At 37.5% G+C, this 58,090-nt stretch overlaps 1 protein-coding gene and 2 non-coding genes across 3 annotated transcripts; 1 reads left to right on the top strand and 2 right to left on the bottom strand.

Annotated features, from left to right (window-relative positions):
• Nucleotides 1-32,619: 32,619 nt before the first annotated feature.
• LOC127789365 (small nucleolar RNA R71) lies at nucleotides 32,620-32,726 on the bottom strand. The gene has a single exon (XR_008020542.1). It is a non-coding gene; the product is annotated as a small nucleolar RNA R71 (small nucleolar RNA).
• Nucleotides 32,727-32,856: 130 nt separating this feature from the next.
• On the top strand, nucleotides 32,857-40,786 carry LOC127788102 (uncharacterized). Its single transcript, XM_052316213.1, has 3 exons — nucleotides 32,857-33,045; nucleotides 39,543-39,717; nucleotides 39,816-40,786. The coding sequence occupies exons 1-3, from the start codon at nucleotides 32,857-32,859 to the stop codon at nucleotides 40,784-40,786; spliced, it is 1,335 nt and encodes a 444-aa protein (XP_052172173.1).
• Nucleotides 39,210-39,316, bottom strand: LOC127789374 (small nucleolar RNA R71). Its single transcript, XR_008020551.1, has one exon. It is a non-coding gene; the product is annotated as a small nucleolar RNA R71 (small nucleolar RNA).
• Nucleotides 40,787-58,090: the final 17,304 nt, after the last annotated feature.

Here is a 58,090-nt window from a genome sequence, read left to right as displayed (position 1 = left end):
ATAATATTTTATTTAACCTATAAAAGGATTGGGCCATTTAATTATATTTCTAGTTGGACTAGAATAAGCCCACTTATGATTCTAATTAAATTAGAATTAATGGGCTAGCCCAATCCATTAGGGTTTTAGAAACCCTAGGATATTTCATTATAAATATCCTTTTATAGGTTGCCTATGATGGAGGTGATTTTTGGTGTCGTTTTTCAAGAGTTGAAAAACGCATTGTCGTTCACTCTTCCCCGTTTCTTTTGGCATCGATTTGAAACGTGGGTGTTCTTTTACCGTCCATACACAAGCCGCGCAAAGGAGAAGGAGCTAGCACTCCTATTCCGCTCTCCTTGCCAACGGACGCGTGCCGCGTATCACGAGTTAGAGGCCGGACGCTTGGACGGCTCGAATCCGCGAACGACTCGATAATCTAAAGGTTAGATTTATTTATTTGTTTGTGAATGATTTGATTTCGACGTTGATCCAATCGCCCGGATCGGGGTAAGGTTCAAAATTTTTGAACTACGCTGCTTGCCCCGTAGCGATCTTGCTTTACTTTCACTACCCACGTATGTAACCACAGTTTCATCACCCTCCTCATGCACAAACTTTCAAATCTCCAAGCCCACACAACAAACCGTGTAGTAGTCATTCTCCTGGTACCAAAGTCTTTTCCTTCATATCACTGAGTTAGCCCCATGATCCCAAGCTTTCTTCCATTTTCTCTCATAAAGGAAAATACTTAACTTTTAAATGTTCTTTAAATTGTACCTACTCTGTATTCAATGTACCTTGTCTTTCAAGATCCGACAAAATTCTTATCATAGCTTCCCACCAATAGCCCACTTAGTCCAAAGCATAAAGTGGAACAGATGTATTTTTTCCTTTTTGCTCGGTCGCCGCTTTCAATCTTGTATTGCCTCTATTCTTGAAAGACTTACGGCCAACCTATTCTCTTAAAAAAATTACCTACAGTGTCTTTAAGATAATCCTCAAGTATTGCTTGACTTCCCTACAGGCTAAAGTAAATGAAAATATACTCAACAAATACAGTCACAAATCAATCCTATTATGGTTTTGAACATCCAAGGTATCGAATCCATAAAGGCTACTAGTTATCCCAATTGCTATCATCTAATACCCATAACAATCTATAAAAAGATCTAAGGCAACCTTACTATTTCTTCCTTTTGATTTCTCAATGGGTTGTATCCTATCCCAGGACAACTTTAAAGAGTATCCTTAATTGAATTCCTCAATAAATTGCTTCCACATCTATTTAACACATGTGGGTCAACAACATTCCTCGATCCATAGTTGCCTACCATTTACGAGTTTCCTACTAATAAACCATAGATAAATCTCCCAATCCTCCAAACATTTGTAATCTCTATATACAATAAGTTACCTCAACTACTATGAATTCGCAAAATCATCCTGAATGGAAACACCACATATCCTTGTAGTCCCACAATAACCACAAGTTACCTAATCCACTATTGGATATTCCACTTCCCATCAAACTGTAAGTTGACACATCATATCATCATTTTCCCCGTAAGACTCATTAGCTCTAAGAAATTATCTTACCAAATTACTAAGACATTTTCCTCATTCAAAAAGGTAGTAATTTTAAATTTCCTTTGGCTTCCTCAAACAACTAAATTTGTAAAGTTTGTTGACCATCCATACCTTAAATACATAATTGTATAAATTTACTGACCCTTCTTTGCTCGTCTCGTTTTGATTGATTTTTCCCCCTTATGGGTAATCCCCATAGAAATGGCCAATCTGCTGGCAAGTAAAACATATGAGCCCGCTTGGATAATATCGGGCCAAATGGCCTTTTTCTCCACAGGTGTAACATTTTTGGCTTCTCTTTTCACAGGGTTTTTCAATATGAGACTTTCGACATCTGCGACAGTTACCTTTCGACTTGAAATCTCTTCCTCGTGCTCCCAAACTGTGTCCTTGGTTTCTTTAAGTCGGTCTCCAAAATCTTGTCTATAGGCTTCTTCTTCTTGGATACTTACAAATCACGTATCTCCCAAATGACCACTACTCAGAATCCTCGAGATTCTAAAACTCATTAAACTCCTGCAGCATACTTGTTAGTACAAGGCTCCAGTAAACCTATCTTAAAGTACTAACTAAAAACTCTTTCGTCTTCCTCTGAAAAAACATATATGAGATCAACATTTAAACAAAAATCTCGAATGTCCATAACCAGTCAACAACTATTCCAACCTTTGATTACCAGTCCACCAAATACATGTGTGTCTATCTAGCACATATAAGTACACCAAATGTCCATTTCTATAAACTAAAATAAGAGATCCGCTATAAAACCACAACACTGACTCAATTAATTTCTTGAATCCAAAAATTTCTTGTAAGTAATGTCCTTCTAAGATCTTATTATCTTCTTGTGATTCTCAAGACTACAAAACATTGTTTAGGTGCTTATGAATAACCTCAATGAAATAAGGTCCTTACACTCTACATTCTTAGAATCATTTGGCAACAACATTCATTTCTCATCGCTTGATGTCTCCTAAGATCCTCGGGACTCCAAGTTCACAAATCTTTGCAAGACATCTATAAATAAGGATTATATATTTCCAAAATTTAACTATTCTTACCAGGACCAAATTTCCTGGAAAATCCTCTAGACCTTAAATTCATCAAACACCTGCAAAATGAGTAGTCTCCCAAACGATTACTTAGTATCCTCGAAAACTCCAAGTTTATCAAATCCCTATAATACAAATAATTTTCATATAAAATATCCCCAAGTAATCTTCAAGTAAGGAAGATGTCTCCCAAAACCCGCAAGTTATTCATGATTTTCAAACTCATCAAATTTCTACAAGATAGTTGTGAATAAAAACTTCTAAAAACCCACATATGGGAATGTCTCCAAAGATCTCATGAGTCATCCAAGCTTCTAGCTAAGGGTTTAATCTTACAAAAAAATGAGAATACCTCAGATTCTTCTGACAGTCATCCATAAACTTGGTCCATGTCCTATCTTAACACTAAGGAGCTCAAAAGTTAGTAAAATCCATTAATTGTCATAAACTCCACATATCACTATATATCCTCATTCGTGCATAGGTGTATATGTATATAGGCTTTTCATTTCACCACATAGACATTAGAACGATTTCTCATGTACTTATTATCTGAAATCCTCAAGATTTTCAAATACCTTAAATATCTGCAAACATTTAGCAAGTCTAACAATCCTTAAATCAAAGTACTTACTCATTGGACTTTACCATAGTCATTGAAACAACCTCAAATTCCATGTAACTCATCCTGTCACCAAAAAGCTCACATATTAGTAACATAAATTAAAGCGTCTCAAGCTACTATTTTAGCTTCTAGGATTCCCAACAATAACCATATAATATATCTTGTCATCGAGGAACCCCAAGGTTAACAGCATTGGATATGCATCATATCTTACTATCTTATCCTATTTGTACACATATGCATATGTATAACAACAACATCTCATCTCATTTTATAGTCCCTACTCTTCCAACAACAAAATTTATTTATTTTTTCCTTGGTCTTAGACCCGAGTAAAGGTGTAAGAACTCGCTTCTTGGATATCTCTATGGAATCCACCATTCCATTGGGCATGCTCCAATACCCTGGTTTCTAGATATCTCAATCCATAACTGTCATTAACTAAAAATATGTTCGAGGTTAGTCATACCAAAATCTAAATCAAGACCATAAAATCAAGCTCTGATACCAAATACACAACAACATGGAATATCAGAAGACATCACCTATGGGCGTTATGGAAACCCTTACTAACGGAAGCGTTGGATTGAACCTGAAAGCCTAACCAAAGCTAAATAAAACGGGTTTTCACTAGATTTCTTTTACAAGCACAAGAAATGCATATGACATTCAATACTCTAAAAAAAAATACACATGACTGCAGGGACAATTCTAGGACACTCACACACACTTCTTACAATCTTGTGTATCCTAGATGCTATTTACAATGCATCATTCGAAAACTTCCAAAATTCCAACAAACAACTCTTACCATGTTCATAGTACATAGTAACCCTGACTCACACCCTCAATAGCATAAAAGGTAAACCCAAGCCTTACATAACCCCTGTTTATACAATTGGAGTACATAATGCTCAAACAAAACCAAAGGTTACATAGGATCCATAATACATGAAGTTAAACTAAACATCGGCCTCCTCGTAGCCTTTTCTCCTGCTTGTCTCTGGGGTACCTGGCATGCTAATATACTTGGGACGTTGAATGTCCCAGGGGTATGAAACACCCAAGTTAGATAATGACATTTAAGTGAGTGACTCAGAAAATGAGAATACATGCGTGCAAATACAATAATGCCATTATGAAATCCACCATTGGGGTAACAATGCCAAGGTGTTGCAATCACCCCCGCGATCATCATAGTCACTCCTAGCTCATCACTTGAGCATGAGATCTTCCATGATGTCCCATCAACTAGCCACAGTCTCCAACATGAACATGATATATGACAAACCAGAAGAAATATGCATAAACAAGGAAAAATATGACATGTAAGCCACAAAGACATGATATGCAAGCCAACATCCACACACAAGTGAAGCAACAAATGCTCAAAGTGTCACAAAACACGTAGGAATCACTCACCTTGATCGATTACATTAGGAAGCACGGTTTACAACGAGCGGAATGGGTTTTCTCGCAGTTTTTCTTATTGCTTGGCACAAACTTCGAGAAAGACCCAAAAATTTTATCAAGGCTCATTCTCCCTCGACTTTCTTCTTTCTTTTCAACAACGTTTCCTCTCTCAAACTCCCTTCCTTTTCCTCCTTGCTTGGTGCCCAAAATGAATAACCCCAAAGCCTTTATTTATAGGAAACTTCAGTGAATCAAATCGCGCCACGTGTTGCGTCATCATTCCATCCATGAGCATCCAATTAAAATATGCCACGTGTCCCTAGAGATTTGTGCCTCCATATGTTTAATTAGGTTTTCAAGATTCCCCATCATTACATCCCACACGGTAAATTACTTTCTCTACCTTTCCCATCATTACACCTTTAATTAACAACTTCATCCCATATGGTTAATTACATTTTCAACATTTTCCATCATAACACTTCAAATCCTATCTCCAAGTGGCTAATGAATGCTTGCCACATGTCCTTAGAGATAAGGTTCGGAGACTTTTGCAAACTTGGAGACTAAGTAAGCTTTTCCTTGGCAAATCACGCAATGCCACCTCAGGGGGTCATTATGAGCTATCATGTGACCTTATCTTATCTTTCAAGTGGCCAATGGTTGATTGCCATGTGTCCTTGAGGATAAGGTTTGAAGACTTTTGGAACCTAAGTCTTGAATTTCAAAATGATCCAACGATGGCTTAAATGTTATTTGAGATCCGCAATCATGACTTAATTATATTAGAATAAGTTTGGAATCCACAATCATTACTCCCAAATTGTTTAGTTGGCCTAGTTCATTATTCGAATGATCTAGCTACAGGTTTCAAGAACTACACCTTGACCCGATTTTTTTGGGTAATTTGCACTTAGGCCCTTGCAACTTGGTCCCTGGGCCATTTTTAATTGCACTTTTTAGTCCCTAGAAAATGGATAAATTACACTAATACCCCAAGGTTTTTAAGTAAATTACACTTTTACCTGAACTTCAGTATTTACAATTTTACCACTGGCTCAAAAATTGAACCTTTGTCTCAAGGCTTTTATAATCCCTTGAAAGGACTTATTACCTTCAGTATTAGAACCTAATAACCTCAGGTATTACATCACATTTGAGTTTGAAAATCTGGAGTATTACAATTTGTTATCAATCTTCTTCAAACACCCAGTATCGTTGAGAGGTTAAGGGTTCCTCAGTAAACCTTAAATTGCTTCTATTTTCCAAATTATCATCATAGGTAAAAAAAGAAGTGCTCAATTCATACCAATGTGGTATCAGAGCACAAGCATGGATTCCAGAGTGGAGAAATTGGAAGCAAATGTCAAATCTGTAACACCTCACTTCTCTGGAGCGTTAGGTAACGTAAGATTTCGGGGATATTTTTTTTCCAATCGATAGAAACTCAACACAAAACCGTTCCCTGAAGATCCCGTTACACCTTCTCAGTATATCAACTATGAACCATCAATAAACTAAGACAGGTTCATCATCTCAAATACGGAAGCTAGATTGAAACCTTAACAGGTCATAACCAAAACCACTTTATTCATAATATAAAGTCAAACCAACATTTTGCATGATGTCCTCAAAATAAACAACATAACTGAAATGACATAATATAAAACATCCTCTAATCGCCGTCACTCCTCGACAATTCCCTTTCCCTTCGCATCGCTGCCTTCAGCTGGAATGTTTGAATATTTTAGGGACATAGTCCAAATTAGATGATGAATCATCTAAGTGAGAGTTCAAAAACACATTTTTCATGAATGAATGCAAGATATGAAATAAACCAATACATTGGGTAAGCTTTAGCCCAAGAGAATCTCAAGCGCTTAACCCTACCACGGGAAAAGAACGACCTCTCTAAAAGCTATGCCACCATATCGACACGACACGATTCTAGCTTAAGAGGGGCAAGTCAACGCATCTCTCCAACATCTTAGGAACAATCGTTACCAACTTCCGACCCAGGAGGGTCCCATCAATGTAGGAACCTGGCTCACCACATTTATGTCGGAGATTACGTTCCCACTCCAAGCATCCAAGAACCACCACACAATCCTAACTCCAAAATTTCACATGGATCACCTAGTCATCCTAGTGAAACTTCCCTGACCAAACGGCCTAGCACGGAAACCAAGGCGGCTATCCTGGCATACTCACTAGCACAAGATACCACTATTATTCCGTCAAGCCCTTGGAGAATTATGGCTACACTATCCAGACAACATCCTAGGCTGACATCCCATATGAACAACATAATATGGACTACCTAGTCATCCTAGTGCAACTTTCCTGACCAAACGGCCCCACACGAAAACCAAGGTAGCTATCCCGACATGCACACCAGTACCAGATACCCCTATTATTCCGTCACACCCTTGGAGAATTATGGCTACACTATCCAGACAACATCTTAGGCTGACATTCCATATGAACACACAAAACGCAAAATAATGCCACATTTCACAATTCAATGCATCATATAAACAACAATTTATAAATATAATGCATAAGTACAAAACATTTAGGGACAAACCTCCCTCATAAAACAAACCGTCACCGATTACCATTTTCATGCAACAAAACCATTTGCATGAACAATTCAAGTTTGGTTGTGAATAACTCACAACATAAAACCAAGTTTTTAGGTAAAACACTCACCTCAAACGTATTCAGAATACCTCGATCCAAGTGCATGACCTCGATTTGTGTGCCAAATCGCAAACACTTGTACTTATACTCAACCTGGAGTCACGATACTCCATAAACATCATATTTAATTAAGGAAGCATCAAAATCAATTTTTCTCAATTTTTCAATAATTTCTTTTATTTTTCTCCCAATTTTCACCTCAATAATTCCAAAATAATTATCTCCTCAAACATTTTTCCACATATTTCCACATAGCCCTTGTCATGCACCCTCATGCACCTAGCGTGTGGGTGCGAGTGGAGTGTGACGCATGCAGCCACGCACCACCTTTTTCCCCAATTTCCCGGCCGCCGACGAATGCTCCAATGAAAGATCTGATCCCACCCCCTTCAAGCCCTCATTCATTCGATCACAATTGCACAACTTTTAGGCCAAAAAGATACTGGAAAGGCCACCGAAAGGCCAGTTGCAGGTCGGCGAAGGCGGAACACCTCTAGATTCTGGCCACTACTCTAACAACCTTTAAACCGATGCCAAACGCTCCCAAATGCTCCAGAAACGAAGCTCACACACCAAGGAGAAAAAGCCCTCCATCCCTTGCCTTCGATTCTCTCCCAAAATTGACTAATTTGATGCCAAAAACTTTGAAGTTTCGACCCCATTTTATAGCTAAATTCCGGCCATCTCTCACCCAATCACCGACCGAGGCTTGGCCTCTAAGCTTCCCACGGACGTATACTACCTCCCCCAGGTCACCCTTGGCCATCCCATCATCGGAATCGTTCTCCACGTGAGGTGGATTTGTGGCGGCCAAATTCCTTCTTGCGTTCGCACTACCAGACTTTGTTTTATTACACTTTAACCCCTAAGTTTCTTCAATTGACATTTCTTCCCTCTCCATAACACCCATGATAAATCCAAATATACCACTAAGTCCCACAAGTTTAGTACTCTTCATTTAACCCTTGAAATTCCCAAAAATCTATCATCTTAACCTCCCTCGGGTAAATTTAGAAAATTACACTTAGGCCCGGCTGGTCGATTTGACCTTAAATTCATTCATTTCAACCCAAAATCACTAAAATATTGTTCTATACATAAAATATTGGTCCCCAACATGCTCCGTTAACTTTTTGGATGATCCCTATGTCGATTTGGTTTTCTTAGTCCGGTCGATAGTTGTATCGAAAACTATTCCTGATCCTACTTCTTTTGATGCCTAAAATCATAACTCGTATTACTTGTTAGTACCATTATATGTTCCTTAGCTATCTAGAGTCCGGGGTACTCCCTTTGATCGTTTCGGTCACTTAAGACTGCGATAGTGTACCCTAAAGCCTCATTATTTCAAAAATTCCTTTTATACCCTTCACAGAATACCATTTGCAACCTCAATAATTTCATGGGTATTGCAAAATATCTCACCATTGGCCAACAACAAATTCTTGACAAGTTGAATGAACTTTCTTTCCAGTTCAACACCAGAGCTGGTTCCCAACCCACAAATGGACAATCTGACCTGGAAGGTGAGAACTCACAGGCTCCGCACCCGAATCCGACTTGGTAAGTGGCGGCACTAGTGGAACAGCACAACAGGGATTGTATTATGTACCTTGATTTGTCAAACTTGATTTTTAGCAGTTCAAGGGAGAAAAAGATACTATGAGCTAGTTTTATAGAGTGAATCAGTTTTTTGAATTCAATCACACCATGGAAGAAGATCGAGTGGCTTTGGCATCCTTTCATTTGGAAGGAGATGCTCAATTATGGTATCAACTACTCAAACAGGAGAATGGGGTACTGACGTGGAAAGAGTTCCAGGATGGATTAGATCTCCGGTTTGGTGTCACTAAATTTCAAGACTTTTTCGAAGACTTGATCAAGTTCCAGCAAGATGGTTCAGTTCGAGATTATCAGACTCAGTTCTAGAAATTGTTAGCTAAAGTGGGGTATCTTCCTCCAAATCGCCAAGTAAGTTGTTTCATCAGCGGCTTGAAAGAGTCCATCAAAACGGATGTACTGGCTGGCTGCCCTGCAACCTCATCAACAACCAATGGTTTAGCTCGACTGTATGAAGCTCGCAATACATCACAGCGTTGACCAACGATAACAATAAACTTGAGAAAAAATTATTTTTCTCAGCAAGAGGGAAAAAACAGCAACGCCACTCTCCCAGTCTAATGATTATTGATTAGTATATTTTGTACTCTTATTTAGTGGTTCAAGCTTAGCATTTAAGTATTCAATGAACATCATTGCTACTTATTTTGGGCTCAATATTGTTAATATAGGTACACATCACATGCAAAACGGGCATGGAACAAAAGAAATGATTTTGGTGCATGATAGGAGTGGAAATAAGACTTGAAGGCATGGTCAGCTATCAACTTGATGGAGAAAGTGAAGTGGAATAAGAGTGAAAAGTGAAAAGCAAAGAAGAAAGAGGCTAAGGAAGAAATCTAATAGCCTACAGCAGTATGCATTCCATTGTAGGACCGCTGTAAGAATTAGTTTCTAGAGCTCACTTACAGTAGAATGCATATTGCTGTAAGACCGCTTTAGGAATTGCTATCTAGAGCTCACGAGTCTATAGCGACAAGCATACTGCAGTAGGACCACGGTAGAGTTCTGAACTTCAATTCAAAGCATTTTTTCGGCCCGTCTCTGTCCCAATCCATGGGAAACGAGAGTTTTCACTGTGCACGACTTTAATAACCTAAAAAGCACTATATAAAGACTTATTCTTGAGGGACTTGGAGAGTTTTTGATGAAAGAGAAGCCAACGGAAGATTGAAGAGGTGAAGGGAGGCAACTTGAAGAATATACTCTTGGGTTGTATTTTTCTTTTCTTTCTCAATCTCTGCTATGGATTCCAATTCTTTTCTTTTTTGATTGTAAGAATGCATTGCTAAGTGTTCATAGCTAGGGTGAATGATGAAACCTCGACTTCTAATGGTTTGATTTAAAGTTACTTGGTTTGTTATTTTCTTGTTCATTTGGGTTGATTATTTATTATGTTCATAATGCCGTTTTGATGTCTGATCACCATTGAAGCGTATTTGTGATTTGTATTACTTTTGAGAGATTCAATATGGATTAGACATGGTGTAACACCTAGTGTTACTGGTGTTAAGAGAATGAGAAAGGAAGTGAAAAACTTCCAAAAATGCCCTTGAGAAGGTGATGGATCTTGAGAATAATGGTACCCTATGAGAGGGGTATTTTGATAATTTGGATAGTGAAATCCAATAAAGGGTATTTTGGTAAATTGAAAATAATTCTTAGGTGGAATTAAGTATGGAAGTGAATTAATTTTCCATTTTTATAAAAATGAGGAGATAAATGGGATTAAAAAATCACAAGGGGTATTTTAGTAATTTGGAGTTAAATTCCATAAAGGAATTTAGTTATGGAAAATAGGGAAATAATGAATATTCAATTATTTGAGAAAATAATTAATTTTCTTAAATTGGTGAATAAATGTGGTGATGCCACATGGATGGTTGAGATGGAAGCTTGGAAGCCAAGTATGGTGTCTTAGAGTGACACATGGCATTATGTGGTCCAAGATAAATGGAGATATTTAAATAAATGCAAAAGAAATGATATTAGTCATTCAAGCATTTAATAAGAGGCATAATGGTGTTGGATTAAAAGAAAATCCAAAAAGAAGTGAAATTAGTCATGCATTAATGGTGGAAAATAGTCTCATTAATTTAAATAAGAAAGAAATTAACATTCAAGGGATGAGATTAATTCTTGGATTTGGAAAGTGATCTAAGGGCCACCATTAAGTCTTAGAAGTTGGCATGGATTGCTAAATGGGTCGAGATATTTTAAAGAGAGATGATTGGAAGGTGGAGATTTAATCTCCAAAATAAATCAAAGGCTAGGATTAAAACCTAACAAAGCACATGAATTGTGCTTCCTTTGGATGGCTAAGATCTTATCTTGTAAGGTGAGATAAAATCCAATGATGGATATTAAGCAAGACCTAATGCCATGGATTGTGTTAGTTAGGAGGGTGAGGATTTATTCTCACCAAATAAATGCAATGGCTAGGATTTATTCTTGAAGGATTGGGTGCTAGTATAAATGGGCTAGTTTATGGAAACCCTAATCCTTTTGGTAAAGTTTAGTGAGAGAATTGAAGAAGTCTCCCATCTTGTAGAGAGTAAAGAATGGAAGATGAAAGGAAGAAAACAAAAGGGAAGAAGAGAAAGGTAAAGGAAAGTTTTCATTTCCTTGTTGTGTGAATCCCTTTTATTTCTTTTAAATGGTAGCTTAGTTTCTTTATTTCTTGTTTCAAATATCTCTTAAGGAGAAGAGTGGAAAATGAAACTAGGAGGTTCTTGAAGCTTCAAAGAATGCTAAGGTAAGGGATAGCCCCATGGAATGGTGGCTTTGCAAGGTTGTAAGTATGGTTCATGAGCAAATATGTGTGCATTGGCACGTTGTTTGTGTTCAAGGACCTATGGCCATGATGTTGTGTGGGGTAGGGTAGGTTTAAGCCTCAAACCAAGGTGGTTGTGAGGATGTGAAAGCCCTAACTTTATTGCATTGTATGCATTGGCATCACATTTTATATTCATGTTCATACTTATTGTCATTGCACCCTTATTGAGCTTAATAGTTCATTAGGTTTTTACCCTCACATATAGGAAGGCAAAGATGGAATGGCATGTGGATCGATGCTTGGGAATGAAGATCCAAGAACATAGTATGGCTTATGGGAGCCTTGTGATGTATTTTTCTATTAGTTGTGGCTTGTTGAAGCATAAGCATGTATTGTAAATGCTATGTATGATTTTATTTTTAAAATGAGATATTGGCATATGGCGTGTGGAAGCCAAAATATTGGTATAAATCTCATATTTGGTTTGGCTTTTGGAAGCCTATCTTGTTTATTTGATTCATGTTGTAATGAGCCTAAGAGTGGTGTAAGGAGTATTTTTAATTGTGTAAGCTTTGGTAGGAGAAAGTGGGTATTTGTTATATATGGATGATGTGGGTATTTTTAATTGTGTAAGCTTTGGTAGGAGAAAATGGGTATTTGTGATATATGGATGATGTGGGTAAAATATGGAAAATTTGGGCTAAAAAAGCCAAGAAAAATGTTTGAGTCATGTAGGCAAGTTGTGAGCGGCAGGCGTGCGACAAGCTGGCACATGCACGGGAGGCCGCGCGTGTAACTCGCACGGCCAGTGCACCGCGGGGCCCCGCATTGGCCCCGGGCTCGCCAGCAGGCCTCACTGGCCAATTTTTTTGAAAAATTTGGAAAGTTGGGGGATTCTTATGGCAATTCTTGGTTGATTTTGGACCTCGAAGGAATTTTCAAAAATAAAGAGATTTTGGGTATTTTTGGAGAAAATGCCAAAATTTTTGGAAATTTAAATTATATGAGTTTTTCCTTCAAAAGTGGTAAAAATCAATGGGTTGATAGAATTGGTGAATTTTATGGAGCTCGGTGTAATTCTTGGAAAGAAGAAGAATTAAAATAAATAAAATAGAGATTGGGCAAACTTAATGGAAATTAATTAGCCAAGTGTGGTATGGTTAAAACCCAAATCTGTTAGTGGATCCTGGGATTAAGGAAAGGGAAGGACGAAGCCTAGTTCCCACCTAGGGCGTTTCGTGTTGAAACATAGTCTTCCCTTTACGAATGGCAGGGCATGTGAGCAGTTCAGTTGCTTGTTCATGAGTGGCACTCGTAAGTGGGAACGAGACATCACAGTTGGTATCAGAGCGGTGGTTAGAGTATCAAGTGGAGGAGGCTTGGAGTAATGTGGTTGAAGGTTGATCTGAAGACCTTGGAGGTAGGACCACATATCCAAGGACCCTAGGAGTTGGGTCGGGGTATTGAGGTCTGTGGCAATGTGAATGGAGTGCTCGGATATTCTTGTTATAGGAATAGGAAAATATCATAAGTTGAGATGATATCCCGTAAGAGGTATATGGGTCAAGCAGAGGAGAATCAAAAGCCCAAGTATGGGTGTTAGTGTCAAGAACCCTAATGTGGAAATTTGGGAGAATATGAAACGTTCTAAGGATTAGAGTTCCTTGTGATTGAAGTGTTAAGGCTCGTGTGGGGACACAAAGCCGAGTCATGATAAGAGTCATGAAGGGGCAAGGAAAGCCTGAGGTATAGCTAATTCGGGAAGGGGTTAGTGGAGCATTCCTATGTTGGGGAGATAGTCAAGCATGTATAAGGGAATGGAGTTGTTCTCTTAAAAGTGGTGCAATAAGGGTTGTCTGCTTGAGCTAGAGTAAGCTAAGGTTGAAATTAGCTCGAAGACCAAGGAAATGAGTCGTCGGCGGGTTGTGTGACAAGCTCCAGAAAGAGAGTAAGATAATGTTGCTTGCAGTGAGGCTCTAGTTGGAGCGAGCAGGTGAAGTAAATGCATGTCATGGCCAGGGTAGGCATGAAGTTAGTAGCTTTCGAAGGACTCCAGAAGGAGTCAGGTGTGAGGTATGCATGATAAATGTATATGGTACGAGGTGATCGTATAGTTATGGCAATCCCAAAGGGGATGTGTCTAGGGTATGGGTGGACCCTAGTTGGTGTCATGATGAAATGAGATTTATCCTAAGGAATGATAGGTGTGTGGCAAATGGACCTTAGCGGGCGTTTGTATGAGATGAAAAATCCCTAGTGGGTTGAACTGGGATTCAAGGGAATCCAGATTGAGGATTAAGGAGTTGGGCATGTGTTAATATGCGTGTAAGAGCCATTGGGTTAGACGCCCTAGTTGTGTAGGGCCAAAAGACCGTTCATGTGAATGATGAATGAGGGGCCAATTAAACTCTCATGATGACGCTTGGGGTCAGGCGGGACGCCTAAGGTCGAGAGATGAGAGGTGAATAGACTCTTATTGTGATGCTTGGGGTCAAGAATGACGCCTAAGGTCACGAGATCCTTGTTGGGGAGACAAAGAGGTCACCCAATGAGGGGTATGAGCAGATGGGTGGGCCGAGGGTGATGAGTGTCACTACAAAAAAATAGCATTTTAGCGGCGATTTTTTTGCGGTTGTTTTAGAAACCGCCGCAAAATAAGGTACTTTGCGGCAGTTAAACCGCCACAAAGTACGGTTTTAGCAGCGGTTTTCACAAAACGGCCGTTAAATTTTAAGGATAGTCTAATAAATTTAAAAAAAAGTTAAAATGAAATTTTGCGGTGGTTTCGTAAAAATTGTAGTAAAATTTTAAAAAAATTAAAATTAATTAAAATTTAATTTGAAAACTTTGCGATGGTTATTAATCGCCGCAATATTTATAAATTAAATAATTACAAATTAAATTTTGCGACGGTATCTTATAAACCGCCACAAAATTTAAAGAAAGATTTTACAATTAATTAAAAAATAATTTAAACACTTAGCAGCGGTTATTAATCGCCGCAATATTTATTAATTAAATAATAATAAATTAAAATTTATAATGATTTTGTAGATATCATCGTAAAATTTAAAAAAAATTAAAATTAATTAAAATTTAATTTGAACACATTGCGGCGGTTATTAACCGTTGCAATATTTTTTAATTAAATAATTAAAAACTAAAATTTTCGACGATTTTTTAGAAACCGCAGTAAAATTTAAAGAAGAATTTGAAAATTAAAAAAATTAGATATTAAAATATTAAATATGAATTTAAAAATTTAACATTTGAAAATTATAAAATATTATTTAACATTTTATAATTTTCAAATTTAACATTTTTATAATTTTTTTTTAAATTTAAATTATTTGAAATAAATTTATTTAAAATAGAATTGAATTCAATTCTCTTGTTAACTTCAATTCTTTCCAAATCACACCTAAATTGGTAGGATAATTTGTATTTGTAAAAGATCAAATTGAACTTCATTTGAAGTTCAATTTTATCTCCATAATTCTATCAATATTTTACTATTTCAAACATTGGAATTCAATTATTTTAAATGAAATGAATTGAATTTTAGAAATGTTTTGTTTCCAAACATATAAGGTTACAAGATTGATCAAAATTACTTTAATATATTACTGTAGTAGCTGATATCGAAAATTCTTTTAAATATAAAGCAATTTAGTGTTTAGAAAAAAAGTGAATATAGCCGAGTGTGTGTCTATCATTTTATTAGTTTTACTTAACATATATCTATAGTAGAATAATAGCTAGGTTTAGAAAATATTCTTAGGGTGTGTTTGATTACATTTAGCTTACATGGAAAACAAAAACTACCACCCCTTGGAATCAATTTTTCATAGAAAATAGATTAAAATATGCTTTAAATGATTGTACTATAAAATTTAATTCTATAAAAAATATAGTGTGTTAAATAACGATAATGGAATTTAATTGTTTGAATGTGACATTTTTCATGAAATTTTTATGCTATCAAACACACATTTAATGTTATTGATCACTTGAAAGATATCAACAAAACGTTGCATCTCTTTTAACAATTGTTTGATCTTTTTCAGATGGTGTCTAATATGAGTTAAATTTAATATTTTTATATTATTTAAAAATACAAATTATTTAACAATCAGACGTGAAAATTAATTTTTTTATTACTTTTTGATATTAAATTATTTGTATTAAGTATAATTACTTTAAATCTCACAATTAAGTAATTAATTAAGAAATAAAATGAAAATAAAAAAAAATAAACATATATGAAATCACAAATTCCCTCCCCCAATTTCCCATTTCCCACCTGAACCCTAATGCACCCCTCTTCCCTTTCTCTCTCCCTCTCTCCAAATTCCCATTTCCCCAGTTCCTATTTGCTTCTCCCAACCACCCACCCCTCTACGAACCCTTTTTCCTATCTCTCCTTCTCCCTCGCCATGCTTGCCCTCGGCCCATTGCTTGCTCTCGCCCTCCCCTCCCTCGCACTCATCCGCCATTACTTGCGCTCACCCTCGGCCTCGGCCCCTCGGTCGTCGTCACTCGCGCTTGCCGTCGCTGACTCACTCTCGCAGTTCCTCAGGTTAGTTCGATTTTCTATTCATTTAAAGCATGTTATGGTCTATTAGTCAATCTTGTGTCACTTAGTTAGGTTATTGATACTTAAATGGATACTTAAATGGCGTCCTTATGTATGAAATTTTATTTGTTGCTTGGTGAAATTTTCATTTCCTTTGGTTGGTTCATTTTCTTATGTATGAAATTTTCATTTAAAGAATATTAAGGTAAAAGGTGCAAGTGCCTATAAGTCATACTAGATTACCGTTTGAACAATAACACAAGCAATAAAATCGATCAACCCTTCTTCTTGTTGAGCCTCAATTGCATGCTTTGTCTCTGTATAGGAGACCTTTTTTGATGGGAAGTTCTATAAATACAAAATTGAATGGAATGCTTAATAATTTAGCTAAAGTTATGAGCAGTGTCATGTTGTAGCCTTAAGATTTTGCATAGAGGATGTTAATTTGCATTTTGTCTAGTTTCAAGAAAGAGAAGACATTGAGGCTCAATATCATTTTGTTTATTCTGAACCTTTATGCCATATTTTGCTAAGAAACAGCATGCTCACTGTCGTCTATGAATTTTCATTTTGTAACAAATTTGTCATTGTACTTTAATTTTTGTCACTACAATTAATAAATTTTAATTTTTTTAATAACTCAGTTATTCTTTTCATTTTTTATCAAATTTTATTAATGAATTCAAAAATTATTTAAGGTGCAATATTAGCCTAAATTTTACAATCTTTAGGTTTATGTTAATATATATTATATTAATTTTTGTTAATAGATTTTGTTGAGAAATTAAAATGGGGATCCTTAAGACCAAATTCTCACAATAACACAAGTAACAAAATCATACTAGATTGTTGTTTGAACAATAACACAAGCAATAAAATATCATCTTGGCAGGCTCCTTAAGACCAAATTCTCTTCCATGAATAGCTTGCCTTTCAACTCCCAAAAGAGTCACATGGAAAGACTTCACGCCAATATTTCATTCCAAGAAGCTATCCACTAAAATCATTTTGTTCCTCTCTAACTCATTTAAAAGAATATCCACCCACATATAACAAATAATATTGATGTAATGTTTTCATATTGTTGTTTGCCTTTTATTTTGTTTTGCATACCTAAGAGTTCATGTGTCTGTTTTATTTTTCCTTTCATTTTGCTTTGCTTTATCTATACATGCATGTTTTTCTCATTTATAAAAAAAGTGCAGCTATGAATACGAAGAAACATCTAAGAAAGATAGGCACTACCGATTTAGGTGGTGATGCCTCACTTACCACACATGCTTCAACATCATTGTCAGCTCCACTACAGCCCCCAACATCCTTCCCAGCTCCACCACAACCTCCATTATCTGTGCATGGTCCATCATAGCCTTTAGCATCTAGCTAGATTCCATCAGGAGCATCCACTCCAGATCCACCACAACATTCGGAATTGACACGCTCGTTTACATCACGTCGTTACTGGACAGTTAATGTGATATGTATGCACAAAATATTTAACTTGACAGTAATTATTATATACTTGAATTAATTATTAAATTAGGTATATGTATTTTGATTGACAGATGAAGAAGGGCTTATAAAACAGGAAAAACTAAGGGTTAAAGATGTTTGGTTACTAGCACATGGAAGGCGTGTTATGTTAGAGTTCAATGAATCACTCCAACCAATTGGAGATCTAGATGGACTTCTTGGAGGGATTTTAGGAGAATTAGCCTCTGATTTTGTTGCTTTTCTCGTTAACTATGAAAGTTGGCACAAAGAACCAAAGACATACAAAGAAGAAATTTACAAAAATAGAATCATGGTAATTAACTAATATTGTATGCTTTGATATATTTTTTGAATATATTGTTGTAACTAATATTATTTGTTTTTCAAGGAAAAATTTAATGTTGACGAGGGCCTATTAAAAATTTTATTTTGAAGAACATTGGGAAGAAATGGAAGGACAATAGATGTAAATTATACCATGAGTGGTATGATCCCACCATTGGTCGAGAAGCAAATATTAGAAAGCATCCACCGGGAATATCTCAAGACCAATGGGCAAGTTTTATTGACTATCGTGCATGAGATAAGACTGAGGTGATGTTACTAATCTTGCTTATAAGATTACTAATATTTATACGACTAAGTGGTTAAGATTAAACTAATGATGTTTTTGTTGGATATCTAGGAGATATGTCAAAAAAATACTAAAAATTGATTCAAATTAACAATTCCATGCACAGGAGGATAGAAGAGTTTAGCAAGGAAAAAATATGAGATGGTAATATTGCAAAAATTTATCCTAAGTATGAATTTTTTTATTCTAACATCAACTAATATTTATGTGAAATTGTACTGAATTATAGGAAATTGAGAGTGGCCAGCCTGTGAGTAGGAGTTTATTATACTTAGGATCTTTTGTGATTGAAAGAGCACGAACTATAAGCGTAAGTTTTTTTTATATCATAACCATTCCATTTTTCGAATCATAGAAGAAGCTCTTATCTATATTATGCTTTATTAGTAAACGAGTTATAAGTTTAGTTGAACTTGCTAGCAGAAAACATACATATATGAGAACTGATGGATGATTAGTGTGAACCCGTATGGCCCAGAAGACTGTTTAACTTCTTTCGTTGATTAACTTGTCTTAAAGACCCCCAAAAAAGTCTTTTAACCGGGTGATGATTCTGCTACAGTGCTGCCCTTTTGGTTGAACATTAGATAGTAATATTTATCTTAATGAGATGTCATGTTGAAATAAAATATGGTAAATCATTTGATAGAATGTAAAGTTCATTGAAATCAGATTTTTGTTTGTATGATTCATCTTGAAAGAACTTATTGTGGTAGAAAAAAAGGAATCTTTTTCTTTCAGTAGAATGACAATATTCTTAGTGTCCTAGTGCGGACAATTAGTGGATGTCTACACCTCCAAATTAACCTATTAAACTTATCCATGTCATCATTAATTTCCTCCATCATTTTTCGTTGGATTTGAAGTTTTCCTTGTGAAAATTTCCCTACCTTTTTTTGTGCATGTTGTTTAAAAGACATGTAATGATAATATAAATATCAGGTATTTTGTGAAAAAACCAATCCATTGGAAATACTCAGAACATCCAAAATCCATCAAAATAAGGGAACCGGGTACGTGAGAAGAGGCAACTGGGTACGTGGGAGGATGGTAGTTTCTTTAGTTGTAATGGCAGTTAGAAGGTTTGTGAATCGATTGGGTGATATCTTGTGGTGTGATAACAAGATGCGTGGTGATGCTCATTGCTAAAGGATGCTAACGTAGTTGTAGTTAAATTTGAAGGAAATTGATCTAGTAAATTGGGATGATGGACCCAATGTGACCTTGCGGTAATGCTGGAAGATGGATTAATTGGTGGAGTCAGTTAATGGCTCCAGAATGTTAAGTAAGTGTTATGGAGGGCGAGACTTACGAGAGATGAGACAACCATGAGATGAGAATGTTAAAGCATGCGAAGGTTTCAAGTAAGGGGATCTTTAATCCTGCGATGTAAAGCCTTATTGATTGTCATGTATGCCTTTAATATAAAGGTTTAGGGAGTCCTAGTAGCTAGACTAGGTGGATTTTGAGAAAGAGATCCAAGGCTATAGAAGATGGCTAGACGGGACAGAATTGTGCAGCTTGAAGGAGTGTTACTCATAAACAAGGGTTATAAATGGTAATGTTGAAATGTGGTCGGGGTAGAACTTGAGATGTTTTCCCAAGAAAAGTTGAGCATGGGGCAACAACTCTAGATGAACTTCCTAAGGCACTATAACTCTAACATGATGGATCACTTGGGGAAAGCCAGCGTGATGGCAAGTGCCTGAGTAGGAAAGTGATTCCTACGGCATTGAGCGGAAGTGTGAGTTCCACAAGAGTGGCAGGGGTGATTTCCAGTGGGTAGAGTTTAAATCGAAGTGATAGTCGATAATTGTAAGTGCAGTGCCTAGAAGAAGGTTGCGTTGGTTGTAAGTTAAGCGATTCAGCTGGAGCTAACTGAGTTGGTTAGATGAAAGCTGAGGGCGAATTTAAGATGTTACCAATGAGTGACGAGAGCTCGAAGGAAGAGTTTATGTGACGAGATTGGTTCCCAGGAATGGTGTTTAGGTGGTGAAATCACCTGATAGCTGTGAGTGATACAGCTAGGGGGATGCCTTGGTGTGTGGGCAATTGATGAGATTTAGCCTCGTGGTTAGAGGATAATGGGTGTGAAGGAAAGCAGCTAGTGGAGCCGATTGGTGACCGGCTGGGGGTAGCTGGTAGCAATCGAAGGCGTCAACCGATGATAGCAGTAGTGACGAGCAGTGGCTAGCCATGGTCGTGGGCGTCGTGAGAGTAGTCGGTCAGTGGCGTAGGTGGCTCTGGAGTCCCGATTGCAGCGACGCCAAGTGATGGTAAGAGGTCGTCCTAGCCGATGATGGTGGCATTAAAGCCAATGTGGTTGCTCACAAAGTGATGTGAGTTGATTGAAGCAAAAGGTATAAGAAAGTTCGGAAGAAGCCAGAGTCTCTCAAGGAATTAGCTAGCTGCTATAGGGATAGCAAAGTGATATGGGAAAGGTTGACCCAAGAGTGGGGTCGTGCTGGTTGCGATGACAAGTGAGATTCAAGGAGAAGCGAGTCTTTTGAGATGACATGGTGGTGTCATCGTCACTGTCAGGGGAAATGATGTTGTCAGGGAGCTCAAAGGTAACCATTGTGCATGGTAGGACCTCAAAGCCATGTGTTATTGTAGGCTGAGAAGGAAGCCGAGTATGAATGGCCATGAAGGCTGGTCCCTGTGAGAGTTAAGATGCAATAACCGTGGAAGGAAATTCTTTGTTGTCATGGTATTGTCCTTATCGAGGAGGACAAGGGGAACCATTATGCATGGTTTAAGTTAGGTATCTATTGCGAATTGAGAAAGAACCTTATTTAAGAGGGTCAAAAAGTTTCGAGCCTCTAGAATAAGTGGCTCTGTCGAGAAATGGTGGGATTTGAAAGGTCCCAATGAAATTGAAGATAGGCGAGTGAATTTGTCTAGAAGACCACTACAAGGGTGGGGGTGTAACCATGTAAGCTTGTTATGGTATGGGACCAAAGGCACGAGTCATCCTACAGGTGCGATGCAGTAAGTGGTTGTGCAGATGGTAATGAGTCGATCACTTATGCCACGCATCGTGGGTGATGATGAGGGTTGGTTAATGGTTCCACGCCTTTAAGAGTAATGGTAGGATCCCTGACTCATGTTAGGGTTTAATAGCCAAGGTAACGCCTAGCATGGGACATGTTTGTGAAAGATGAAATTGGGTGAAGAATTGAAGGGGGGTTGCTCAGTGAAGAGTTATGGATATGCGACCCCTACTAGCAAGTAGTATCGCCTAGTAAGAAATGCCTAAATATCTCTATGTGCTTATACAAAGAACTCCTAGTTGGGAGAAGGTTGTGGCCCGAGCATGGTTAAGCTCGAGATAAAAAATGTAATGGTACATGCATCGCTAAGCTCGAGGTGGACTCGAGTAGTACATGTTAATGGCTGAAACATGGTTTTGCCCACTATGAGGTGTGGGTATATGAGTTAGGTGTGAATCAGCGTTAAGTGAGGGTCAGATGGTCAAGGTAGTAGACCATGTATGAAATGGTCAAATTTGGCTGGATAGGCCAAATAGTTGCTTCCCATGTAATGTTAGCATGGTTAGTTGATCGGTAATAAGAAGTTGCCATGAGGATCGACTAAGAGAATGAAAAAGGAAGTGAAAAAATTCTAAAAATGCCCTTAAGAAAGTGATGGATCTTGAGAATAATGGTGCCCTATGAGAGGGGTATTTTGGTAATTTGGATAGTGAAGTCCAATAAAGGGTATTTTGGTAAATTGGGAATAATTCCTAGGTGGAATTAAGTATGGAAGTAAATTAATTTCCCCTTTTTGTAAAAATGAGGTGATAAGTGGGAAATTTGGAGTGAAATTCCATAAAGGAATTTAGTTATGGAAAATAGGGAAATGATGAATATTCAAGTATGGTGTCTTAGAGTGACACATGGCATTATGTGGTCCAAGATAAATAGAGAGATTTAAATAAATGCAAAAGAAATGATATGAGTCTTTCAAGCATTTAATGAGAGGCATGATGGTGTTGGATTAAAAAAAATCCAAAAAGAAATAAAATTAGTCATGCATTAATGGTGAAAAATAGTCTCATTAATTTAAATGAGAAAGAAATTAAAATTCAAGGGATGAGATTAATTCTTGGATTTGGAAAATGATCTAAGGGCCACCATTAAGTCTTAGAAGTTGGCATGGATTGCCAAATGGGTCGAGATATTTTAAAGAGAGATGATTGGAAGGTGGAGATTTAATCTCCAAAATAAATCAAAGGCTAGGATTAAAACCTAACAAAGCACATGGGTTGTGCTTCCTTTCGATGGCTAAGATCTTGTCTTGTAAAGTGAGATAAAATCCAATGATGGATATTAAACAAGACCTAATGCCATGGATTGTGTTAGTTTGGAGGGTGAGGATTTATTCTCACCAAATAAATCCAATGGCTAGGATTTATTCTTGAAGGATTGGGTGCAAGTATAAATGGGCTAGTTTATGGAAACCCTAATCCTTTTGGCAAAGTTTAGTGAGAGAATTGAAGAAGTCTAGCATCTTGTAAAGAGTAAATAATGGAAGATGAAAGGAAGAAAACAAAAGGGAAGAAGAGAAAGGTAAGGGAAAGTTTTCATTTCCTTGTTGTGTGAATCCTTTTTATTTCTTTTAAGTGGTAGTTTAGTTTCTTTATTTTTTGTTTCAAAGATCTCTTAAGGACAAGAGTGGGAAATGAAGCTAGGAGGTTCTTGAAGATACAAAGAAAGCTAAGGTAAGGGATAACCCCATGGGATGGTGGCTTTGCAAGGTTGTAAGTATGGTTCATGAGCAAATATGTGTACATTGGCAGGTTGTTTGTGTTCAAGGACCTATGGCCATGAGGTTGTGTGGGGTAGGATAGGTTGAAGCCTCAAACCAAGATGTTTGTGAGGATGTGAAAGCCCTAACTTTATTGCATTGTATGCATTGGCATCATATTTTATATTCATGTTCATACTTATTTTCATTGCACCCTTATTGAGCTTAATAGCTCATGAGGTTTTTACCCTCACATATAGGTTGTAAAGGCATGGGAAAAATCAAGGGAAATATGGAATGGCATGTGGATGCTTGGGAGTGAAGATCCAAGAACATAGTATGGCTTGTGGGAGCCTTATGATGTATTTTGCTATTGGTTATGGCTTGTTAAAGCATAAGCATGTATTGTAAATGCTATGTATGATTTTACTTTTAAAATGAGATATTGGCTTATGGCATGTGGAAGCCAAAGTATAGTATAAATCTCATATTTGGTTTGGCTTTTGGAAGTTTATCTTGTTTATTTGATTCATGTTGTAATGAGCCTAAGAGTGGTGTAATGAGTATTTTTAATTGTGTAAGCTTTGGTGTGAGAAAGTGTGGGTATTTGTGATGTATGGATGATGTGGGTAAAATTTGGAAAATTTGGGCTGAAAAGGCCAAGAAAAATGTTTGAGTCATGTAGGCGAGTCGCGAGTGGTAGGCATGCAGCAAGCAGGGGTGCAGGCGTGCGGGGGCGCGCTCGAGGCCGCAAGGGAGTGCAGTCGCGTGCGCCCAGCGCACCGCGGGGCCTAACTGTTGGAAATGTATGCCCTAAAGACACGTTTTGTTTAATTTATGGTAATGATGTTTCTTTTAGTCAGTTTATGGCACATATATTATTTGCATTTAATTGTTGGAAAAGTGTCCATGTTATTAAGTAAGTGATTCATGTGATGGGTCGTTCTTCACAGTTAGGCATGAATCATGGGTACTTAATAAGCAAGAAAATATTACTCTTGATCTTTTTATAGAACTGGGCATTCTATCATGATAAGATCATTGTGCAATAGATCCTAATGGAGGATGGCTTGCCTTAGCTAGTAAACAGTCCGTTTACTCTAATTGTACAAGCGCATTTGGAATGCGTAGAGTGGACCTGTGATAGAAGCTAATGACAAAGTACTAATTATCATGGAGCTAGTCTATCACTGCTACTACGTGGACGAGTACTCTAATACTTGAGTATTAGTTGGTGGTCTAGTGAACCTAGGGCTATATTCTTAGATTCACTGTAGGTGAGGTCTATCAAAGATCAATAACCTTTTGAGTTGGGAGTATGGTTTCTAATTAGCTAAGACAGACTAATACAAGATAGTTTCTGTGATTCACCCCTCTGTGATTGTCCAAGAATAATCAAATAATCCAGGACCCTGGGAACGTGACTTAAGAGTGTGTGCTTCTGGGTAGCTCCCAGTGATAAGCAAGTACATTCGAGTAATCACGGATTATTGGACTAGTGATCTAAGGATGGTAGAAATCATTTAGAGAGGTGTTAGTACATTATTCCTTTCTAAATGATGGGTGTTACGCAGAGGGGTATTTTCGTCATTACACTAGTAGGTCAAAGACATTGCATATGCAAAATTATTCATGGGGATGTTACCATATGGTGATAGTTGGAACACTTAGAATGACAAAATATAGCTACTAGGTAGCAGGGATATTTTGGTCATTTTAGTAGCCGTGAATAATTTGTCTTTTGGTCCCCGGGGTAGCTCGATATAACTCATGTATTATTTAATACATTTGGCTTGTTGGGTGAATTACATTGAGAGAGAATTATTTTATTCAGAATGGTCCATAATTAATTGGGCTAGAATAAAATAATAGTTCATTAGTTTTTTAATTAATTAATTGGGCTAGCCCAATTAGAAAATTAATTAAATGAACTTGGCCCACTAGGGTTTGGCCCACTAGGGTTTTAACCCTAGGGTTCTCCCTATATATATTCTCTCCTTGGTTGTTTTTCATCTAAGGGTTTTATTTTTACTCTTCTTCACCGAAAAAGAGGCCACGAGTTTGAGTCATACCTTTGGAAGATCAAGAGAACGTTCAAGTTCTGATGCGAAGGAGCCGAAGGATTGCAGGACAGCCATCATCTCCACCACGAGAAGAAGCTCCCGTCCATCCTCCTCCTATCACTTCATTCCGTTCGGTAATCCGAAGGAAAAGTAAGTTTCCTAGATTCTAATCAATACGAGGAAAGTTTTTATTTAAAAACGCTTCTGTTGCATGCTATGTATCCTCGTGATGATCCTTCACTAGCACGCTCCAACAGGCCCCGCCGACCAATTTTTTTGAAAAATTTGGAAAATTGGGGGATTCTTGGGGCAATTCTTGGTTGATTATAGGCCTCGGAGGAATTTTCAAAAACAAAGAGATTTTGGGTATTTTTGGAGAAAATGCTAAAATTTTTGGAAATTTAAATTATATGAGTTTTTCCTCCAAAAGTGGTAAAAATCAATGGGTTGATTGAAATGGTGAATTTTATGGAGCCCAGTGGAATTCTTGGAAAGAAGAAAAATTAAAATAAATAAAATAGCTATTGGGAAAACTTAATGGAAATTAATTAGCCAAGTGTGGTATGGTTAAAGCCCAAATCTGCTAGTGGATCCTGGGATCGAGGGAAGGGAAGGACGAAGCCTAGTTCCCATCTAGGGCGTTTCGTGTTGAAATATAGTATGCCTTTCACGAATGGTCGGGCATGTGAGTAGTTCGGTTGCTTGTTCACGAGTGGCACCCGTAAGTGGGAACGGGACGTCACACGTGGGAATGGGACGTCACACATGGTAACAAACAATGTAGGGTCATATAATAGGTAGAGATACCGTTATGCCCTGAGAAATCATTTTGTGATGATCACCGTGATTAAATGCATGTTTATATGTTCGAAGGTTGACTAGAGATAGTTAATCTCATATATATACATAGAACTGAATGACTATCGAGAGAGGCTTTTGGTTGTAATTGGATCATCGATTTTCAACCTAAGATATAAGGAATAACAAGATCCGAGTAATGAACAATTGAATCATAGAAGGCTGACAGTGAATTCACAAATGCTAGTGCCTTATCCTTGTGAGTTTTTAAATCAAAGAAATTGTTTTAGTTGCATCTTTTATTAGTAAATTAGTTTTCATTGCAATTGAAGTCATTGTTAATAGCTATATCAATGTGTGTGTTAGGTTAAAGCTAAATCAGTTAGAGAAAACGTCAAAAGTTAGTCCTTGTGGGTACGACACTCTATTCATCACTATATTACTTGTCATAATTCATCCATTTGCAGGATAGAATAGGTGAACAAGTTTTTGGTACCATTGCCGGGGACTAGCTCTTTTGATTATTGCTTTGATTGATATTAGCTTTAACTATTAAATTTTGTTTTCATTATTTTTTGGGTTGAGCTATTTCAATTTGTGTGTGTGTAGGGATTGAGATAGTGCATGAGCCATTCAGAACGTTCAGATGTTTGTGATTTCGATCCTGAGATAGAAAGAACATTCCATCAAATGCGTCATGAATAGAGAGCAAGGAGGGAAGAGCCATTGAATAACATGGGTGACAACGCAAATAAACTTGTTTAAATGGCACAGCCCGTTGAAGTTAACGAAAGAAACATTCTGATGGGGGACTTCATGATGACCAAGTGATTGAGAACCGGTCAAGCATAATCTGGCATTCCTACGGGCATGAGAACTTTCAATTGAGGTCGAACGTGATCAATCTCTTCGCCAACAACATACCATTTTATGGAATGAGCGAGGAAAATCCACACTATCACTTGTCTCGATTTCTAGTGTATTGTGGGAATTTCAAGTATCAAGGAATTAATGAAGAGGCACTCAAGATGCGCTTTTTCCCTCACACTCTGAAGGATAGGGCTCAAGAGTGGTTAGATTCATTACCACCGGGTAGTATTACTACATGGACAGATTTGGTACAGAAGTTCACACTTAAATACTTCCCATCGGCCAAGATTAATGATCAGCATATTTTGCACTCTTATTTAGTGGTTTAAGCTTAGCATTTAATTATTCAATGAACATGATTGCTACTCATTTTGGGCTTAATATTGTTAATATAGGTACACATTACATGTAAAGTGGACATAGAGCAAAAATAGTGATTTTGGTGTATAATGGGAGTTGAAATAAAGTGTGAAGGCACGATTGGGGATTGATTCAAAAGAAAGCAAAAGAGTATTGAGAGAAAAAAGTGAAAGATGATAAAGTAAGAAGCAAAAGAAAAAGGCTAGCGGCTTATAGCAGTATGCATTCCACTATAGGCCACTATAAGAGGTAGTTTCTGGAGCTCACAGTTTTACAGCGGAATGCATACTGCTGTAATACCGCTTTAGGAATTGCTATCTAGAGCTTGAAGGATCATGAACGAGGAAACAAAGCATGCAACGGAAGCGTTTTAAAATCAAAAAACGTTCCTCGTATTGTTAAGAATCTAGGAGACTTACTTTTGCGGCGGATTACCGGACGGAATGGAGCGATGGGAGCTTCTTCGCGTTGTGGAGACGACGACTGTCCTGCTAGCCTTCGGCTCCGTCGCATCAGAACTCAAATGCACCCTTTCGATCTTCCGGAGTATGACTCGAACTCGTGGCCTCTCTTCGGTGAAGAAGAATGAAAAACGACTTAGATGAAAAAACAACTAAAGAGAGATATATATAGGGAGAACCCTAGGGTTAAAACCCTAGTGGGCCAAACCCTAATGGGCCAAGATCTTTTAATTAATTTTCTAATTGGGTTAGCCCAATTAATTAATTAAAAACCCTAATGAACTATTATTTTATTCTAGCCCAATAAACCATTCTGAATAAAATAATTCTCTCTCAATGTAATTCATCCAACAAGCCAAATGTATTAAAAAATACATGAGTTACATCGAGCTACCCCGGGGACCAAAAGACAAATTATTCACGGCTACTAAAATGACCAAAATATCCCTGCTACCTAGTAGCTATATTTTGTCATTCTAAGTGTTCCAACTATCACCATATGGTAACACTGACCCCACGAATAATTTTGCATATGCCATGTCTTTGACCTACTAGTGTAATGACGAAAATACCCCTCTGCGTAACACCCATCATTTAGAAAGGAATAATGTACTAACACCTTTCTAAATGACTTCTACCATCCTTAGATCACTAGTCCAATAATCCGTGACTACTCGAATGTACTTGCTTATCACTGGGAGCTACCCAGAAGCACACACTCTTAAGTCACATTCCCAGGGCCCTGGATTATTCGATTATTCTTGGACAATCACAAGGGGGTGAATCACAGAAACTATCTTGTATTAGTCTGTCTTAGCTAATTAGAAACCATACTCCCAACTCAAAAGGATATTGATCTTTGACAGACCTCACCTACAATGAATCTAAGAATATAGCTCTAGGTTCACTAGACCACCAACTAATACTCAAGTATTAGAGTACTCGTCCACGTAGTAGCAGTGATAGACTAGCTCCATGATAATTAGTACTTTGTCATTAGCTTCTATCACAGGTCCACTCTACGCATTCCAAATGCACTTGTACAATTAGAGTAAACGGACTGTTTACTGGCTAAGGCAAGCCATCCTCCATTAGGATCTATTGCACAATGATCTTATCATGATAGAATACCCAGTTCTATCAAAAGATCAAGAGTAATATTTTCTTGCTTATTAAGTACCCATGATTCATGCCTAACTGTGAAGAACGACCCATCACATGAATCACTTACTCAATAGCATGGACACCTTTCCAACAATTAAATGCAAACAATATATGTGCCATAAACTGAATAAAAGAAACATCATTACCATAAATTAAACAAAACGTGTCTTTAGGGCATACATTTCCAACAGAGCTCACAGTCTTATAGCGGAATGCATACTGCTGTAAGATCGCTTTAGGAATTGCTATCTGGAGCTCATGGGTCTGCAACAACAAGCATACCGTGGTAGGACAGTGGTAGGGTTCAAAGCTTCGTGAAAAGGCCGTTTTAAGCCCGTTTCAATCCAAATCAAATAGGGATAAACTCCTTCAAGGTGTAGGACTTTGATAACCTAAAAAGCACTATATAAAGACTTATTCTTGAGGGATTTGGGAGTTTTTGGATGGAAGAGAAGCCGACAGAAGATTGAAGACTTTACTATTGGGTTGCATTTTTCTTTTCTTTCTCAATTCTTTGCTATGGATTCCAACTCTTTTCTTTTTCTTTTGATTACGAGAATGCATTGCTAAGTGTTTGTAGCTAGGGTGAATGATGAAACCTCGACTTCTAATGGTTTGATTTAAAGTTATTCGGTTTGCTATTTCTTATCCATTCGGGTTGATTGTTTGTTATATTCATAATGTTGTTTTGATGCTTGATCACCATTGGAACATATTTGTGATTTGTAATGCTTTAGAGAGATTCAATATGGATTAAACATGGTAGGAAACAACATAGGGTCCTATAATAGGTAGAGATACCATTATGCTCTATGAAATCATTTTGTGATGATTTCTGTGATTGAATGCATGTTTATGTGTTCGAAGGTTGACTAGAGATAGTTAATCTCATATATATACATATAACTGAATGACCTCGGGTTTGGCCTTTCATGCCCATCACGTCTATCTCCCCTTTGCCGGGGTTCCCTGTTTTCTTCTTCCTCGTTTCTCACATATCTTTGCAAGTGCCCCTCACGAATGAGCATCTCAATCTGATTCTTCAATTCTTTGCAGTGATAAGTGGAATGTCCCCTGGTTCGTTGGTATCTGCAATACTCTTCCTGATTTTTTCCCATGGGTCGGTCAACTCTGCGGGGTAGTTTAAAGAGTCCTTCTCCCTCTATTGTAGCTAATATAGTTGATCGGGGTTGTAAAAGTCGAGTATAATGATTAAAATGAGGTTTAGGTACATCCAGTCTTCTAATCCTTTCCTGTCGTTGAATAGACTCTTCTTCCCCTTCACGTTCCTTTCTTTTCCTTTCTTTGTCTTCTTTCCCCACCACATTCCTCATAATTTCAGTGTGAAGGATATATCGGTTTGCTTTGACAAATAGATCGGCCAGGGACGTTGGAGGGTCTAAAGAAAGTGATTCTTGAAGAGAGGCGAGACATCTCCCTTGGAGCATAGCAGATACTGCCACTTGAGTCGGCAAGTCGGGGACTTCAAGAGTAGCATTGTGAAATCTATCCACAAATTGACGCAAGGATTCCTTATTCCCTTGTCGTATGCTGAGCAAATATGTGGCATCTTTTTTCTTCGACTGTTAATCACAAAAGCCTTGATAAATTCTGTTCTAAGCTGCCCAAATGATGAAATAGAGGCTTCTGGAAGGCTGTTAAACCATGTTTGAGCATGTCCTGATAGTGTTAAGGAAAATGCTCGGCACATTACGTCATCGTCCCATCCGTGCAATATCATCAGTGACTCGTAATTCTGAACATGATCATATGGGTCGTCTTTTCCTGAATAGAGGGTGATTTGCGGCATTTTGAATTTTTGAGGCAGAGGTCTCTCCAATATATCTGCAGTAAAAGGACATTTTCTATGCTAGTGTTCTTCTGTTGCAGGGATTAATTTTTTCTTCTCAAGCACCTCTTCTGCTACTCTTTCATGTCATCACGCATACTAGCTGTTGTCTGGTTGTCATGTCTTATTGGTGTACTAGCCACTATTTCATGATACCTCCATCATTGAGGGCTTCTGGTCCTATTTTCCACTCTTGGGTTTTCATTTTTCTGAGGCATGGAATGAGGGTTCCTTCTTGGTGGTGGCGATCTGGGCCTATCCTCCCGTGGAGGTGTAGATCGGGAATGTGAATCTGGAGTAGCCTCTTGATAGGAATCAGCTCCCGCCTTGGGCTGCGGTTCAAGAGGTGGCATAAACTTTTTTAGAGTATCCGGCAACGTCCCTCCAGGCATTATACTTTGGAGTACACCAGCCATGTCTCGTAGCGTTTGCATGCCTTCAACGTGTTGTTGTCTCAATTCTTCGTACTCTTCCCACGGGACCGTACGTGGTGGTTGTCATGAGGTCCCAGCTTGATCAGTAGGGAGTGATCCTGAGCCGACGTTAGGTGGAGGTGGGATTGGTTGGTTCCCCATCTGCTGGTTTGGAGAAGCGGAGCGATCACCCCCTTGTGTTTGAGCATTATGAGGAGGAGGAGGAGCTCCTTGTTGTTGAGAGTTCCGTGGTGGCGAGCGTGTTTCAATGCCTTGAGAGAGAGTTCGTCGGTGTCCATGTGTGTTTGCCATTCTTAAGTTGACTTTTTGTCTTGCGTTTCCCACAGACGGTGCCAATTGTTGTTGCCAAAATACAACAATCTATTTTTAATTGCGGATAGACACAAGAGTCTTGGGAGTCGTGTCTTTGCTGATGAGAATCTTGACAAGCAATTAGATCTGGTAAAGGTCCAAATCTAATAATCTGATAGAGCTGACGATCTGGTGGGCTGATGATCTGGTGGCCCAAAATGATCTGGTGGCCTAAAATGATCGAGTAGCCTAAAATGATCGAGTGGCCTAAAATGACCGAGTGGCCTTGGTGACCGAGTGGCCTTGGTGAAGAGTGGCCTTGATGACGAGTGGCCTTAGTGACCGAGTGGCCTTGATGACGAGTGACCTTGGTGACGAGTGGCCTTGGTGACCGAGTGGCCTTGGTGACGAGTGGCCCTGACCGAGTGGCCTACAAAACGAGAGCACCGTTAGGATGCGGGTGGGGGTCCCCGCGCAAACCCTCTGATGCTTAAGTCAGATCTCGAGAGAAAATGAGAAAATCGTACTTCAATAACTCAAAATTGCGTACCTTGAAATGAAGGTGGGGTCTCATATTTATAGTGAAGGAGAGAGAGAGGCCTCGCGGTATTTTCGAAGAGATTTTCATTGCCCATTCCGAGAATTTCGGGGCCCATTTGGTTGGATCGTCAATCCTGATGGTCACTCCCCCACTCGGTTGGGGCGAGTTGGGGGAGGGGCCACTCATCATGACCGAGTGACCCCCCACTCGGTTGGGCCGAGTGGGGTGAAACCACTCGGCAATGCCGAGTGGGGGGGCTTAGCCACTCGGCTAAGCCGAGTGGGCTCCCACCCGGCCCGGTCGAGTGAGTCTTCCTTGGCTCTCTGACTTTGCTTTATCTCTTTGATATTGGGGCCCACACTTGATCATATATCCATTTCGCCTTCCCAGGTACATCAGTGGGAATTTCAAGTATCAAGGAATTATTGAAGAGGCACTCAAGATGTGTCTTTTCCCTCATACTCTGAAGGATAGGGCTCGAGAGTGGTTAGACTCATTACCACCAACCAGTATTACTACATGGACAGATTTGGTACAGAAGTTCACACTTAAATACTTCCCACCGGCCAAGATTAACAAGTTTAAACATGAGATTTCAACTTTTCAGTAAGTTGAGTCTGAAAACTTTCATGAAGCATGGGAGAGGTTCAAGGAGTTATTAAGAAAGTGTCCGAGTCATGACTTTCCACTACCAGCTCAAAATCACTTTTTCTATGGTGGACTCACTCCTCACAGCCGCTCTGTAGTTGATTCTATAGCCGGAGGATCAATCCGAAATAAATCAGCCGGGGAGCTTCACGACCTTTTTGAGACAATGAGTGAGCAGTTAGTGATGTGGCCAGATAGAAGCTCACAAAAAAGACTAGTTGGAGTGCATGAAGTGGATGTTAACACGTTGATGTTGGCCAAGATTGATGCACTATCAAAGCAGATGGAAGCCTTAAAGTACTCTTCTAATGTTAATATGGTGCAAGGGTCACTCCCTATATGTGAAACTTCTGGAGTAACTCATCCATTGCTTGAATGCCCATTGCTCATAAATCCACCATTCACGGAGCAAGCTGCCTAGGCTGAAAATTTCCAACGTCAGCAAAATTTCCCAAGGCAGCAAAATAACCCATTCGCACAAACATACAATATGGGTTGGAGTAATCATCCTAATTTCTCTTATGGTAATACTCAAAACATCCAAAATCCACAAAGACAAGGGCGACCACAAGGGGAAAAAGGAGGATGGGAAGAAGCGGTTTCAAAACTTCAAGAACGAAGTGACTGGACTGACGCAACTATTAAGAATATTGAAAATCAAATCGGGCAGCTAGCAAAAATTGTAATAGAGAGACAACCGGGCACTTAGCCTAGCAACACCGAGGTGAATCCAAAAGAGCAAGTAAATGTAATCACAACAAGGAGCAGGGTACAGCTCCAAAAGTTCATGTTAGGAGGCTTGGAGTTACGAAAGAGACTACAAAAGTTCAAGAGACACCAGTTGAATCAAATGAGTCTAAAGCTCCAAATAAACAAGAAGAACAAGAAGTTTCAGTTAAACAAGGGCTCCAAGAGAAGGTAATGCCACCACCAGTAAGGCCATATGTTCCTCCAATTCCATTCCCTTAGAGGTTGTGCAAGCACAAGATGGATAAGCAATTTGAGAAGTTTTTGGAGGTATTCAAGAAACTTCATATTAATATACCGTTTGCGAATGCCCATACCCAAATGCCCAACTATGTGAAATTCATGAAGGAAATCTTATCAAATAAGAGGAAACTAAAAGAGCATGAAACATAACCTAATAGAGGAGTGTTCAGCCATCTTGTAGAAGAAGCTTCCACCAAAACTCAAGGATCCAAGGAGTTTTTCTATTCCTTGCACTATTGGTGAAATTAATTTTGATAAAGTTTTATGTGACCTTGGTGCAAGCATAAACTTGATGCCATTTTCTATTTTTAGGAAGCTTGGATTAAAAGAACCAACACCCACCACTGTTTCTCTTCAATTAGCTGATAGAAGTATCAAATATATGGGGGGTGTAATAGAGGACATTTTGGTAAAAGTGGATAAATTTATTTTTCCTGTTGACTTCTTTGTTTTGGACATCGAAGAAGATTATAATATGCCCTTAATTTTAGGGAGACCTTTTCTTACCACAGGGAGAGCTTTGATTGATGTCCAACAAGGAACACTTAGCCTTAGAATTTATGATGAGACGGTTACGTTTAATGTATTTAAGGCTATGAAACATTCTAATGGAAATGAAAAAGAAGTGTTAATGAGAGATGACATTGTTGATTTGGTAGAGAGATCCAATGACCCTACAAAAAATTGCATTGCTAACTCTTTTGATGAGCAGGAACAAATTTTGAATGCTAAGAACAAGGTCATGGTCGTGGGGTCTTTGGGAGAGAAGCAAAAAGGTTGTTCATCTAAAAGAGTCAAATTGTGTTCTTTGGATGTCTCTTCTTCTTCAAAAGTCAAGCCATCGAGTCATGAAAAGGAGAAGTTGGTAAGGGTGTTGAGGGAGCAAAAGAAGGGGATTGGATTGAAAGTTGCTAACATTCAAGGATTAATTCCATTAATTGGCACCCACAAAATATTGATGGAAAAAGGATTCAAGCCTCTGTGAAGATGGAGACAAAGTCAAGCTAACGACTTTAAACAAACGCTTATTGGGAGGTAACCTAATTTTCTCACCCTTTCATTTAATTGTCATTCTGCATTTTTTTTTTATTTTCTTACCTCTGGTTTATTTAATTTTGAGTTAGGTTAGAGTGTCATTCTTTAGGATTTTTGCACAAAAACAATGTTGAGGTCATCATAACAGTATGCTTACTAGGTGTTTGGTAAAATACCCCCAACTAATGCTCACCTGCACATTGCACCTTAAGTTTGGGATTATGAGGTTAAAGTTTGGGGGAATTTGGGTATCCATGTGACTCTGTCTACTTCATGTCATTCCTAATCATTGTTACACTCTCATGTTCAAACTTGTGCATTGTAGGTACATTTTTGAAAGTGATAATGATGCCAAAGAGCCATCCTACTCTAGCTTCTTACAAGGGTAAAGCCATTGCCGAAAGTTCCAATACCTCAAAATGGGCACATGTTGATCTGTTTGCCATCACACCTTCATTGCACATTGAGTACACTCTTTCCTTTTTCCTTTCTCTTTGATCCCTTGGGACAATGGCTCATTTTAAGTTTAGGGGGAGGGTTTGATTGATCCAATAATGCATGATGTGTTAGCCTACTTGGTTGTAGCAAAAAAAAATAAAAAATTGGATAGCTCTACTAGCAATGATGAAAACTACATAGTATTTTTATGACTCACAGAGTAGTTGATAGTGATGCCCCTCACATTGTTTGAATTACTCATATGTTCATGTGATGACTTCTTTTGAGCACGTGTGTCAGGTTACACATTTCATAGGTTGAATACACGTACCTAGATGGCTAGTGGACTCCTCCATTCGACTTAGTATTGTAACTCAAAAAAAAAAAAAAAAAAAGTTTGGGGAAGGTCAAGCTGTGGTAGTGTTTACTAAGGAATGTGTTGATTCCGTGCATGTTTAAAATTTGTGTGGAATGTGTAGACAAACTAACGGGAGCTAAGCAATGACCAAAGGCTAGAAATCTTATCCAATTATTGTTATGTTATGCACACTATATCAATCATCCTGTATATATTATGAACCTCTCTTTGTAGCCTAGTTGAATCGAGTGATTAAGTCTGTAGGGGTGTCTCAACACCTGGTGCCCTAAGGTCATCTGACTTGGGAGTCATCGGTTGAAAGCTCGCTACAAGGTTCTTCTAGAAAGCTTGATGGGGAGAGGCTTTGTTAAAAAAAAAACGAGTAAAGGATGATTATGCTGACACTTATATTGTGGGGGATGAAGAAGACTAGTGGGTTTGACTGCTTGGTAGGGGTTGGAATGTCAAAGCACTCAAAATTAAGGAGAACCTTCATAGACCGAGGTAGCATCACCTCTAGTTAGACCCAACTAGACTCAAAAAAAAAAAAAAAAAAGCCTAAGAGTAACCATAGGATACCTAGGGATTGAATAAAAACCCGATGCATGATAAAGAATCCGACTATGCACACACACGTCAAGCATGGAATGAGTCCAAAACTGTGGTGGAGCATTACTTGATAACTCATTGTGAATTTTAAAAGATACCAAAATCTGAGACTAATGGGAAGGCTATCCAATGTGTGTGTGAGTGATAATCTTGTTCGGAACGACCAAGAGTCTAAGTTTGGGGGTATTTGATCAGCACATTTTGCACTCTTATTTAGTGGTTCAAGCTTAGCATTTAATTATTCAATGAACATGATTGCTACTCATTTTGAGCTTAATATTGTTAATATAGGTACACATTACATGTAAAGTGGACATGGAGCAAAAAGAGTGATTTTGGTGCATAATGGGAGTTGAAATAAAGCGTGAAGGCATGGTCGGGTATTGATTCAAAAGAAAGCAAAAGAGTATTGAGAGCAAAAAGTGGAAGATGATAAAGCAAGAAGCAAAAGAAAAAGGCTAGCGGCTTACAGCGGTATCCATTCTGTTGTAGGACCGCTATAAGAGTTAGTTTCTGAAGCTCACGATTTTACAACGGAATGCATATCGCTGTAAGACAACTTTAGGAATTGCTATTTAGAGCTCACAGTCTTATAATAGAATGCATACCGCTGTAAAACCGCTTTAGGAATTGCTATCTAGAGCTCACGGGTTTGCAGCAACAAGCATACAACGGTAGGGTTCAAAGCTTCGTGAAAAGGCCGTTTTAAGCCCGTTTCAATCCAAATCAAATAGGGATAGACTCCTTCAAGGTTTAGGACTTTGATAACCTAAAAAGCACTATATAAAGACTTATTCTTGAGGGATTTGGGAGTTTTTGGATGGAAGAGAAGCCGAAGGAAGATTAAAGACTTTACTATTGGGTTGTATTTTTCTTTTCTTTCTCAATTCTTTGCTATGGATTTCAACTCTTTTCTTTTTCTTTTGATTGCAAGAATGCATTGCTAAGTGTTTATAGCTAGGGTGAATGATGAAACCTAGACTTCTAATAGTTTGATTTAAAGTTATTCGGTTTGCTATTTTCTTATCCATTCGGGTTGATTGTTTGTTATGTTCATAATGTTGTTTTGATGCTTGATCACCATTGGAACATATTTGTAATTTGTATTGCTTTCGAGAGATTCAATATGGATTAGACATGGTAGCAAACTGTTTGGAACCGGCCAACCGTGTAGCTTCAATTCTGCCTTCTTTGATCTGTAGAGTTGCAAGCGCAAACTCCTCCAAGTCGGTCCACACGATCGACCCTTTTCCACGACGCCTCGAGTAGTACTAGCAAACCCTAGGCGCCTCCAAGAGAGATCCGAATTTTTCCTCTTCTTTTTTTCAGCTTCTTAAGTGGCCTTTTTATAGAGTAAAAACCCTAATTATGCCTTTGAAAAACCCTGAACAATTTAGGTTTGGCCCATAATCATATTGGGCCGAATCTCTCTTTTAAATTATGGAACGGGCTCGACCTAAGTGTGTAACTCCTTAGGTCCACCATTGGGATAGATGTAGGCCAACTCTATTGGGCTATATGAAGGCCCAACTCATTAGATTAAATTAAACTCTTTAATTAAACTTATGGGCTTCTTAATTAGCACATCTTATGGGCTTCTTAATTAAACTCTTTAATTAATAGTTTTAGAATTAATCAAATTAATTCTAAAACCCTACATATCATGGTTAACGTCTAGCAACATGCCATGAATACCTAGCCAACGATGAAAAAACACGGACCTTTTCAATTGCAAATACCGTGCAGTAAAATCCTTTCATCAATCTATGTCCCGATTGAATTTAGGGTATGGTTTTATGACGAAACCCTAATCATTCAATAACTATATATCCATTCTAGATTTATGACTTGATAGGTGAAATCAAAACACCTTTTGATTTCCACCTCACCTTGGCCAAGGATTTCCTCACTCATGAAATCATCGGAATACACAGGACATCTTCTCATCTTATCGATAAGTGATGAATTCTATTTTGACATCCACAAGCCTTCATATGTGATAAGGTTACGCCCAGTGATAATTTGTTAATGACTCCATTGGAATCCAAAAAGAACCAAAGCATAACCAGTCAAATATAAGACTACCATGATGTCTCAAGTCTAAGGACCAATATGCACTATTGCAACACTGAAATTCCAATTCGACAATAAACAATTACCATTAGGAATTCTGTAGTGGGTTAGTTCACTGTACTTATTCTTGTAATAAGCACCCACATATATGCATTAGTGTCCACACACCAATGTCTATGAAACAAGACATTCTCCTAATTGAGCATGCATCATATATGCTAGTCTATCCGAGTTATTAGTGTCCAATCCTAATAACTTTATGACTAGGAACATTTAAGATCAAGGCTTATAAGGAATATGTTTCATGATCGTCATCTCTATGCACGACCATATTCCATGAGCCTATTTGATCTATGGACTTTGTCAAGAATGGAAATAATAAAGACAGCCATCAATGACAAATAAAACATAATCCCTTATAATAATAATTGATTGAAGATAAAGAGTCACAATGAAAAAAAATATGATCAATTATATGTAAATATAATTGGCTTGTGGGGCATAACTCTAACACAAACAACGTAGGGTCCTATAATAGGTAGAGATACTGTTATGCCCTATGAAATCATTTTGTGATAATCTCCATGATTGAATGCATGTTTATATGTTCGAAAATTGACTAGAGATAGTTAATCTCATATATATACATAGAACTGAATGACCATCGAGAGAGGCTTTTGGTTGTAATTGGATCATCGATTTTCAACCTAAGATAAAGAATAGCAAGACCCGAGTAATGAATAATTGAATCACAGAAGGCCGACGGTGGATTCATAGACCCTAGTGCCTTAACTTTGAGAGTTTTTGAATCAAATAAATTATTTTAGTTGCATATTTTATTCGTAAATTAGTTTTCATTGCAATTGAAGTCATTGTTAATGTGTGTGTTAGGTTAAGGTTAGATCAGTTAGAGTAACCGTCAAAAGTTAGTCCTCGTGGGTATGACACTCTATTCATCACTGTATTACTTGTCACGATCTGTCCACTTGCGTGATAGAATAGGCAGGACAATTAACAAGCTTAAGCATGAGATTTCAACTTTTCAGCAAGCTGAGTCTGAAAATTTTCATGAAACATGGGAGAGGTTCAAGGAGCTATTGAGAAAGTGTCATAGTCATGGTTTTCCACTACCAACTCAAAATCAATTTTTCTATGCTGGACTCACTCCTTATAGTTGCTCTGCAGTTGATTGTACAGTAGGAGGATCTATTCGAAATAATCAGCCGGGGAGCTTCATGACCTTTTCGAGACAATGAGTGAACAGTTAGTGATGTGGCCAGATAGAAACTCACATAAAAGAGTAGCTGGAGTGCATGAAGTGGATGTTAACACGTTGATGTTGGCTAAAGATTGATGCACCATCAAAGCAAATGGAAGCCTTAAAGTATTCTTCGAATGTTAATATGGTGCAAGGATCACTCCCCATATGTGAAACTTGTGGAGTAACTCATCCATCATCTGAATGCACATTGCTCATAAATCCACCATTTATGGAGCAAGCTGCCTATGCTCAAAATTTCCAACGTCAGCAAAATTTCCAAAGGTAGCAGAATAACCCATTCTCACAGACATACAATATGGGTTGGAGGAATCATCCTCATTTCTCTTATGGTAATACTCAGAGCATCCAAAATCCACCAAAATAAGGGAACCAGGTACGTGGGAAAAGGTAACTGGGTACGTGGGAGGATGGGAAGAAGCAGTTTCAAAGCTTCAAGAACGAAGTGATCGGACCGACGCAGCTATTAACAATATTGAAAATCAGATTGGGCAGTTAGAAAAAATCCTAACAAAGAGGCAACCGAGTATGTGTCCTAGCAACACCGAGGTGAACCCGAATGAGCAAGTAAATGTGATCACAACAAGGAGTGGGGTACAGCTCCCAGAAATTCATGTTAGGAGACCTGGAGTTGCGAAAGATACTAAAAACGTTCAAGAGATACCAACCGAATCAGATGAGTTCGAAGCTCCAAAAAATCAAGAGGAACAAGAAGCTTCAGCTAAACAAGAGATCCAAGAGAAGGTGATGCCACCACCGGTGAAGCCATATGTCCCTCCAATTCCATTCCCTCAGAGGTTGCGCAAGCACAAGATGGATAAGCAATTTGAAAAGTTTTTGGAGGTATTCAAGAAACTTCATATTAATATACCGTTTGAGGATGCCTTAGCCCAAATGCCTAGCTATGCAAAGTTCATAAAGGAGATCCTTTCGAATGAGAGGAGGTTGGATGAGCACGAGACTGTCATGTTAACGAATGAGAGTAATGCTATATTGCAAAATAAGCTACCACAAAAATTGAAGGATCCAAGGAGTTTCACTATCCCTTGTACCATTGGTAGTTTATATTTTGAACAAGCTTTATGTGATTTGGGTGCTAGTATTAATTTAATGCCTTATTATATTTTCAGGGAACTCGGGCTACGAGAAGCAAAGGCTACAAGGATGTCATTGCAATTGGAGGACAGATCGGTGAAACATCCACGCGGAATTGTTGAAGACCTCTTGGTGAAAGTGGATAAATTTATATTCCCTGCCGATTTCATCATTTTGGATATGGGAGAAGATAGGGATGTTTCGCTCATATTGGGGTGACCTTTCTTAGCTACGGGATGAGCCCTCATTGATGTGTAGAAGGGACAATTAATGTTACGGCTGAATGAGGAGTAAATCACTTTCAATGTGTTTAAGGCACTCAAATTACCCAGCTCATTAGATTAGTGCTTCCGGATAGATATTGTGGACAAAGAAGTAGAGGAATTTTTCAAATTTGAGCATCCACTCAATCCTTGGGAGGCATGCATCATGCACTTAAAGGATAAAAATTCAATTTCAGCTACCATTGAAGAGTGTGTGCAGTATCTGCAAGCTTCGAAACCCATGAGAAGAGGGAGATAGTACATGGAATTGGGTATCAGTCCTTCTCGGCCACTCCTTTCAATTCAGCAAGCACCAAAACTTGAGTTGAAATAGCTGCTGTAACACCCCCTCTCTTGGAGCTGCCCGAGAAGAGGTGCTACTGGAACAATATTGTACTATAAAATAAACCTGGCTCATACTATATGAACTGAAACTCTGATACCATAAGAATATCTCAACTGTGGAAAATAAATCTCTGGTATAATACTACTGAAAATAAAACTCCGAGAAATAAATCTCTAATAAGAGAGAAAAGCCCTCACTAAAATAGAAAATAAATCTGACTACTATCTGACTCTCCCAGACATCTTTGGTCTTGAGTAGCTCCATGTACACACACACTATAATCCACTGCTGCTAGGCCCCACCTCTGGTACTCCCCCGGTAATACCTGGAATGGTGAAGAGTACAAGGTGAGCTACAAAGCTCAGCAAGTATAAAGCTAGAAAGAAATACTGAAGCTGAATCGAAGAATATCGATACTGAAATAACTGTAATACTTGCTGAACTGATACTGGAATTAAATGCTTGATTTAATTGATACTGATAAATAAATCTGATATAACTGGTTGCATTCATAAACATGTAATGCACATAATCTAAAGTAAAATGCAGGTATGCAACTTTGGCCCAAGGCCCACATAAACTGATAACACATACCTGACTAATCTGAACCTGCAAACAAAAAAAACTGTAAGCATATACTGTGGGTAAAATATACCCCTAGCTCCCTGGTCGATCACAGGCGAGCAAACTAGTGGGATCCCCGCGGACAAGGCCGCCTGGCGCGCAACATGCAATGCTATGCACATCAAGATGCTGGCACACAATATGTAGTGCTCCATATAAACTCATGTTGAATGTTCATACAAGGATGTATGCACATAACTCACAAATAAATGCTGATCATGACATTTTAAATACTAGTCATGAAATAACTGTTGCCAAACTGATACTTGATGTATTTTAAAAATACATGATTTTATAAATTATGCTGAAACATAATTTATTTTAATTTATACTAATATTATTTTCAATAAAGGGAAGAGATAAACTGTTTTTTATTGAAAATAAAAGAATTTTAACTTGCTGGAATTTAATACGGAATTCTGGACAGATTTGATACTCTTTCGTATCTTGGCCATAACTCTCTCATCTAAACTCCGATTGAGCTGATTCAAATTTATGTGGAAAGCCAAGAGGAAGAACTACAACTTTTATGTTTTGTGTTTTCCAAGATTCGGGCTCCATAAAGGTCAAAATTGGCCCACAAGAGAATAAAAACGTTCTGGAAAAAATGAAGTAAATTCGAAATAGTGAAAGGATTCGCCAGAAATCGAAACTGATACTAATAGAGTATCCAGATGCTGGAATTTGATTCTAAACATCACCATTCGAAGAAATCTTGGGAAAAACAAGTCCCAATGAAGCAAGAATCATTATTATAGCAAATAAACAGATCAAAACTCGAAGAATCGATGATTCAACTCAATTGAAAAATCTGGTTTTCTGCCACTGTATGCATGTATATATAAATATACATTCTATTTTCTTTGCTTTCTCATTAAAAGGAATCGAAACAATAGTTTGCTATTAATCCAAGATCACATAAGGGCTGATTTATAATGCAAAAACATGATCAAAACTGGAACTTAAATCTGAAATTTCTTGGAATGCTATGAAGCATGAACTGTGCGTATATATGTACATATATATATCTATACAGAATGAAGAAAGCTTGAGAATGGAATGGAAGAACTTGCCTGTAGATGCTCTGATTTAATTGATAAAAATTGGAGAAAAGAACTTCTTGATTGCTGCTAGATCTCCTAAGCGCTGCTCACGGCCAAGATTTGAAGAAGAACTTCCTTTTTGGCCAATTACATGCTATGCATATATATATATACTAATAACAATAAAACCTAATGGGCTAAAATAGGTTTAATTAATCCTAGGCCCACTAGACTTTATTTAAAACCTTCTCCTAACCTATTTAGGAGATTATTATTTAAATTATCTTATATTTGGATTTAATTAAATCCCATATATATATCACTTAATTAAATAATTAAGCAATAATATAAAATAACTAATGCTAAAAAGCCAAACAAGCCCTTACTCTTAATTCTCTTTAAAAATAAAAGAATTAATTCTATTTATCACTATTTTTTTCGATTAAAAATCTCTATTGCCAAATTAAATTAATTAATTGGCAAATATGCATTAAACTAAAAATTAACTAATTGCATTAATTAATCACTGAAAAAAAAAAAAAAAAAATTGCTAATCTAGGACGGGTCGTTACAGCTGCCCTCACATCTTCGTTACGCTTATTTGGGGGAAGCCTCTACTCTTCCAGTTATCATTGCAAATTCTATCAAAAAAGACGAGGAAGATAAATTACTTCGGGTGCTTTGGGAATACAAATTGGCTACTAGATGGACTTTAAGGGATATCAAAGGCATTAGTCCTTCCCTTTGCATGCATAAGATCCTCATGGAAGAAACTTATAAGCCGGTAGTGCAACATCAACGTTGACTAAACCCTCATCTTCAAGATATGGTCAGAGCTGAGGTATTGAAATTGGTTGATGCTGGGATTATTTACTCCATATTGGATAGTGCATGGGTTAGTCCTGTCCAGGTTGTGCTAAAAAAGGGAGGAATCATAGTGGAAAAGAATGAACATAACGAGCTCATTTAAGTCCGACTAACTACAGGATGAAGGGTTTGCATAGATTATCGCAAGTTGAATGATGCAACCCGAAAAGATAACTTTCCCCTACTATTCACTAATCAAATGTTGGAGCATCTAGCAGGCCATTCCCACTATTGTTTCCTTGATGGCTACTTGGGATACAATCAAATTCCAATAGCCCCAGAAGATCGGGAGAAAACAACATTCACTTGTCCATATGGCACATTTGCATACCGAATTATGCCTTTTAGCTTATGTAATGCACCTGCTACATTTCAACGCTGCATGATGTCAATTTTTTCAAACATGGTGGAGAGATTTATTGAAGTATTCATGGATGATTTCTTAGTTTTTGGTTCATTATTTGACGAGTGTTTAAAGAACTTGACTCTTGTTCTAAGGCGCTATGAAGAAACAAATCTCGTGCTTAACTAGGAGAAGTGTTACTTTATGGTCCAAGAAGAAATTATGTTAGGACTCCAGATTTCAGTTAGGAGCATAGAGGTCGATAGAGCAAAGATTCAAGTAATTGAGAAACTCCCTCCACCAACGTCAGTCAAGGGCATTAGAAGTTTCTTAGGGCACGCTGGTGTTTATAGAAGATTCATCAAGGATTTCTCTAAGATTATGAAGCCACTATGCAACGTGTTGGAGAAGGATGCCAAATTTGACTTCTCGAAGGAATGCCTAAAGTCTTTCAACATGATCAAGGAGAAGTTGATCTCAGCACCTGTGGTTGTGGCACCATAATGGGACTTGCCATTTGAACTCATGTGTGGCGCTAGTGATTATGTAGTGGGTGCAATTTTGGGACAATGGAGGGATAAGATCTTCCATGTTATTTACTATGCTAGTCGGACTCTCAATGATGTTCAGTTGAATTATGCTATTACAGAGAAAGAGTTACTAGAAGTGGTATTTGTGTTTGAGAAGTTTCGATCTTATCTCATTAGGTCCAAGGTGATTATCTACACTGATCACGCAGCCTTGAGGTATTTGTTTGCAAAGAAAAGATGGGAGAATGTGGTGGCTAACCATCTTTCTAGAATGGAAAATTTCAAGCAAACTGCAACTGAGGACATAAATGAAAATTTTCCAAATGAACAACCTTTTATGGTTGAAAGAAAGGCCAATGACATAGAGGCACCTTGGTATGCTGATTATGTGAATTATCTTGCAAGCAATATTATGCCACCAGATTTTAACTACAATCAGCACCAAAAGTTCTTTTAAGATCTCAAGTATTACTTTTGGGAGGATCCTATTCTTTATTGATGAGGCACTGACAAAGTAATTCAGAGGTGTGTCCCGGAAGAAGAAATGGAATTGATCCTAGAGTAGTGTCATGCTTCACCATATGGTGGACATTTTGGGGCAACAAAGACAGCAGCAAAGGTTCTTCAATCTGGATTTTATTAGCCCACTCTTTTTAGAGATGCTCAGACAGTGGTAAAGAAGTGTGACCAGTGCCAACAAACGAGAAACATATCAAGGAAGCAAGAAATAACTCTTCATGGAATTCTTCAGGTTGAGTTGTTTGATGTTTGGGGCATTGATTTCATGGGCCCATTCTCACCCTCATTTGCTAATGTTTATATTTTGGTAGTAGTGGACTACGTCTCCAAGTGAGTTGAGGCTGTTGCATTACCCACTAATGATGGCCGGGCTGTGGTGAGTTTCCTTCAGAAAAATATTTTTACTCGTTTTGGTACTCCTTGGGCCATAATAAGTGATGGGGGAAAGCATTTTTGCAATCGGTACTTTGATACTCTTTTAGCCAAATATGGGGTGAAACACAAGGTTGCTACTCCCTATCACCCCCAAACAAGTGGGCAAGTGGAGATTTCAAATAGAGAGTTGAAGAGGATCTTAGAGCTCACAGTGAGTATATCTCGTAAAGATTGGTCAAAAAAACTTGACGATGAGCTATGGGCTTATCGCACTGCATTTAAGACACTTATTGGGATGTCACCGTATCGCCTTGTCTTTGGAAAAGCATGTCACTTACCAGTTGAGTTGGAGCATCGAGCCTATTGGGTAGTGAAAAAGCTAAATTTTGATTTAAAGAAGGCCGGTGAAAAGAGAATGTTGTAGTTAAATGAACTGGATGAATTTCAGTTGGAGGCATATGAAAGTGCTAGGTTATACAAAGAGAGAACCAAAAAATGGCATGACCATCATATTCATAGGAAGCATTTTGAGGTGGGGCAAAAAGTGTTGTTATTCAACTCACGCCTCAAGTTATTTTCAGGCAAGTTGCGCTCAAGGTGGTTTGGGCCATTCACTATTGTCAAAGTTTATCCACACGGCGCTGTTGATGTCACTTATGACACCAAGGGTACATTTAAGGTGAATGGACAGCGACTCAAGCCATATCTAGGGGATGACTATGCCAAGGAAAAGACATCCACCGAGTTGAGCAATCAGGAATGAGCAGCAACACAATGAAACTAATGACTATAAACAAGAGCTTTTTGGGAGGCAACCCAATTTTCTATCTTTTCATCTTTAATTGCTAATTGTTTCCTTTGATTTTTCTATTTTGCATTTGTTTTAGAATGTTGGGCATTAGGTCAGAAAGTGTCTTAGTTAGGAGACTTCTTCATTCATGGCATGTTAGAAAGCATAGGGTAATTCATCTTTCAACATATAAGATTAGTCCATGAGTTGCCATTTAGAGCCTAGGCTACATGCAAATAAAAAAATAAAATAATAAAAGTAAAAAAAATAAAGAGAAAGAGAGAGAGAAAAAAAATGAAAATATAATAAAAATAAACAGGGGGAGCAGCTCGCGCCAAGACTGTGGCATGCATGCCGTGGCCACCGCTCGAGGCAATAGCCTATCTGCTGCTCATAGGTCAGTCGCGGCATGCATGCTGCGACCACACCGTGGTACGGGTCGGCTTTAATAGGCCGACCCCCTGCCCATTTGTTCCCCCCCCCCCCCCCCTTGCCTTCTCCTTCTCTTCTCCCTCTAAAAATTTCCCTCACCCCACCCTTACCTAGCCTCCCACTATTATCCCAGCTTTCTCCCATACAAATTTCCCTAGTTTTTCCTCAAGGACCTCCCCTCTACACTCTCCAACTTCAACATTTATGGTATGTCTGGAATCATTTTAGTGTTTTTGTATGGATTGATGCTCCATTGTGGAAATGGGTGTTAAGTTGATTTATGAATGGGAGCAAAGATGTTGTTGTTGGTGATGTTGTTGTTGTTTGTTGTGATTTTTTTGGGGGAAACTTTAGTGTATCCTAAGCCCTATTTTCCTTTTTCCCTTTCAGCAAGCACACCAAGTGTTCGATGAAATGCCCCAATCACACATTTTCACACACATTGCACTATGAGTTGGGGGAATGGAATGAGTTAAGTTTGGGGGATATTGTGGCACCTTTGGCTTCTACAAAATATATATATCTATAAAAAAAAAAAAAAGAAACAAACAGAGAAATAATTGATTCTTTCCCTTATTCATTCCCCTTCTCATGGTTGGTTTTGTGCTTGCAGGAACGATCCCAAGCAAAGATGGCACCCTAACCTCGCTATACTCCAGTTGCAAACAAAGGTAAAGCCATTGTCACGAGTTCAAATGCTTCCAAACGGCCGCGAGTTGATCCTCCATGTTTCCCAATCTACCTTACTGCCAAAGCTAAAGAACGAGTCCGAGTAATAGAGTCATGGCCCCTCCATAGGGAGCAGGAAGTTGACCTTTCTAACATTGAGCTCACAGGAATTCCAGACATCATTCATGCCAAGTAGTGGCACAATTTTTGTGCCAAGCCTCTCAAAATCTATCCATCAGTGGTCCAAGAATTCATCGCCAATTTCAATGATAACATTCTAGGAGGTGACGATGAGGATGAGGAAGACCATGCCTTCCATACATATGTGAGAGGAGTGTGGGTGCCATTCAATCCAGATATAATCCAAAAATTTTATCAAGTGGGACCAGGGACGATTCTCCCGAACATAGTGGACTGGAATCAAGTGGCCCATTTTTGCTTCAATGAAGACATTCCACCACTGTGGCCACCCCACAATGTGGTGCTTCATAACGAGCTCAACCTCAAGGCGAAGATCTTTCATTACGTCTTATCCTATAACATAGCTCGATCCTCGCACATGACTAAAATTTATCCTCCCCGAATGCAACTGCTATATACCTTGGTTATCGGACATGACTTGAATTTTAGTGAGCGCATTTTCTAACAAATTGTCTCCCTTGCCTTGACCAAGGGTAGCAAGAAGAGACTTTATTTTCCAGCATTCATCTCGGCATTGTGCAAGCAAGAAAAAGTCCCTACACTATGATCTAAGCTTGACAAGATAAAACCCATCATCATCAATCTCTACACTATCTGGCAGTCGCAGACTCAAATTACCTAGCACCGACATGTAGCTCAAATGCTAGACACAACAGCAAAGGCTGAGGAAGAAGATGAAGCTGAGGAGGACATGGAACCTGAAGCACCACCAACAGTAAGGCTACTACCCCGATGCCGACCTAGAGGAGTTAACTCCGGCCCACCTTGGAGACCATGCAAGCACAGATATAAGAAAATCGAGAGGAGTAAGATCGACAATTCCCCTTGTTGCAAGCGGGCCTGGATGTTCTCAGAGTTGACCTTTGTACCTAGCATGAGGAGGCTAGATCCATGTTCACCCAACTACTCCAGTACCAGCCATTGCCACCTTCCTAAGACCATTGACTCACTCTGGCCATCACTGCACTAATTCTCCATCCCAAGTACCTTCCTTCCTATTTAATTCTTTTCGAGCCCTTGGGACAATGGCTCATTTTAAGTTTTGGGGGAGGGTTTTGTTGGTCCAATCATGCATGATGTGTTAGCTTACTTGGTTATAGCCAAAAGAAAGAAAAGTTGGATAGCTCTACCAGAATGATGAACACTACATGGCATTTTTATGATTCATAGAGTAATTGATAGTGATGCCCCTCACATTGTTTGACTTACTCATATGTCCATGCGATGACTTCTATTAAGCACGTGTGTCAGGTTACACATTGCATAGGTTGAATACACTTACCTAGATGGCTAGTAGACTCTCCCCTTTGATTTAGTATTGTAACGCACATAAAAAAAAAAGAAAAAAGAGTTTGGAGATGGTCAAGCTGTGGTAGTGTCTACTGAGGAATGTGTTGATTCCATGCATGTTTAAAATTTTGTGGAGTGTGTAGACAAACTAATGGAAGCTAAGCAATGACCAAAGGCTAGAAATCTTATCCCTCTATTGTTATGTCATGCACACTATATCAATCATCCTGTATATATTATGCACCTATCTTCGTAGCCTAGTTGAATCGGGTGATTAAGTCCATAAGGGTGTCTCAACACTTGGTGCCCTAAGGTCATCTGACTTGGGAGTCATTAGCTGAAAGCTTGCTACAAGGTTCTTCTATAAAGCTTAAAGAGGAGAGGCTTTGTTAAAAAAAGAAGAAGAGGTAAAGGATGATTGTGCTAACACTTATATTATGGGGGATGAAGAAAACTAGTGGGTTTGACTGCTTGGTAGAGGTTGGAATGTCGAAGCACTCAAAATTAAGGAGAACCTTCACAGACTAAGGTAGCATTATCTCTAGCTAAACCCAACTAGACTTAAGTTTGGGGGTGGAGTGCAAGTCATAAGGGGAAAAGGAAAACAGGACCATTGAATGGTTGGGTAGCAACAACCTTACGCGTGATAAAGAATCCAATTATGCACACACACACGTCAAGCATGGAATGAGTCCAAAACTATGGTGGAGCATTACTTGATAACTCATTGTGAATTTTAAAAGATACCAAAATCTGAGACTAATGGTAAGGCTATCTAATGTGTGCATGAGTGATAATCTTGTTCGGGATGACCAATAAGCTAAGTTTGGGGGTGTTTGATCAGTATATTTTCACTCTTATTTAGTGGTTCAAGCTTAGCATTTAAGTATTCAATGAACATGATTGCTACTCATTTTGGGCTCAATATTGTCAATATAGGTACACATCACATGCAAAATGGACATAGAACAAAAAGAAACGATTTTGGTGCATGTTAGAAGTGGAAATAAGACTTGAAGGCATGGTCAGCTACCATCTTGATGGAGAAAGTGAAAGTGGAATAAGAGTGAAAAGTGAAAAGCGAAGAAGAAAGAGGTTAAGGAAGAAATCTAGTGGCCTACAGCGGTATGCATTTTGCTATAGGATAGCTGTAAGAATTAGTTTCTAGAGCTCATGGTCTTACAACGGAATGCATACTGCTGTAAGACCACTCTAGGAGTTGCTATTTGGAGCTCACGGGTCTGTAGTAACAAGCATACCATGGTAGGATCGCGGTAGAGTGCTAAACTTCAATTCAAAGCGCAATTTCGGCCCGTCTCCGTCCCAATCAATGGGAAACGAGAGTTTTCACTATGCACAACTTTAATAACCTAAAAAGCACTATATAAAGTCTTATTCTTGAGAGATTTGGAGAGTTTTTTATGAAAAAGAAGCTGACGAAAGATTGAAGAGGTGAAGGAAGGCAACTTGAAGAATATACTCTTGGGTTGTATTTTTCTTTTCTTTCTCAATCTCTGCTATGGATTCCAATTCTTTTCTTTTTCTTTTGATTGTAAGAATGCATTGCTAAGTGTTCATAGCTAGGGTGAATGATGAAACCTCGACTTCTAATTGTTTGATTTAAAGTTACTCGATTTGTTATTTTCTTGTTCATTTGGGTTGATTGTTTGTTATGTTCATAATGTCGTTTTGATGCCTAATCACCATTGAAGCATATTTGTGATTTGTATTGCTTTTGAGAGATTCAATATGGATTAGACATGCTAACAAACAACGTAGGGTCCTATAATAGGTAGAGATACCGTTATACCCTGTGAAATCATTTTTGTGATGATTAATGTGATTAAATGCATGTTTATATCTTCAAAGGTTGACTAGAGATAGTTAATCTCATATATATACATAGAACTAAATGACCATCGAGAGAGGCTTTTGGTTGTAATTAGAACATCGATTTTCAACCTAAGATAAGGAATAACAAGATCCGAGTAATGAACAATTGAATCATAGAAGGCCGATAGTGGATTCATAAACCCTAGTACCTTATCCTTGTGAGTTTTTGAATCATATAAATTGTTTTAGTTGCATCATTTATTAGTAAATTAGTTTTCATTGCAATTGAAGTCATTGTTAATAGCTATATCAATGTGTGTGTTAGGTTAAGGTTAAATCAGTTAGAGTAAATGTCAAAAGTTAGTTCTCATGAGTACGACACTCTATTCATCACTATATTACTTGTCACGATCCGTCCACTTTCGAGATAGAATAGGCAAACAATTATCACCAACAGAATTGTAGGAGTGACGTGTGAAAGGCTTGTGTTACAATTATAACGAAAAATTTGTTCCAGGTCATTAGTGTAAGAAGTTGTTCCTGATTGAACTCTGTGAAGCAGAATGAGACGACGATGTGGTTATGGAAGAAGAAGACACAGATCAAATATCCTTGAATGACATTCCAGAAATTTCCTTACATGCTATTTCAGGATCAAGAGCACCGGAGACAATGAGAGTCAGAGGCACCATCACACGCATATCCACCGTTGTTTTGGTTGATTCAAGAACCACTCATAACTTCATCAGTGAAGTTCTAGCAAAAAAGGTGGGCATCAGTTTGAAGTAATGGTGGCATCAGGTGAACGTTTATCTAGTCAAGGGAAGTACAAAAGTGTAAGGTAGCTCCTACAAGGAATTCCTATGTCTGCTGATTTTTATTTACTTCCTTTGGATGGATATGATATTATTTTGGGCACACAATGGTTACAAACACTTGGTCCAATCTTGTGGGACTTTGCAAAATTATAGATGAAGTTCAAAGTAGTAGAGGCAGAGGTGATTTTTCAAGGAGAGTCATGTCTAGCAAATCAAATAGTTGGGGAATTAAAATTCATCAAAAAGGCACGAAAAGGATATAAAGGTATGTTGTTCCAATTATTTTCTTCGAAAAATTCAAAGCCTTCACAAGAAGAACAGTATCAATCTTCTCACTTTCAACAGCTACTGGAAAAATTCCAAGATGTCTTCGAAGAACCAAACAGCCTACCACACTCTCACACCCATGATCACAAGGTTCCATTAATACCAGGAATTGGACTAGTCTTTGTTAAGCCATATTGATATCCATATTATCAGAAGATAGAGATTGAACGACTTGTAGTAGAGATGCTTTCTACATGAGTGATTGGGTTAAGTAACAGTCCTTATTCCTCTCTTATCCTTTTGGTTAAAAAACATGATGGTTCCTGGAGAATGTGTGTCGACTAGTGCTCTTAATAAGATCACGATCAAGGATAATTTTTTGATTCTCGTTATTAATGAGCTACTGGATGAGTTAAATAGGGCAAAAATATTTCCGAAGCTTGATTTGAGAAATGGGTACCATCAAATTCGGGCAGTACCAGAGGATACTGCTAAGACAGCTTTCCGTATGCATCATGGGCACTACGAATTTTTGGTCATGCCGTTCTACCTCTCCAATGCACCCTCAACTTTCCACACTACCAAAGACTTTTAGATGATCAACCTTTGGGAGTAACATCTTTGATCCTTTTTTAAGGAAATCAATGTAACAAGTAAGTTGCACATACCACTGCTTCTCCTTAGAATTCCTTTAGCATCTTATTTTCATTTCACATGCACCCAACCATGTTGAGAAGGGTTCGATTCTTCCTTTATGATGCTTTGTTTTGTTAAGGAGTGTAGGGTATAGTGTATTGATGCATTATATATGCCATGATATCTGTAGAATCTTTCGAACTCCTTAGAGGTGTATTCCCCTCCATTTTCTATTCTCAACCCTTTTAAATAGAAGCCACTTTATTTTTTGGCCAAATTTTTAAGCTCGTAGAATCTATTGAAGACTTCTCATCTTTGCTTTAACAAGTTTACCCAAGTTTTTCCATTAAAGTCACTAATGAACGTAAGGATATACCTATTGCCTCCCATTAAAGTTAGATTAATGGTGCTGCACACATCTGAGTGTACCAATTCCAGCCTTCGAGTTATTCTTCTTGAGCCTCTACTTGGAAAGGATCTTCTTTGTTGCTTTCCCATAACACAGATCTCACACACCTTGTTTAGTCGACCAACATTAGCCAAACTGGTCACCATGTTCTTTTTCTTTAAAATCTTTAAGCCTTCGTAATTTAGATACCCAAACCTTAAATTCCATAATGTAGATTCATCTTCTATCCTGGCCTTGAAACACCTTGGGTTACTGATTGATGCTCAAAAATGTCAAAAATTTATTATATTTTCACCCTTATTTTGACCTTGAAATTGGCTTTAATTGAATATTTATATGCCTTTCGTGGTTATATGTAGATTTCCCAAATATATATATAATAATAATAAAATAGTAAGTAAATATAATATATAATATATAATAAATAAATATATATATTATAATATATATAAATATAATACCTATATAAATATAAAACATATATATATATATCATATAAGTGCATGCGTGAAGCATATATATAATATAATAAATAAGCATATAATATATCATATAATATATATAATATTATAACATATTATAATGATTTGGAAGCAGCATGCGTGGACTTGGAGGCTCATCAAAGTCCAAAGCAAAAGAAGGCCCAGCTCCAAGCAACCCATGAAATTAAATTGGAATTAAAAAGGAAGCCCAGCTCTTGAAATCAGCAGGCGCACAGCAGCTTCAGCATGCGATCTTTTGTCAGAGCAAGCGCAAATGACCGTAATGGCACGCGATGTAATTTCTTCTTTGACGAGGGCCATTTGCAGGAGATGAATATATATATATCTATCGTCGGCTTCACAAAAAGAAATCCCCATCCACCATTTTAACTAGAATAAGGGAAAAGCACACTGTTCTATTCCTTTCTTTTTGTTCTTAAATTCTAGTAGTTTTTTTTATTTCTTCATGTTGTTCTAGTGTTCTTCATTTCAGTTACTTACATTCTGCAGTTTTCGTTTCTATTCTTTTTATTCTGTAACTTTAATTCATTGTTCATCTACATTTCTCTAATTTCAATTTCAGTATTTACATTCCAGAACTTTAATTCCTGTCTTTTTAATTTTTTCTTTGGAGATGTGTGGCTAAGCTTAAACTTGGGCCAAAGCGAGGACAGTGTCTAATGCCATAGATTTCCCAAGATAGCCGAACTTCAAATGCATTACCAGAAACCTAATTTAATTTGAGTATTGCGCGTTCATTGAATCTTTGAATTTGGAGTGGAGCATAAGCCAAACTTAGAGTCTCCATGCCATGTATGGAGGTTACTTAAACTGGAGATACTATAATACTCGAATCCAAATGGGTTATCTGATTACTGCATATTAACTCTATTTTAATTTATGGTAGTTGCTTAATGTAGAATCTCTCATGCCATGTATGGAGATTTCTAGACCAAGAACTATCATCATCTTGAGATGCATTTTAATATCAAAACCTCAAATTAATTCAGACATATGTTTCTGGTACCTATCTATTTGTTGGGAAGTTATGGAATTGGCACTGAACATTGCCTTGACTCAAGACTTCTTACAGTTACAGTACTTCATTTTTGTTCACTTAAAATCAAATGAATTGGCCTGACAATCCAATTTATATTGTGGCTCTATTTTCATTTTATTAACGATCTCCCAGTGAATCGATCTGGACTTTCCCAGAAAATTAAATTGTGTTACAGCGCACACTCGTACACTAGCGAGTATAAACGCCTTGTGCCTGCATGCTTGTTTCTTTCTTTGTTTATTTTGTATGTGTTTGTTTGAAATAAATGCACAAGGTTAAGCGCAGCCAAATTTTGGCGCCGTTGCCAGGGAGATCGGTGATGGAATTAGTGCTGCAAAAAAAAAAAAAAATACAGTAACTTAGTTTCTGTTAATTTTGTTGTTGTGTTATTAATACATGAGAAATAGGTTAGGTAAGATTCATTGTTAGAATTCTTATCTGCATTTTCATGTTCAGATTCCATCATGTCTTAGTATTTTGATTACATGTTTGTGTTTGGAAATTCTTTTGGTTATCACGATCCCATTGAGCAAACTGTTTCTAGACCCTTTGAGGATTACCCAAACCTTCCTAGGCAACCAATTCCACCCTACACCACACTTCCTATTGTTCCCCATGATTTTAATGACAACCCTAGTGCGACATTGGATTATTTAAGTCGGAAGGTGGAGTGGTTAGAGTTTCAGAATTTTCAAAATTTAAGTGAGGTTAGGTGTTTGGTGTGCGAGTCTTCAAATCATCAAACAGATGATTGTCCTACCATACCTGTTCTCAAGAAATTTTTGAATAGGCAGCCATCTGATTTTCAGACACACCACAATGAGGAGAGGTTTCCTTTTAACCATTTGAATCATCAATGGAACAATGACTCTGTGTTCCAATCTCATAAACCTTTTCCTCCATCACCTCACCAATTTGAATTAGAGTAGGGTTTGCATCCGATGTTTATCAGTCTCCATATGAGAAATCTCTAGAGGATACCCTTCAGGAGTTCATGGAAGGTCAAAAAGTTTTTGAGAAAATGGCTGAACTTCAAGAATAAACCATTAGGGCCATAAGTGACATTTTAGAACAATTGACCTTGTTGACAGAGATCTTAAGCATGAGTGATTCGGGTGAGTTTCCAACCCAAGATAATCAAGATTCTATAGGTCAATGTGTTTGGGAGGAACTTTCGTCCAGTGATACCATTTTAGAAGAAGAAGTCTGGGAGGAGGATGAGGATAAGATCCAGAAGTTGAAATGTCAAGATGACATAGGTCTATCCACATTTGAGCCTAACTTTTTGTTCTTTAGGTTGGTCTATGTAAGAGATCAAATTAAACCAGACATGTGTGAGGTGTTTGTGCAAATTGATATGCCACATTTTGATGTAATAGATCCAACACCTCTGAATGAAACATTTTCAAAAGATGGTCGTGCTTTTATAAGAAAAATCCAATTGCATCATTTTGAAAATAATGTTATAAGTGGTTTAAAGCATGTAATGATTGTTGAGATTCGAAGTGCAACCACTTATTTGATCCTTAATTGGAAGAAGAGGAAAAAGCAATAGAAAAAAAATAAGAAGAATAAAAGGCTATTAGTTCTGCCTTCATGTAGTTGTTTTTGATTTTGAATGTGTGTCTTTTTTTTTTTTTTTTAAGAGTTCTTTTGTAAGTTTGGCATTTCTCTTTAACGTTCACCAGTTTATGCCCTCTTTTTTTAGTTTAGATTTTGAAATCCACAATGAGCATATGGATCTTTTCTGCATTGAAGACACCAAGTACTCCTAAATCTCAACTTCTTACTGTGTCTAAGGGTATTTCACCATCCAGGTATTTCTAATTTTTTACGTGTTATTATGTTTAAGGACAATACATAGTTCAAGTTGGGGGGTGAGGTACAATTGATTCATGCTTAATTGTGGTTGTTTGTTTGATTTGTTTTTGAAAAAAAAAAAAAAAAGGATTTTGATGTTTGAATAACATATTCTAAAGACCTTTGCAACATTCGAATGATTTCAGGCACATTCGAATGACCCATAGTCCTCAGTATGCATATTGCCAAAACCATTCGAATACTCTCAAAGAAATTCGAATGTTCATGAAATTCATTCGAATGACCAGCCAAATTCCTTCACAAATGAGATTACTGTTTAAAATTCATTCGAATGAAGGTAAAATTCATTTGAATTCATTCGAATGAATTTGTCATTTCTTTTAAAAGTTGCAGCCAGCATTCGAATACCCTCAAGGTCATTCGAATAACCTGACTTTCATTCGAATCCATCTCAAGCATCCAAATGTGACTTTGTTTGTTTGATTTGTTTTTGTTATTAGAATTAAAAAAAATAAAAAAATAAAAATAAAAATTAAAAAAAATAAAATAAATAAATATATATATATATATATTTGCTATTTACTGGTGTTTGATTTGTTTATTTTGCTTAATATTATGAGTCTTTGTTAATTAGGCTTCAACAGTTCCAATATTTAAAAAAAAAGAAAAAAAATGCGACCCTATTTCATGTTTACCCATGAGCATGCTTGACTCTATTTTGATTTTGTTTAATTGTGTGGTCGTGTTATTTTAAAAAAAAATGTATAATAATAATAATAATAATTAAAAAAAATAGTTTCTATTTAATTTTGTTTGTGTGACTTTCTGTTTGTGTTATATAAAAACATTCGAATGCAAGTTTTTATTTGTGTGTTTCTGTTTTTATTTGGTTTCTGTTTGTGTTATATAATAATAAATAAAAAGAAAAAAAAATATTTCCGTTGTGTTTTAGTGTCTCAATTTGAGTGTTTAATTTTATTTGTTTGTGTGTTTTTCTATTTGTGTTATATAAAAATTAAAAAAATTAAAAAAAAAAAATTTTTGGCTGTCATTCGAATGTGTGCTTAGTCATTCGAATGAGTTGCTGTTACATTCGAATAATACAAGGAAAGCAAAAAGGAAATGTATAGAAAAAGAAAAACCATTCGAATGTCTCCATTTTCATTCGAATATACATGAAATTCATTCGAATGAAAGTACTGTTGCATTCGAATGACCTGTACAAATCCTTCACAAATTGAATTACTATTTAAAATTCATTCGAATGAATTTTGTTCTCATTCGAATGATAGTCCTAAAATATATATATTAAATAAAAAAATTAAAATTAAAAAAAATATTAAAAAAATTAATTAAATATAATATTAAAAAAATATAAAAGATAAAAAAAATTGAATAAATGCATTCGAATGCATCACTAAAAATTAAAAATATTAAAAAAATAATATTAAAATAAAAATAAATAAATAAATAAAAAATATGCAAAGGCATCGGAATGTTGCTCCCAATAGCATTCGAATGAATTACTTAAAAAATTAAAAAATTAAATAAAAAATATTTATAAAAAAAATAATTAAAAAAATTAACAAATTCATTCAAACGTTATTTATGTAACATTCGAATGAATCTTTTAAAAAATTATAAAAAAATAAAAAAATGAAGAATCAATTCGGATGAGCTTCATGTCGCATCCGAATGTATTAATTAAAAATAAAAAATAAAAAGTTAATTAAAAATCTTAAAAAAAAATTTAAAAAAATAATAAAAAGAAAGAAAAAAATTTGGGATTCTTTTGCTTCTTTTTACTCCTACAATTATCCTGCATACGTATATATTTTTTCTGTTTGAGGATTAATATACTTTCATTGATGCTTATTCTATCGCATTAAATTTTTATGCTGTTAG

The sequence above is a fragment of the Diospyros lotus genome, chromosome 13 (genome assembly GCF_014633365.1).
Source record: "Diospyros lotus cultivar Yz01 chromosome 13, ASM1463336v1, whole genome shotgun sequence".
Classification (NCBI taxonomy): Eukaryota; Viridiplantae; Streptophyta; class Magnoliopsida; order Ericales; family Ebenaceae; genus Diospyros; species Diospyros lotus.
This window is presented reverse-complemented; position numbering and strand designations above follow the sequence as displayed.

What these genes read in the sequence shown, in the direction of transcription:
- LOC127788102 (XM_052316213.1), top strand. Translation starts at nt 32,857, where the DNA reads ATGAGTGAGCAGTTAGTGATGTGGCCAGATAGAAGCTCACAAAAAAGA. An exon ending in CTATATGTGAAACTTCTGGA is followed by an intron (nt 33,046 to 39,542) that starts GTAACTCATCCA and finishes TGTTGGCTAAAG; the next exon opens with ATTGATGCACCATCAAAGCA. An exon ending in CTATGCTCAAAATTTCCAAC is followed by an intron (nt 39,718 to 39,815) that starts GTCAGCAAAATT and finishes GGTAATACTCAG; the next exon opens with AGCATCCAAAATCCACCAAA.